This window comes from Salvelinus namaycush, chromosome 36, assembly GCF_016432855.1.
Source record: "Salvelinus namaycush isolate Seneca chromosome 36, SaNama_1.0, whole genome shotgun sequence".
NCBI lineage: Eukaryota > Metazoa > Chordata > Actinopteri > Salmoniformes > Salmonidae > Salvelinus > Salvelinus namaycush.
In genome coordinates this window covers 21618736-21690824 of record NC_052342.1, presented here as the reverse complement: position 1 = coordinate 21690824, position 72089 = coordinate 21618736, and the positions used below count along the sequence as shown (strand labels likewise).

Sequence of the window (72089 nt, the reverse complement as noted above, 5' to 3'; positions counted from 1 at the left end):
TGTCAGCAAGAAATATACTGAAAACATTCTGGTTGAGCTTAAAACGGATCAGAACGAAAACATTGAATTTACTTATGGTAAAACGATTGTAAAACTCCACTTTAGACCCACCAAAACCTCTCTACATATATAATATTTGTATTATATTTATAAACATAATACAAATAAAAGGGTTATGGAGCACCATCAGCTCGACCCTAACCGTTATGTTTCATACTATGTGGATCAAGTTGGTAATGGACTACCAGGATATCATGGAGCACCGACAATGTACGGTGCGGGGATAGGGGGTATATTTCGTAACCTCTTTAGGATGGTTTTACCGTTTATGAAGAGAGGCTTCAGCATAGCCAAACCACATTTAAAATCAGCGGCTAAAAATATAGTAAGTGAGGTTGTAGCAAATGCTATGACCCGAAGGGCGTCACCAGATGTGGAGCATCAAGAAGGCTCGGGGCTTATGATATTGTCTCGAAGGCCAAAAAAGAGACCCCCAGGTTTAAGACGCAGGCCGGCACCTAAAAAGCGGAGGTTAACTGTTAAAAGAACCTCAGTAAGTCAAAGACGGGGTAAAGGGAGGAGGTCTGGACCAAAAACGACAAAAAGAATACTAGGAAGTATTTTCTAAAAGAATAATTGACATGGCTCTTTTACACCGAATGTCCTCTGAAGCTATAAAGACAGAACTCAATCTTTTCACGGCACCGTTAACGCAGCATTCAATAGACAGGTCCAGTTATGTGGAGATAGCCCCCCTCTCGGCTATTACCGATAACGGGCCTATCGAATTTTTCATACCAGGCCACGGTGACAACTATCTGGACCTCAACAACACCTTGGTGCATTTACGTCTAAAAGTGACCAAAAGAGATGGCACAAATATTGCAGGCGATGCCAAAGTGAGTCTCATTAATTACCCCTTGGCCACCATCTTCTCCCAAGTGGACGTGACTTTGGGTGAACGCCTAATCAGTCAAAGCAGCGCCACATACCCTTATAGAGCCATCATGGAGTGGTTGCTAAACTACTCCGAAGACACTCTCAAAACACAATTTAGCGCCGGGTTGTTTAGCAAGGATACTGCAGGAGCCGCTATGGAATCGACAGACCCTTCCACCGGTGCAAACAAAGGACTGGCGGCACGCGCTCGCTACTGCGCCGAATCTCGAGAGTTTCATTTGCTAGGCCCTATACACTCTGACATTTTCTTTCAAGAACGGTTACTCTTAAATTCGGTTGATTTAAGATTAAAATTAACCAGGGCCAAGGATGAGTTTTGCCTGATGTCTCCCCAAGACGGGGATTTTAGTTTGAAAGTGTTGGGGGCCACCCTTTTTATTAAAAAAGTGTCTGTATCTCCGGTAGTACGTCTGGGTCACTCCCATGCTTTGATGAAAGGAAATGCCCTTTACCCTCTCCAAAGAATTACCATGAAAACCTTTAGCATACCTGTGGGTAGTAGAATCTGCAGTCAAGAAAACCTATTTCTAGGCCCTTTACCTAGATATGTGGTTATAGGTCTGGTTGATCACGCCTCTAATACGGGCAGTTTAGATAAAAAAAACTTTAATTTTCAACACTTCAATGCAGAGTATGTAGCTCTCTGTCAGGACGGACGTCAGGTCCCTGCTAAGGCTTTCCAACCACAATTTAATAACAACATATCTGTGCGAGAATTTTACAATCTATTCCTGGCTACAGGGCGACATCTCAAAGATCTCTCTTTGCCTATAGACAGAAATGATTTTGCAAAGGGTTACACATTGTATGCTTTCAATTTATCACCTGACGATGACACCTCAGGAAATCTGTCTGTGTTGTCCCAAGGTAACCTCAGGCTTGAAATGCGTTTCCGTACACCTTTAGCCTGTACAGTTAGCATGATTGTTTACGCATGCTCTGATTCAATCTTGGAAGTGAATGCCCGAAGACAGGTCTTAGTGGATTATTATTAAGGACCTTTGAGCAAAGACATGAATACCCAAGAGTTGGACGGGCTCATGAGCCGCTTGATTGGAAAACAATTTTGTGGAGTGTTGGCTTGTGATGAATTACCTATTGAGAAATGGCCTGAGAGGCCTGCAATGTTTATTGTCAATACCCATCCTAAACACATGCCTGGTGAACATTGGCTAGCTATGACCTTAGAAGAGGAAGGTGGAAGAAAAATCTCAACTTTTTTTGATTCCTACGGCTTTCCCCCCGGTTTTTCACATTTCCCTAAATCTATTAAAGATTTTTTGACCTTAAACGGTTCAAAGATCTACTACAGCATCAAACAAGTGCAAGATAACCTTTCCACTACATGCGGTCACCACTGTGTATTTTACCTGTGCCAAAGAGCCCGGGGAGTTTCTTTTGACGATGTTATGTCTCTTTATAAGGATGATTTAAGAAGTAATGATACCCTTGTATCTTGTTTTGTTAGAAAATATCAAAAGTGTTCAAATGTGTGTCCTTTAAGAACGCGTAATCAAGGCGTATGCTCACGTCATATGTTTCAAGAATGCCACAAATGTTAAATTGCTTATTTTTCAAATAAAAAATTTATTGAATTTAATCATAGTCATTCAAAAGTCATTTTCAAAAGGTTAACCACCCCGAGAGATCGGGATTAGGAAAAGGTCCTGAGACGTTCATGGGAGTAAATGAGTTATCATCATCGTTTTCATAGGGGGGCGGTGTCGTTGGGGCATCTTTAGGGGTGCTGTATCTCGTTGAAGGCTTTTGTTTTAAAGCTTGAATCTGTTGACGAAGCTTATGGTTGGGTACACCCGAGAGGGGAATGTTGAGGATTGTCAGGGCCTTAAGAAACTGACGCCAGCCGGGAGGCCTTCGGTCATCATCAACCTTGTGGGCAGCCGTGGTACTTTTAAGCAAGTCCAGCATATGGGAACCCCTGACAACAGAGCCCTGAAGGATAAACTCTCCAGAGTCGTTCCAAGCAGCTATCCCCTTTGAGTCTTTTATCTTGTTCATAATGTATTTAACATTCTTCCTGTTACGTAACGGCACATGTGTCAGTAGGTCATGCATAACTTTATCTTCAAATGGCATTTGAGCTTCACCAGACATAGGATCTTCACTAGGTAAGATCGTCGGTACAGGCCTTACAGGGGCCTGGCTATCGCTAGGTTCGACATCTGTTAAAGGGTCCGGTAGGGAAAGTGTTAAATGGTTAGTCTCTCTAGCCCCTTGTTTTACCAGAGTCAAATACCTTTGCATTAGGTTTGTGTATTTTTGAATCTTATCATAGGGGTTCAAGCCTTTTCGGTTCAAAATATCCTTCATGGCCGTATCCAAATCATTTTCAGCTGTTTGTCGGATATCTTCAGGACCATGCATTTGTTTTTTAAGTCTATCCAACTCTTGTTGAGGCACCAAGTACATTTTATTGGCCATCACAACCGGTGTTCAACCCCCACGTCGGGCCGCAATAAGGCTGGTGATGAAGGGCACGGCTATACTCAGTAAAGGCAACAGAAAACCCCCAGACTGTTGTATGCTATGTCTTTTCTTTTGAAGACTGGCCCTTTTATTGGCAAAGAGTTTGATCGAGGTCTTTTGTCTCTTTAATTTTTTCAGTTGGTTCAGGGTGAGTGGAATGCGTCCTTTGAGAAGATTCAAAGCAATCTCACATAGGGCTAATATGAGATCTGAAGAACAGCGACCCAAGATGGCCTTCCGTTCTTTAGCTGTAGACCCAACTAGCCTTCTCAAGAGGGGCAGGTTTCTTTTTAAACGCAGAGACATAGCGTTTACTTTTTAGGAAGGTATGCAGCAGGCCACTCCCACGGAAACAGACCTGTACGTAGCCTAAGGTGTTCTGGAGTATTTGCTTTTAAATCCACGATTAAATAAGAAAATGGCTCTTTGGTAGCGTCCTCATAGCTCTCCATAAAGTAAGATTTCCTTCCAGGGTACATCTGCTGAGCTAGAGTGCTAATTTGCAGTTTGTCTCTAGGATTTTTAAACAATACCATGTAGTTGGCGTTCAAGCTAATGGTACGGCTATTTTTACCTTGGTGAAACACATTCTGAACCAAGTAAAGCACGGACAGGTTTCTATGATGAGTATATTGGGTAAAAGCTCGTGCAATTTCGGGGTGTTCGCTACCAGCAAATAGCATATCGTCCAAAACAAGCAGATTGCTTTTATGTGGGGGGAGAAGTTCATCATCAGACAGAGAATCGGGTATTCCTTCAACAAACTTGATTTTTATTGTCTTCAATAATTCATCATACAGAGGTTGGTAACAGGAATAACACCATACAATATTGTCAGGCTTTTGAGATAACACATGTTCAGAATTCTCTAAAATACTTTTTACAAAAAAAGTTTTACCACTGTTTGAGGGGCCTGCAATTAAGGCCGAAAAGGGCAGTTTTAAACGTGGGTCAAAATCCTCGACAGCCGTCATTATATCTTAAGCTTTAAGACACACTGGGGCTTGTATCATAAGTCAGTAGCCAAAGGGCAATGTGGTACCGTCAGGCATTAGCCGTCTCTTGTCATAGACGACCCTGAATCTTTTAGTGAGTGGGGCGTTTCTTAGATGGAACCCCTTTTTATCCCTCACTATTTGGTTGTAGGAGCTCAAAATCTCCAAGTCACTATTCCTGTCATTTACGAAACCCTCGACCAAGCGCGTGATTGATTCCAAGTTTACACGCGGGGCATTTTCGTAGTTTTGAGTCACGCCTTTGGCTTTCAACACCACGTGATTGGCTTTAGTCCTAAAAGCATAGCTTTTGGGGCCACATGAGGACCATTCTGTGATATGGTCACCCTCTTCGAGTTCACTCGTTAAACCCCCAAGATAGTTGCTAAGTGGGGGGTTCCAATCCCCCGGTTTGCTTACATAGACCACAGAGTCTGTGTCGTGGTAAAGAACCCGCCGCTGAAGCTGTTCCATGAGGGTGTACAGTTCAAGTCGGCCATAGGCTGTGGTAAATGCTGCAAGAAACACATTTACATTACCTGGGGGTAGAACCCACTTTTTGTGGCGCCGCCATTGCACCAATGCAATGTCTTGACTCAAGAATGAAAAATGTGAAATTTCGTATTGGTCCGAAAAAACAAATTCCAAAAATTCTTCCGGGTCTTTAATGATCGAAGTTGTTAGCATATTGCATCTCTGCGCTAATTTCCCCCAAAGGGAGTTCAAGTACAATTTCGAAACATTTCTTTTGGTTTTGTTGACCTCTATTCTGTCAGGGTCAAGAAGTATGCCTTCTCTGTCATGGTAGTCTTGAATGTACTTGTCTTTGCTCTCTTGATCTGTGACCGATGCCGGATAGCCTGAAGCCATCTGCTTGCATCTCAAGAAGGTCTTGATGTACTCTTTAAAAAGTGTGTCTGATTTCCTGGAAAAGTTCCACACTTCAAAGATTTTGGCCACACGATACCCCTTCTCTAAAGCCTTAGAGAATTCAACGGTGACCCATACACCGGTCAGGGCTCTTTCTTGATCTGAGTGATCACAAGGGTTTTCCTGGTTGTTGTTTTCACTGCATGTGCGACAAAGGGGAAAGAAAAGTTTTCCTTTAGGCCCCTTGTAAGGCAACACAGGTATAAAAAGGCCCCTAGGAGGGTAGACAGTCGCTTTGATTAAACCAAAATAATTTTGGGGTACGTCAAAGTCGCTGTGAATAATTTCAGGATGCCCTATAGGATAGCATGAGGAACTCATTACATGAGGATATAGGGATGTAAAATCTACATAGCCTATTGTCTCGTCGGGTTGAGCTACATAACGCAATGTCAAAGCATTGGTCCTGCCTCCAAACAAGGCCTGTTTCGGTTCCAGGGGCTCTGGAGGGTCATATTGGGTAAGGAAGGCCTTAACACTAGGATCCGCCTTTTTGAGGGCTGTCCATTCGTGCTCCCACAAAACCACAACTTTTAACCCGTAAGTAGCCTGTAAAGAATTCAATTTGTCTTGAAACTCTTGGTACATTTCCCCAAAAGTCTTTTGGGTTAGGACACACAGGGCCTGGGGGACAAAGCATAATTTACAACCGTGGAAGAAACAACCATTGTACTCATACACTGTCTCAACCCCGTCAATCTGTGTGTATCCATCTACATGGTAAGGCCCAAACGCCTTCTCACCCCGATTCAAAGCATGTTGGATAAAAATATCTTTATCCTGGGCCAAGTACTCCAACCATTGAATGGAACCACTAGAGTAGGCCTTGAATTGGCGTCGGTAGTTGTCTGGCGATGGGATAGCTATAGATGCTGGAGTTAGATAGTGTGTACGATAGGTTTTCATGCACGCGGATGCAATAGTTGTACAGCTCCAGGGGTCAATGCCCGCATCTTTGATTACCTCTTCTCTGAATCTGAGGCATCCTTCACGAAGTATAACAACGTCATTGTCACAGTATGATTCCATCTCTTTATGAAAATCAAAAGTGCCGTGTCTTACTGTCTCGTACCACGTCATGAATTTCTCACGCTCTTTGGGAGACATTTGATCACACCCGTACATTTCGGGGGATGGATAAGATCCTATATAATGTAGATTCTCCTCAGATGTGAAGAAGTGGGGGAAATAGCCTTTGACAGAGTTTTCAAAACCCAAGGCCTCTGGCATTTGAGCCAATCTCATGGGTAAGAAGCTTAAGCTGTCAATGTATCTCTGTTTGAAGGCGGGGTCAACAAAACATAATATTTTACTCCCTTGAGCTATGACACTGGGCGCAACGCCTTGCTGTATCAAAGGGTTCAGAAGCAGATAGGAGTCATAGGCTCTAGCATTGTGCGCTATAAACGTGAAGTTTCTGTACTGGGCCTTTCTAAAATGTTTTAGAAAGAGCCGGGCACAATTGGGCCCCTCGGCCGACCACTTTTCACCGGTGAAAGTCATGGTAGATACAAAAATAGGCAAGTGAACCCCTGATTGCTGATTTGTCTCAAAATCATAAAAAACATATTTCTCTGTATGTTCATCTTCAGCCAAGGGCTGAATGTAACACTCATGTGGTACTTCTTGAACCACTTCTGCGTCTCTGCTTTTCAAAGGCCCTTTACAGATTGGGCAATGTAGAATTCCACAAACATGGGGTTTAGGGCTGTCTATTTTAAGGTTGTAATTGCAATGACATTTTGGACATTTCTTGTTAATGTCACAACTGCTTACAGATTTACAGGCCTTGGGGTGCCATGTTTCAGTTTTGTGTTTTTCGTAACAGTAAACCGAGCGACATGTGCGGTGACAATCCTCACAGGGTGTCAAGTTTAGCGGTTGCATAGGGCATTGTTTATCCAGACATACTGAACAGTTATAACGGCACGAGTGCCCCCCCAGGCGGGTGTAGCCGGTATGACATGCTGGACAAACATATGGGGCGCCTAAAAAAGCTGTGATGTTAGTTACGGCATAGTAATGCTCATTTTGCACATAAAAGTACATAGTCTTAGGATGTGGCTCTTGTATATTTTGGAATTTCAAGAGAGCGTCATTAGCCCTACTGTGGTACAAAACCACAATCTTGATATTCAGAAAGTTTTCAAATTTGACTATGTCCGAGAAAGCCACAGCATCCTGTATACCGAGACCGACAGCCGTTTGTAGCTCTTGAGCTTTCTGTAACGCTGCGCGATCTGTACATCCAGGGCTGACTAAATGGGCCAGCCCTATGGCAAAGCATAGCTTATTACCATGATTGGGGACGATTATGAGGTATGCCCGTTTATTGCTTATGATTTCGGACTGCATTAGGCTATCGAGTTTCCTTCTCTGACCCCCGCCACCTAGGGGTTGACGTATTAATTGCACTACAAGTTCTAGGGTCCTATCTGCAAACACGTTTAAATTTGACTGCACAAGGCGTTCTAGCAGGAGATAAAATTGTTCAAGATCTGCTTCACCATTCTGTAAAATAAGGGATACACTGCTCTGCAGACTGTCTCCACGAATTTCCAACTGTAAGAGATCCCTGGGTTCTCCATAAGCTCTAGCCCTATCTAGCAGTTCAGTCAAAGTGTCAATAAGCATTACGTAAAACACAGCATAGTCAAGATTCTGAGCACCACATGTGAAATTGAAAAACTGTCGAACCTCAGTATTGTGGAATTTATTTCGGTACAAAACACGTACACTGCGATCAAGACCATCCCCCTCCAGATTTGCTAGACAATTTTTCAACTGTTCAAATACATCGTGTTGTGTTTCAGACTCTTCGGACATGGGTGTTAACGGCAGGCTTAGAGGTGTAGGTGATGCAGAATTAAACCTAGGGCTCTCGTTCTGTACACTGCGATCAAGACCTTCCACCTCCAGATTTGCTAGACATTTGTCCAACTGTTCAAAAACATCGTATTGGGTTTCAGACTCTTCGGATCTGGGTGTTAAAGGCTGGCTTAGAAGTGTATGTGGTTCAGAATTAAACCTCGGGCTCTCGCTCATCTGGGTAATTAGAGATATGATTGATTCGGGAATCTGTGATAACATGTTTTCATCGGAAACCCCTGACTCATTCACACAAGTAATAATTTCTATGAGTTCGGCGGGAATCTGTGTTAATAGGTTTTCATCGATCGTCATTATGTCAATTATCCCCGAATCATTCACATGGTTAATTATATCTTGGAGTTCTGGAGGGATTTGGGCTAAGAGGTTTTCAATTGTCTCGCTTAGGTCTATAGGTGGCGCCATTTGGCTACTTAAGGATGTGTGTTATACTGTAGGGATCTGTGTTACATCTATGTTTTTTAACGGCGGTATTTGCTTGTTTTAACCCTACTGTTTTTTAACATACGGGGAAGCTCGCTACGCCAGAATGACACATCCTGACTGTGTTGATGCTCTAGTAGAATACACATACGTCGTTGAAGTAAAGCCTTTCGTGATCTTAAACCCTGAGTAAAAGCCTTGAAAAACCTTGCTTGGTCTATTTCAGAATCGGCTGTTGCCCCCCCAGAATTGGCCGATTCAAGAAGGTTGGCCACTTCACAGAACATCAAATCGTCTACCTCAGAAATGTCATTTAAAACTTTGAAATCATCAGTTTTCGCTGTTCTCTTGACTGGGGTCTTTGGCGCCTCCTCGGGGTCTAGATGTGTAGCTTCTTCGATGTCTTTATAAGCCGGGGAGGAGTCTGAAATAAAAATAATACATACAAAAATAGGTTATTAACCCTAAAATATGTTAGATAAAAATGTCAAATACATTTCAGATATAAGCCTATAAATTAACAATACATTAATTAAATACCTCGGCTTTTTTGACGAGGGCTGTTCTGAAGAAGCTCTGAAAACGCTGGAACATGTCTTTGGGCAACCCGAATTACAGCATCTGCCTGGTCTGTAGCTGGTGAGCCTGAAAAAAAAAAAAAACAGCATTAGGCCCTGTTTTAACATATTCCGGCATAAAAAAAATATATATAAATAATAAAATAATAATATATAAGTAATAATAATATATAATTGATTCATACCTTGTCCTTGGAACGCGGTCTCGTGAATACCGGCCAAGTAGAATTGCTCGGGTGAAGCGGAACTGTGGATCTGGGCACTGATTGTCCGTTGGTGTTTAGAAATATGGTTTGATACGTAGGACGTTCCCGGGGGATTTGACCTGCCTTTTAAAGTCTCTGTTCTCGATGTGTTTAATAAAACATCAGGGGTGAATGGTAGAATTGCATCAGAGGCCTCTGCTCCGCGGAAACCATTCAGATTCCATATGGAGTCAGTTATCCTTCTAGGCTGAATGTCCGCTGTAAACACATAAAAATAGCTTTTAATATAAGATGCCCACACTTTTTGTTTTTTAAGGTATAAATATGGTTATGTATGGAATTCTTGGACTCACGTCTACAATAATGGGACGGCGTTGGGATGCAGGCAATTTGTTCCTGAGACCCTATGGACGGTTCGAGCTCAGTTATACCTCGGAGTATCTGCGTGAATGCTTCAGAATCTATAAAACATTCGACAATATTAAAGCTCTAATCCCTTTATATAATATTGACATGTTATACGTTAAGAATACAGGCCCTAATGCATGTTTAATATTGCTATAACATACATAATGTTCAAACAATTCCACACAACAGACAAATCTGATATAAATATATGTATATTTCAAGAACTCACCTTCAGAAAGATCCATTAGGAGGTTTTCCAAGATGCTATTTTAACGGGTCAGTCCGATAACAATTCTTGGGGTTTCTGTAGGGTCTGTTTGCATCTGAACTAAAACGAGGCTAACAGGGTAGCGGTTGTCAATAGAGTTTGTCCCCCACTAACTAGAGAAAGTACGGTATGATTTCACATAGCATCGGGTTGACGTTTTTTTAGGACTAGACCCCAGCTATATTTAACTCCTAAGTTATTTGGTTCAAACAAAGGGATTGGTGTGGCTAAACCTTATTACACCCTAGGATATTCTACAAACTAACCGGGAAATAGACAACCTATGTACGTTTCAAGCCCTGGGGTTGGGAGTTCTAGACAACGAGGGACTGATTGACTTTTTAAAACCCTACAGCCTCTGTTTTAGACCCTAAAACATAAATTATGTTTTGACATGTTGTTAATGATTCGTAAGTGGCCGTAAGACAAAGACTAGAGAGAGAGAGAGAGAGAGAGCCTTGAGCGCTGACGCATGGTTTTTTTTGAACACACACCCCGCCCCGTTTTCTTTGTTTTGAAACACACATACACTCCAGCACACGCACGCACACACACGCTCGCACATGGCTTTTTTCCGAAAGTTTTTTTTCCTCAGGGACAGACTGAGCTAAGAGTGAACAAACTAGCGAGTTCAGGACATGGTGAGATTCTGCTTTTAAAACCATTTATTTCATTCAAAATATTTAGTACATACATTTTATAACCGTTCACAATTAAGGTCTTTTACGATGCCTTTCTTACAGATCCAGAGGTCTGGTTAGCCCTGACCATTATCCGTTTCCAAGTCACCATCTAAATGCCGGGATCTCTTGCAAGGTTCATCAAAACTGCGTAAGTTTTCACTCCAGGGGTAGATCCTACGTCGGGCCTTTTGGTCGTGACTATGTCTCAAGGACAGCCTAGGCCAGCGCTTTAACTGTTCGCGGTTTTGGAAGAGACTGTCCAGCTTATTCATAAGGGTTATGAAAATCGGATAATCCAACCATTTAAAACTAAACACAGGAATAAAAAAGTTTACATCTTTGCATGCTCTGGAAGATACAGGAGAATTGACAGACTTTGTAGCATTACCAGCATCATAAACTTCACAGGCTAAAATTGTCACTTTGTTGTCAGGGCTATAGTCCATTGAAGCGATTCTTAGAGCCTCCAGATCCCTGCCCCCGAAGACCTGTTCTTCCAACGCATAGCCGGGCACATGTGTACCACTCAGAGCCTGTTCAATTTTACAGAGCGCCAGCCTGATCTTTAGCCATTCTCTCATCCCCAGAGCAGGAGAAAAACTCCCAGGTTTTGCATGATAAACGGGTTTGGGTCCACTGTCTGTGAATATCTTTACCGTAGAATCCTCCGGGTGGAATATGTAAGAAATATGGCCATCACTCGTACCCAAAAATCCTTTAAAACATTCTGGAGCTTCACACAGAACTTCTTCAAGGCTTTGGTCACTGGGTTCATGACAAGCCGAGCATAACATCCCGAAAATTGGCATAGGTGGCATTTTTGTTTAATATTCAGGGGGGTTATCATGTACAGTCTTAAACAGGGATTGTTCCGGGGCTTTATAAGGCTGTTGCAAAGCCCAATACCCCCGGACATACGTGTTTCCTAGACAACAACCCCGGAGGGCTATAAGCTATAAAATAGGCCTTACTCTTTGAAATGTTCAGCACACACACCCCCACCCACCCCGGTCCCCAACAGGACACATGACATCAAACAGCATGACAAATTCAAAAACAGCATAAAACTCTTTTACACACTCTAAGCCATGAGAAACAGGAGCACCATTCATAGGGTCATAAACCACGCCCCCCCTCAAACCAACAGGGGGGTCAGGACAGGAAACCCAGACAGGAAACCCTGGGCTTGCACACGTCAGCAGGACATAGGGTCATCAATCAATATTTTGACAGCTGGACATAGGGTCATCAATCAATATTTGGACGCGTGACATCTACTTTATTCTCTCTGTTGTCAGTGAAATACTTATAATATAACAGTAGCTTTCTGTTTTTGTTTTTTTATTAACATCGGAAGTAGGACCACGGCTAAAACATAGAGAAAGGGATGAGTATAAATCAGCAATATATGATGCGCCAAAAAAGTGTTTTCTAAATTTGTATAGAACCCAAATTCCTCCCATAACTGTACTGAAAGATCAAGTGTTGATGTCTAATGGACAACTAGGGGGGTATATGTTTGATTACCCTGCCTGTAGAGTGAAACTCTATACCTTAGCCAGAGGAGAACAATATACAGACCAGACCTTAGGAGTGGACTACAGGATTGAAGACTGGCATGTGTTTCGCAAGATGGTGTGTCCTGAACTGAGAGCTAGCTCAAAGGGTTATAGCTTGTTCATGGGCTACGAGGCCCGTTGGGAAGGTGCCTCTGACTCCTCAGGAAGAATATTTCATAGGGTGAAAATACAAAGAAAGAATGAGTTCTATATCAGCAATGAGAAAATCCGCAACGGGAACCTCCGTGATGCTGGACTGACAGGAGATTTTAGGTTACGTATGCTTATTCCTTCTAAAGGTTGGTATATAATGGACTTGAAATTGTTTGAGTTAGTGGATGCTCTCTTTGTATAAAGCTGTCACGGGCGTCGTAGGAAGAAGACCAAGGTGCAGCGTGGTGAGCGTACATTTTCATTTTTATTTCAAAATGTCGCCAACAAAACAACAAACGAAAAAACAACAGTGAAGCTTACAGGGCATTAGTCTCACAAAAACAGTTAACTACCCACAACCAAAAGAGGCAAAAAGGGATACCTAAGTATGGCTCCCAATCAGAAACAACAATAGACAGCTGTCCCTGATTGAGAACCATATCCGGCCAAAACATAGAAACAAAAAATCATAGAAAACAAAACATAGAATGCCCACCCCAAATCACACCCTGAACAAACCAAATAGAGACATAAAAAGGCTCTCTAAGTTCAGGGCGTGACAAGAGCCAACGCCGGCAGAGTATTGTTAACCTTTCTAGCACAGGCTTTCCGCTAACCCCTCGACAACATTCCGCTGAAAAGGCAGTGCGCGAAATTCAAAAATATTTTTCCGAAATATGTAACTTTCACACATTAACAAGTCCAATACAACAAATGAAAGATAAACATCTTGTTAACCTCTCTGGGATAGCGTCCCACCTGGCCAAAAGCCAGTGAAAATGCAGAGCGCCAAATTCAAATATATTACTATAAAAATCAAACTTTCATGAAATCACACATGCAAGATAGCAAATTAAAGCTAAATTTATTGTGAATCCAGCCAACATGTCAGATTTCAAAAAGGCTTTTCGGCGAAAGCAAATTAAGCTATTATCTGAGGATAGCACAATAGTAGACAAAGGTAGAGAAGCATATTTCAACCCTGCAGGCGCGACACAAAACGCAGAAATAAAAATATAATTCATGCCTTACCTTTGACGAGCTTCTTTTGTTGGCACTCCAATATGTCCCATAAACATCACAAATGGTCCTTTTGTTTGATTAATTCCGTCGATATATATCCAAAATTTCCATTTATTGGGCGCATTTGATCCAGAAAAACACCGGTTCCAACTTGCGCAACGTGACTACAAAATATCTCAAAAGTTACCTGTAAACTTTGCCAAAACATTTCAAACTACTTTTGTAATACAACTTTAGGTATTTTTTAACGTAAATAATCGATAAAATTGAAGACGGGATGATCTGTGTTCAATACAGGAGGAAAACAAACTGTTGCTAGCTTTCTGGCCTCTATCTAACAGTACACTTGAAGTGACCCTCGTTCTGAACAGGGCTACTTCTTCATTACACAAAGGAAAAACCTCAACCAATTTCTAAAGACTGTTGACATCCAGTGGAAGCGATAGGAACAGCAAGAAGGTCCCTTAGAAATCTTGATTCCCAATGAAACCTCATTGAAAAGAGAGTGACCTCAAAAAAAATAATAATCTGAATGGTTTGTCCTCGGGGTTTCGCCTGCTAAATATGTTCTGTTATACTCACAGACATGATTCAAACAGTTTTAGAAACTTCAGAGTGTTTTCTATCCAAATATACTAATAATATGCATATCTTATCTTCTGGGGATGAGTAGCACGCAATTTAATTTGGGCATGCATTTCATCCGGACGTGAAAATACTGCCCCCTGTCATCAAGAAGTTAATCTACCCATTGTGTCCGATTTCAAAAATGCTTTACAGCGAAAGCACAACATATGATTATGTTAGGTCATAGCCAAGTCGAAAAAACACACAGCCATTTTTCCAGCCAAAGATAGGAGTCACAAAAAGCAGAAATATAGATAAAATGAATCACTAACCTCTGATGATCTTCATCAGATGACACTCATAGGACATCATGTTACACAATACATGTATGTTTTGTTCGATAATGTGCATATTTATATCAAAAATCTCAGTTTACATACTTACATACATACTTAATGCAACCGCTGTGTCAGATTTCAAAAAAACTTTACGGAAAAAGCATAATCTGAGAACGGCGCTCAGAATCCAAAACAGCCAGAGGAATATCCGCCATTTTGGAGTCAACAAAGTTAGAAACAACACCATAAATATTCACTTACCTTTGATGATCTTCATCAGAAGGCACTCCCAGGAATCCAAGTTCGACAATAAATGACTGATTTGTTCCATAAAGTTCCATAAAGTCCATAATTTATGTCCAAATAGCCACTTGTTGTTAGCGTGTTCAGCCCAGTAATCCATCTTCATGAGGCACGAGCATTTCGTCCAGACAAAAACTCTAAAAGTTCCGTTACAGTCCTTTAGAAACATGTAAAACGATGTATGGAATCAATCTTTAGGATGTTTTTAACATAAAACATCAACAATGTTCCAACCGGAGAATTCCTTTGTCTTCAGAAAAGCACTGGAACGAGAGGTAACTCTGTCGGGAGCGCGCGTCATGAGACCAAGGCACTCTGCCAGACCACTGACTCAAAGAGGTCTCATGAGCCCCTCCTTTATAATACAAACAGTGGAAGCCGTAGGAAGTGCAACTTTATCCATATCTCAATGTGTATTCGGTAGGCCAAGCTTTGAAAAACTACAAACCTCAGATGTCCCACTTCCTGGTTGGATTTTTCTCAGGTTTTCGCCTGCCATAAGAGTTCTGTTATACTCACAGACATCATTCAAACAGTTTTAGAAACTTCAGAGTGTTTTCTATCCAATACTAATACTAATATGCATATATTAGCATCTGGAACAGAGTAGGAGGCAGTTCACTCTGGGCATGCTATTCATCCAAAAGTGAAAATGCTGCACCCTATCCCAAAAAGGTTAATCTAAGGAAGTGCATTATAAACTCAGCAAAAAAAGAAATGTCCTCTCACTGTCAACTGCGTTTATTTTCAGCAAACTTAACATGTGTAAATATGTGTATGAACATAACAAGATTCAACAACTGAGACATAAACTGAACAAGTTCCACAGACATGTGACTAACAGAAATGGAACAATGTGTCCCTGAACAAGGGGGGGGGTCAAAATCAAAAGTCACAGTCAGTATCTGGTGTGGCCACCATCTGCATTAAGTACTGCAGTGCATGTCCTCCTCACGGACTGCAGCAGATTTGCCAGTTCTGGCTGTGAGATGTTACCTCACTCTTCCACCAAGACACCTGCAAGTTCCTGGACATTTCTGGGGGGAATGGCCCTAGTCTTCACCCTCCGATCCAACAGTTCCTAGACGTGTTCAATGGGATTGAGATCCTGGCTCTTCGCTGGCCATGGCAGAACACTGACATTCCTGTCCTGCAGGAAATCACTCACAGAATGAGCAGTATGGTTGGTGATACTGTCATGTTGGAGGATCATGTCAGGATGAGCCTGCAGGAAGGGTACCACATGAGGGAGAAGGATGTCTTCCCTGTAACGCACAGCATTGAGATTGCCTGCAAAGACAGCAAGCTCAGTCCGATGATGCTGTGACACACCGCCCCAAACCATGACAGACCCTCTACCTCCAAATCAATCCCGCTCCAGAGTACAGGCCTCGGTGTAATGCTCATTCCTTCGACGACTAACACGATTCCGACCATCACCCCTGGTGAGACAAACCCGTGTCTCGTCACAGAAGAGCACTTTTTTTCCAGTCCTGTCTGGTCTAGCAACGGTGGGTTTGTGCCCATAGGCGACGTTGTTGCTGGTGATGTCTGGTGAGGACCTGCCTTCCAAGAGGGCCTACAAGCCCTCAGTCCAGCTTCTCTCAGCCTATTGCGGACAGTCTGAGCACGGATGGAGGGATTGTGCGTTCCTGGTGTAACTCGGGCAGTTGTTCTTGCCATCCTGTGCCTGTCCCGCAGATGTGATGTTCGGATGTACCAATCCTGTGCAGGAATTGTTACAAGTGGTCTGCCACTGCAAGGACGATCAGCTGTCCGTCCTCTCTCCCTGTAGCGCTGTCTTAGGCGTCTCACAGTACAGACATTGCAATTTATTGTCCTGGCCACATCTGCAGTCCTCATGCCTCCTTGCAGCATGCCTAAGGCACGTTCACGCAGATAAGCAGAGAGTCAGGCCTCTTTAGTGTCCTAAGTTTTCATAACTGTGACCTTAATTGCATACCGTCTGTAAGCTGTTAGTGTCTTAACAACCGTTCCACAGGTGCATGATCATTATTAATTGTTTATGGTTCATTGAACAAGCATGGGAAACAATGTTTAAACTATATTGAAAAAACATACTTTACGATGATATGGTCACATGTATCAAATAAAATCAAAGCCGGAGATAGTAGTCGCCTATAACGGCAGCTAAACAGAAGGCAAATCCAGGTACCTCCTCGCGCTCTCCAGAAAACAGGAAATGGGGGACACGTCATACAAAGAGCTTGTATTCCACTTCAGACCAAGATAAACACTCAATTTCTTCTCTCACCGCCTCTTGACATCCAGGGGAAGGTCTATGAAGTGCATGTATACTAATACGTATCATGCCCATTTATAGGCAGGAAGTAGAACAGAGCCTCGATTTCAGACATTCCACTTCCTGGTCAGGAAGTTTGTGCCAAATGAGTTCTGTTTGACTCACAGATATAATTCAAACGGTTTTAGAAACTAGAGAGTGTTTTCTATACAATAGTAATAATAATATGCATATTGTACGAGCAAGAATTGAGTACGAGGCCGTTTGAAATGGGCACCTTTTATCTGGCTACTCAATACTGCCCCTGTAGCCCAAACAGGTTAAACCCTTTACAATGAAGATCTGTGAAGTTATTTGGATATTTACGATATGTGGATATATTTCAAGATTTAGTAAAGGGTTATAACTACAGCTACCACGAGTATCCGTATGAAACCATCTGAGGTCTCTTCTGAAAACTATTTTCAAATTCTTTCTTTTCTTAAAAAATCTGTAAGGTTTGTTTCCCCTTCGCCGTAAGCAAAAAATGGATTTTAAATTCATAGTGGGTGACTTGGTACGTACGTATATCTAAGCTGAGGAGTGTTTTCGACAAAAAAATATGAACAAGGTTAGAGTGATGAGCTGTTCACCATTACTGAATGTTTACCACGTACACCTCCTGTCTATAAGTTAAAAGATTACGATGAGCAGCTTATAGAGGGTTCCTTTTATGAGAAGGAACTCCAGAAGGTAAAGATGGGTAAAGACAAAGTCTTTCACGTGGAGGAGATTCTGGATCAAAAGAGAGAAAAGGGTTAAACATGGATGTTGGTCTGTTGGAAAAACTGGCCACAAAAGTTCAACAGTTGGGTATTAGAGGAGAGGTGGTGGAGGCCGTCGGTGTGAACTTAAACCCTCATGCTGGATAAAAACACCTCCATTCGAGTGTACACTGTAGTGCATCATGGAGCGCAGTGGATTTTACCTCACTCTCCCCAGTAATGCGTCTGCAGATATATATAGGAATAACAAAAGTTTGAATTATGTAATCAATTTTCCAAAACCTATACAGTTATCAGAGGCCTGGGAAGTAGGTCTCAGAGAGATTACATACCCACAGAGTTGGTATAAAATCAAGGATAAGGATTGTGATTTTTATTTGAAAAGGATATCTGAACCCCCTAAACATATTAAGCTTAAAAAAGGATTCTATAGAACTGCAGAGAGGATCATCTTTGAGTTGAACGGCCTCCTAAACCTGAACCAAATGAAAATACTATTGAACTACAACCCTATTCAGAAACGTGTACAAATCACAGGGGATGATGAGGTAGTTATACAAACCAGTGGTAATTTAGCCTACATGTTGGGGATGAAGCCCAATAAATGGGTGTATGTGAAAGATAAATTATTCCCACTCCCTGAGGATATACATGCAGGGTTTTACAACATGTTTGTGTATACCGACATCATATCCTATCAAAGGGTAGGAGACAGTTATGTACCCCTCCTGAGAACAGTTCATATAGATGGAAAGGATGGTGATGTAGTCACTGTTAAATATGACAAGCCACACTATGTACCTGTAAGCAAGAAATATATTGAAAACATTCAGGTTGAGCTTCAAACGGATCAGCACGAAAATATAGATTTTACTTAACTGTTGAGGACAGAGGGCGCTGTTTTCACTTTGGGGGAAAATCGGGCCCAATTTAAACGGCCTCGTACTCAATTCTTGCTCGTACAATATGCATATTATTATTACTATTGGATAGAAAACACTCTCTAGTTTCTAAAACCGTTTGAATTATATCTGTGAGTAAAACAGAACTCCTTTTACAGCAAACTTCCTGTCAGAAAGTGAAAAATCTGAAATCGATGCTCTGTTTTAGGATCTGCCTATAAATGTGCTTGATATGTATGAGTATACATGCACTTCATACGCCTTCCACTAGATGTCCCATAGGCTGTGAGAGGTGAAATTGGGTTTCTAGGTGTTTCTATGGTGAAAAGAGAGCTCTTGGAATGACATGACCCCAGAATTCCTCTGTCCAGGAAGCGCATAGAGGTCACCGGTAATGGCTTCCGAAAAGCAATCGTTATAGACGTGTTATATCTCCGGCTTTGATTTTATTTGATAAATGTGATCATATCATCGTAAAGTATGTTTTTTCAATATAGTTTCATCAGATTATTGAAATATTTTCGGGAGTTTAGGCGTCTTGCGTTCTCTGGGTATGGTGAAGATGGAGAGCTACGCGCCACTTGGCTAGTTAGCTTGCTAATTCGAGAGGGAAGAAGGCCGTTCTAAAACCAAACAACGATTGTTCTGGACAAAGGACACCCTTGTACAACATTCTGATGGAAGATCACCAAAAGTAGGACCCATTTTATGATGATATTTCATATATCTGTCGGAATATGTTGACAATTATTTTGCGCCCAAATTTGGGCTCTCTCTCGTTATAACGTAAGCTGGATGTGGTAATGAAGTTATTTTTAGAATTCTAACACGGCGATTTCATTAAGAACTAATGTATCTATCATTTCCTATACAACATGTCTTTTTTAGTAATGTTTATGAATAGTTATTTGGTCAGAATATGTGGGTGTCAGAAAAATATCCGGACGTTGTGGGAAAAAGATGCTACGTTAGCACAATGTATAACCACTGATTTCAGCTCTAAATATGCACATTTTCGAACAAAACATAAGTGTATGTATAACCTGATGTTATAGGACTGTCATCTGATGAAGCTTATCAAGGTTAGTCAAAAATTATATATCTTTTGCTGGTTTGTTACGATCGCTAACTTTTGCTGCGGGTAAATGGCTTGTGTTTCTGGCTATTGTGGTAAGCTAATATAACGCTATATTTTGTTTTCGCTGTAAAACACTTAAGAAATCGGAAATATTGGCTGGATTCACAAGATGCTTGTCTTTCATTTGCTGTACACTATGTATTTTTCAGAAATGTTTTATGATGAGTATTTAGGTATTTGACGTTGGTCTCTATAATTATTCTGGCTGCTTTCGGTGCAATTTCTGATTGTAGCTGCAATGTAAAACTGATTTATAGCTCAAATATGCACATTTTTCGAACAAAACATAGATTTATTGTATAACATGTTATAAGACTGTCATCTGATGAAGTTGTTTCTTGGTTAGTTTGGTTGGTTCTTGGTTAGTTAGGTTGGCTTTGTGCATGCTACCTGTGCTGTGAAAAATGTCTGTCCTTTTTTGTATTTGGTGGTGAGCTAACATAAATATATGTGGTGTTTTCGCTGTAAAACATTTTAAAAATTGGACATGTTGACTGGATTCACAAGATGTGTATCTTTCATTTGCTGTATTGGACTTGTTAATGTGTGAAAGTTAAATATTTCTAAAAAATATCTTTTGAATTTCGCGCTCTGCCTTTTCAGTGGAATGTGGGAGGAGTTCCGCTAGCGGAATGCCAGAGCCAGACAGGTTAAGGTAAAGTGATTTTAAAATTCCACTTTAGACCTGTCAAATCTTCTCTACATATCTAATATATTATTATAATTATAAATATATTATATATATTTATATAAACATAATAAAAAATAAAAATACATTACAATGGTTATGGTACACAACCACCATCTTGATCCTTACCGATATGTATCATACTATGTTGATCAAGTGGGTAATGGATTACCCAGTTATCATGGAACCCCTACCATGTATGGTTCAGGGATAGGTGGTATATTTCGTAACCTCTTTAGGATGGTTATACCATTTATGAAGAAAGGCATTAGCATAGCCAAACCACATTTAAAATCAGCAGCCAAAATATAGTAAGTGTGGTGGTGGCTAATGCGATGACTAGACGTGCCTCATCAGATCCTGAGCATCAGGAAGGCTCGGGTCAAATGCTGTTGTCTCGAAGACCAAAAAATAGATATCCGGGTATAAGGCTTAGGCCCGCCCGTTCAGGGGTGAGGACTCATCCATAAATTAGTTATTATTAACCCATTCAAAAGGGGGAGGGGTTCCAAGAACATCTTTAGGAGTGCTGTAGCTCTTTGAAGGGTATTGTTTAAAAGTTTGAATCTGTTGGCGAAGCTTATAGTTCGGTACACCCGAGAGTGGAATGTTGAGGATTGCCTGGGCTTTAAGAAACTGACGCCACCGAGGAGGTCTTCTGTCGTCAGCAATCTTGTGGGATGAAGTGATACTTTTAACTTCTTGATGCACACATCCCGTTAGTGGGATCATTTTCGTCAACCACCGCTGAATTGCAGAGCGCCAAATTCAAATTAAATCACTTACAATATTACATTTTCATGAAATCACAAGTGCAATATAGCAAAACACAGCTTAGCTTGTTGTTAATCCACCTGGCGTGTCAGATTTCAATAAAGCTTTTCGGCGAAAGCATATGTAAGCACATCTCTCTCAGTTGACAAAATATTACAAACAGCTAGCAGCCAAGTAGATTGGTCACGAAAGTCAGAAAAGCAATAAATTAAATCGCTTACCTTTGATGATCTTCGGATGTTTGCACTCACGAGACTCCCAGTTACACAATAAATGTTCCTTTTGTTACATAAAGATTATTTTTATATCCAAAATGTCTCCATTTGGTTAGCGCGTTATGTTCAGAAATCAACAGACTCGAGCGGTCACGACATCGCAGACGAAAATTCCAAATAGTATCCGTAATGTTCGTAGAAACATGTCAAACGTTTTTTATAATCAATCCTCAGGTTGTTTTTACAATATATAATCGATAATATATCAACCGAGAATGTAGCTTCTTCAGAGAGAGAGAGAGAGAAAATGGATGCTCCAAGCTGTTGCGCATACAAAACGCTACTGTCACCCAGCCATACAATGACGCGATGTGATCTTTCTCGCTCATTTTTCAAAATAAAAGCCTGAAACTATGTCTAAAGACTGTTCACACCATGGGGAAGGTGTGAACAGATGAAAAGGAATCTGGTTGATAAATGGAGCGAAGGCAGGCTATGGAACAGAGAGCTTTCAGGAAAAACAACACGTCCGGGTTGGATTTTCCTCAGGTTTTCGCCTGCAATATCAGTTCTGTTATACTCACAGACAATATTTTGACAGTTTTGGAAACTTTAGTGTCAGGACCCGGTTACAAACTCGGGTCTCCAGTGTGAGAAACAGTCACTTAGTAAACTGAGCCACTAATAGTCGGCAGAAACCAGAAGATGAGGCAGACACAGCAGTACTAGAGACGGTGGTTTAATAAAGTAAAAAGGAAAAGATCTTCAGGCAAAAAATATAAATCCACAACGTCAAAAGTAATTCCAAGAGAAAAAATGTATATCCTCCAAGACACAAGGAAAAATCCACAAAGTGGTAAGAACAGCAGGGAAAAAACAAACCTCAAAAGAATAATCAAAAATAAACAAGAACAAAACCAGAGTAAAAAACAAAAGGGTCAAAAAAGCACAATGGGGGCATCTAGTGACCAAAACCTGAACAATCCTGGCCAAATCCTGACGCTTTAGAGTGTTTTCTATCCTAATCTGACAATTATATGCATATTCTAGATTCTGGGCCTGAGAAATAGGCAGTTTAATTTGGGTACGATTTTCATCCAAACATCAAAATACTGCCCCCTACACTCAAGAGGTTTAAGCAAGTCCATCATATGAGAACCCTTGACAACATCCCCCTGAAAGATAAACTCTCCTTTGTCATTCCAAGTAGCGGCACCCTTTGAGTCTTTTATTTTGTTCATAATGTATCTAGAAATCCTGTTACATGCTGGAACATGTGTCAACATGTCATGGATAATATTATCTTCAACATGCATTTGATCTTCAAACGGTAAGATCTCCGTCCAGTCATTACAGGGGCAGGGCTCTCTCTATGCTCTTCATCCTTTAAGGGTTCTGGTAGGGAAAGCGATAAATGGTTGGTCTCTCTCTCACCTTGTTTAACCAAGGCCAAATACCTTTGCAAGAGGTTTGTGTATTTTTGGACCTTTTCATAGGGATTCAATCCTTTTCTGTTCAAAATATCCTTCATGGCCGCATCTAAATAATTTCCCGCTATTTGTCTGATATTTTCAGGACCCTGTTATTGTTGTATAAGTCTATCCAACTCTTGTTGAGGCACTAAGTACATTTTATTGGCCATCACACTCCGTGTTCAACGCCCACGCCTGGCAGCAATAAGGCTGGTGATGAAGGGCACGGCTATACTTAGTAAAGGCAGAAGAAAACCCCCAGACTGTTGTATGGTATGTCTTTTCTTTTGAAGACTGGCCCTTTTATTGGCAAAGAGTTTGATCGCTGTCTTTTGTCTCTTTAATTTTGTTAATTGGGTCTGGGAGATTGGGATGCGTCCTTTGAGAAGATTCAAAGCAATCTCACATAGTGATAATATGAGATCTAAAGAACAATGACCAAAGATGGTCTTACGTTCTTTAGGGGTAGCCCCAACTAGCGATCTCAACCATTGAATGGAGCCGCTAGAGTATGACTTGAATTGTCGGCGGTAGTTGTCAGGCGATGGAATGGCTATAGATACTGGAGGCAAAAAGTGTGTATGATAGGTTTTCATACATGTGTAACAGGGTTATATTGGTGATTCCCCTTGCCAGTTTATTGTTAAGCCAATGGGTTTTTGGTTTTAGTCTTGTCTTGCCTTCACCTACTCAACATGGCATCTTATTGGCTGGTTTGCGTAGCTTGCTTACGAGGGAGGATATTTCAGTTAGAATCGTCCCAGTGAACAAGCACCAAACCAGCGGTAAGTTGTTGGTTGCAATGCACTGTACGTCAAAAGTGATTTTTATACTCCCAAGTGATATTTAGATGTACAATGTATATCAATTTGTTTGTAAATGTTATTCAAACATCACACATAAGATGCAGTGTTTTTTGGAGAATATTGGTTGTGCATTTTGTTGTAAAGAATTCCCGCCAGTACTAGCTAGCAACTTACTGTGTCTGGTGGGGGTGGGGGGGGGTTCATATATTTTGTACAGTGCGTGAGTGCAGAGTTGGATGGTGAGCTGTGCATTGCATGACGTGCAATTTTGTGCTGTTCCTATCAGGTACATTGTTAAAGATATTATATTGTATTATTTTGGTAACTACATGCCCAGTGAACAAGCACCAAACCAGCGTGCGTGAGTGCAGAGTTGGATGGTGAGCCGTGCATTGCATGACGTGCAATTTTGTGCTGTTCCTATCAGAATAAATCTCCATGACTGGTGCTACACGTTGGAGTTCGTGTCGGTGATTGATTGTAAACAACGCAAGCAGAGTACTGTTACACATGCTAATGCAATAGTTGTACAACTCAAAGGGTCAATGTTGGCATCTTTGATTACCTCTTCTCTGAATCTGAGGCATCCGCCACGCAGTATAACCACAGCATTGTCACAGTATAATTCCATCTCTTTATGGAAATCAAAGGTATTATGACGTACAGTCTCATACCAAGTAATGAATCTCTCTCTCTCTTTGGGAGACATTCGATCACACCCATACATTTCTGGACTGGGATAAGATCCAATATAATGTAGATTCTCCTCAGATGTGAAGAAACTTCAAATGTATCTCTGGTTGAAGGCGGGGTCTACAAAACACAAGATTTTACCTCCTTGGGCCATGAAACTGGATGCAACGCCTTGTTGTATCAAGGGGTTCAAAAGAAGAAAGGAATCATAGGCTCTAGAATTGTGAGGTAAAAAAAAAAAGTTTTTGTACTGGGGTTTTCTGAAATGTTTTAGAAAGAGTAGTGCACAATTAGGGCCCTCTGCCGACCACTTTTCACCCTTGGAAGTCATCGTAGATACGAAAATAGGCAGATGAACCCCTGATTTCTGATTTCTCTCGAAGTCAAAAAACACATATTTCTCTGAATGTTCATCTTCAGCCAATGGTTGAATGTAGCACTCATGTTCCACTTCTTGAACCAGTTCTGTGTCTGCTTTTCAAATGCCCTTTACATTTGGGGCAGCAGGTAGCCTAGTGGTTAGAGTTGCTGGGTCAGTAATTGAAAGGTTGCTAGATCGAATCCCCAAGGTAAAAATCTGTCGTTCTGCCCCTGAACAAGGCAGTTAACCCACTTTTCCCTGATAGGCTGTCATTGTAAAAAGAATTTGTTCTTAACTGACTTTCCTAGTTAAATAAAAGGTAAATCAAATACTACAAGTACAGGACTTTGTAACATCACACTGAATTGTTCAAGCTGGATATTCTCTGTCTGTGATGAGGTCAGTACACACTGTACCAAGATTCTCTGTCACTGTGAGGTCACCTTCTCCAGTTGTAATGGATTTATCCAGTGTATTGTCAACAATCACATCAATGCAGAGACCAAATCACAACGCATGGTGTCTCATTGTCAGTCAAATTTACTAACTTCCACTTTCTGTGCATTCCTCTATCAGTATTTTTAAAAAATCATTGCAGTTATGTTCTTCTCCAGCAAAAATGTGGATAATGCTGTTTTTGTGTGTTTGTGTGTGTCATGTATGTGTGTGTGTGTGTGTGTGTGTGACATCTCAGGTATTGGTGAGAAGAAGGGGAGAGCTGCAGCATCACTAGTTGGCATCATTGTGGGCATTGTTACTGGTGGATTATTCTTAGTTGGTGTAGGATGCATCATATCAACCAGAAGACACCGATCCCCTAAAGAAAAACTGCCACTGAAGGTACCCCCTACATCATTAATCTATGTTTAAACAACCGTAGAGTCTATTGACGTACAGGTGCATAAATGGAAGTAACATAATAATAATATCCACATCAAAATCTGTCAAAGCTAGAGATATGTTTTTTTTTGCACAGGCTGCATCTCAATTTGTGCCTACCCCAAAAAAGGAGTTAAATGTGTATAAAAAAAGCAACAATATTTACTGAGATTTCTTGTATCTCCTAGATATACGACAGACACATCAAAACCGTACTCCTGTTTATGAATGTGTTATTCAATGCGTTTCTATGGGATTTGGGACTAAAGACCAAATTCAATATTTTATCATAACATGTATAAATATTTGTTTTTGATACCTAAACAGGTCCTAAAATTCCAAATAAAATAGCTACTGTAAATGATGCATGTTATGACCATGTTAAAGCAATTCCCCCACCGCCCAACCTTTTAGACTCTTAGAATTTTAAACATTTTAAATAATGACTATTTGCTTGTTATGATTACTCATCTCCTAACAGGCCGTTGTTCCAGAAGTTGAAAACCCAGTGAGTGCTATACCAGGAAGACCAGAACTACATAACACCCCTGGATCTGAGGTGACATCTATCTACGTTACTGCAGGGAGACCAGGAGCAGTACCAGCAGCAGCAGGAGGAGAAGAGGGGCATCCAGGGGACACAGAGCACACTTCACCAGAAGAGAGGAAAGAACCACAGTTCCCCCAACAGGCAGAGACATTCTACAGCACCCTACAGATACCAGCTGCAGCACAGCGCCACCCAGTGGGCAAAGGAAATAATGTAAAGAAACCAGACACAGTGTACTGCACAATAGGAGATAAACTACCCTACTAAACTACCCCTCCATCCCTCTCAGAGACCCCTGATGTTACATTGACTAAGACTTGACCCATAGACTCAGATACCGAACAGCAAACACAGGGGAAGTTACAAAGAAGAGAGAATTATGATAATTTATTGTTTATTTTGTTTTGGTCTAATTTCATCCATGTTTGAAGTGGCAATTTGCGATTGCTACATACTTTTAAATGAGTGGTATATAACTATTGATTCATGTAGAATACAACATATGCTTGTTTAACTCTATTGTTTGTAAACATTGCAATTGTAAAAACAAAATGGTGGCAGGGTGCAGGCATTGTTATTATTTGAACAGCAGATTTCCCCTTTAGCGGTAGAACTTTTTGCATACTGTCCTATTTTCTGTAAATGAATGTGAAAACATGCAGATGAATACAGTAGCACTGTACATGCTTTAAAATAAAATGTGTAAACAAAACAGCTGAATTGGAAATGGGAAACCCATTCAATCAATCAAATTGACCAATCAATAAGTAAATACATAAACCAATCATTCAATTAATAAATAAATCAAGCAAGCAACAACCAACAGTATGTAATAATGTTTCTTTTTTTTGTCTAATTATGTTTATCTAATTATGTTTGTCTAATTATGTTTATATAATTATAATTATATAATTATGTAATTATGTCTAATTATTAATACGCTGAGAATTCATATTTCCAAATATAACTATAAAACGTATCTGTCACTTCCAGCTGGTTATGTGGAGGAACTACAGAGATTTGGCAGTCAATTATGGCTAAAAGCAAAAGAGTTTGACCTCTGGAAAAAAGCTAAAATATTGGAGTGGCTGCAGTTCTGGATTTTCTGGAAACCCGATTTGCCATGGCTAAAGATTTCTGTACATGTGAAGATTTTTTTTATTTAGCTGCCCGCTCCACTGCCTACGTAGCTGCTGCTCAGCACTCCACCTCCTTGGTTGGCCACGATTGCCTTTGTCTGGTATATCCATAGAGATAGATATAGTGCTTCCTCCTTTAAAGGTTGTGTCATACTGCGGCACACCTTGCGGGTTGCTGCAGCATTCTGTGGAACGTTATCTATTTGTCAGCCATTTTATCTGTTAATACAAGTTATTGCTAATGTAACAGTGTAGCTTCCGTCCCTCTCCTCGCTGGGCTTGAACCAGGGACCCTCTGCACACATCAACAACTGCCTCCAATGAAGCATCGTTACCCATCTCTCCACAAAAGCCACGGCCCTCGCAGAGCAAAGGAAACTACTAGTTCAAGGTCTCAGAGCGAGTGACGTCACTGATTGAAACGCTATTAGCGTGCACCCCGCTAACTAGCTAGCAATTTCACACCGGTTACACTAGTTTGACCACCAGAGGGCATCTTTGAGAAGCATTTGATAGTATTCCATATTGGCATTACCAGATAATTTAAAACCTTATTTGTAATAACATAGTATATGGGATTGATTTTAAGAAATGTGGCTTTATTAATTTGATTAATATTATGGTGTTTCTATTCATAGAAAAATAAAATTTAAACCCTCAGGGTTTCCGTTCGGAAGGAGTGGAACAACGTAACGGTCGGGAGTAGGCTACAGGATTGGAGGATTGGCCACCCTGCCACTTGTTGTGGTATACAGCTGAGGAATGTTGCTAGGGGAATTCATTCATGTACATTGTTTGTTTACACTGATATTGTTAACAAGACTGTCATAAAATAACAGTATATTTTGTGTTATGTTTTGTGTTTATTTAGCGCTTTTCTACCAACTGAGGTACTCAAAGCACTTTACATAGTAGGGGGAAACTCACCTCATCCTCCAGCAATGTGTTTCACCCACCTGGATGATGCAAAGTGACAATTTGTGTGTCAGAACGCTCACCACACATCAGCTATTAGGTGGAGAGGTGAGGAGTGATAGAGTGCCTTCAGAAAGTATTCATACTCCTTGACTAATTCCACATTTTATTGTGTTACAGCCTGAATTCAAAATGTATTAAAATATGAATTTTTCTCACCCATCTACACACAATACCCATAATGAGAAAGTGAAAACGTTTTTAGAAATGTTTGCAAATGTATTGAAAATTAAAAGTATTCACACCCCTGAGTCATTACTTTATAGAATCAACTTTGATAGTGATAACAGCTGTGAGTTTTTCTTGGTAAGTCTCTAAGAGCTTTCCACACCTGGACTGTGCAATATTTGCCCATTATTATTTTTTTAAATGATTCAAGCTCTGTCAAATTGGTTGTTGATCATTGCTAGACAACCATTTTCAGGTCTTGCCTTAGATTTTCAAGTAAAGTCAAAACTGTATCTCAGCCACTCAAGAACATGGACTATCCTCGTGGTAAGCAACTCCATTGTAGATTTGGCCTTGTGTTTTAGGTTATTGTCCTGCTGGAAGGTGAATTTCTCTCCCAGTGTCTGGTGGAAAGCAGACAACCAGGTTTTCTCTAGGATTTTGTCTGTGCTTAGCTCTGTTTCTTTTTTATCCAGAAAAAATTCCCAGTCCTCGATTGCAAGCATACCCGAAACATGATGCTGTCACCACCTGAAAATATGAAGAGTGGTACTCATTATTAATGTATTGTATTGTATTTGCTTCAACCATAACACTCTGTATTCAGTACAAAAAGTGTATTGCTTTGCCATACTTCAGTGCGTTGTTGCAAACAGGATGCATGTTTTGGAATATTTGTATTCTGTACAGGCTTCCTTCTTTTCACTCTGTCAATTAGGTTAGTATTGTGGAGTAACTACAATGTTGTTGATCGATCCTCAGTTTTCTCCTATCACAGCCATTTAACTCCAACTGTTTTAAAAAGTCTCCATTGGCATGGTGAAATCGCTGAGAAGTTTTCTTCCTCTCAGGCAGTTAGTGAGGAAGGACACTGTGACGCACTTAAGCATAGTGGGTGCGGAGTCAGGCGCAGGAGGCAGAAAGTACTGAGTAGTGCTTTATTTAGGCACGGGGAAAAATCGTGCGCGCCAAAACTCACGGGCGCAACAAACACTATACCCAAAACCAAGACGTAACAAGTCCAGAGGGAAAACCCCAAAACGAAACACGCTACCAATACACTACCACACACAAACACAGTGGGAAAAATAAGCCCACACAAAGAGCAGGCGGGCTGACCAGCTTAAATAGCCCAACTAAACGTAAACAAGAAACAGGTGTAACTAATAAGACAAAACCAACAGAAAAGGGAAAAGGGATCGGTGGCAGCTAGTAGACCGGTGACGACAACCGCCGAGCACCGCCTGAAAAGGAAGAGGAGCCACCTTCGGTAGGAGTCGTGACAGACACCTGTATCATTCTAGTGACTGGGAATATTGATACACCATCCAAGGTGTATTTACCAACTTCACCAAGCTCAAACGGATACTCAAGTCTGCTTCTTTTTATTTTGGCTACCAATGGGTGTCCATCTTTGAGAGTCCTGGTCTTTCGGGTTGAATCTGTGTTTGAAATTCACTTCTCAATTGAGGGACCTTGGAGATAATTGTTTATCGGGGTACAGAGATGAGGTAGTCATTCAAAAATCATGTTAAAAACTATCATTGCACACAGAGTGAATCCATGCAATTTATTACTTGTTAAGCACAATTCACTCCTGAACTTATTAAGCTTGCCATAACAAAGGGGTTGACTCAAGAAATGTCTGCTTTCCATTTTATATTAATTTGTAAACATTTTGAAAAACATAATTCCATTTTACATTATGGGGTATTGTATTTAGGCCAGTGACAAAGTGACAAAGCATCTCAATTTAATCAATTTGAAATTCAGACTGTAATGCAACAGAATGTGGAAAAGTCAAGGGGTGTGAATACTTTCTGAAGACACTGTATTATACCAATTAGTAATGAGGGGGATATGATGGAAGGGGGCCAGGTTGGGAATGTTGCCATGACACCAGGGTTAACATCCCTAGTCTTACAATAGGTGCCATGGGATTTTTAATAACCACTGTTTAACTTCCTATCCAAAAGACAGCACCCTAAGCAGGGAATTGTCACCTAGACTCCCCTGGAATCTAGTTAGACCAGAGGGAAGAGTGGCCCCTACTGACCCTCCAACACCACTTCCAGCAGTCTCCCATCCAGAGACAGACCAGGCCCGACCCTGCTCAGCTTCAGAGGCAAGCCAGCAGTGGGATGAAGGGTGGTATGCTGCTGGTACTGTATGTGACAGAGTGTAAAGCGACATGTGATAACATTAAACTACACATGTGAAACTATTTTAGCATGTGAAAACATGATCTCGTGAAATAAATGTGACAACATGGGGATACAACATTTCAATGTGATACCATGAAACTACACGCGAAAACATTTTCACAACTAAAACAGCATATTTTGATTTTCAAATGTGATTTTTTTTCAAGTGTGAAAATGCAATTCTATTTTCACGTGAGGTGGAACCGTGATTTTTGTGAAAAGGTAGTGTTAACATGCATTTAATACATGTGAACATATGGGTTCAAAATGTGAAAATGTCAGCTTAACATGTGAAAACAGCTATTTCACATGTGAAATAGTATTTTTTGCAAGGGATGTAATTAAATGGTGTATGAGTTTTAAGGTGAGTGACATGCTGTACATTTGACATGATCACTTCAATATGACCCCACCTGGGATTTGAAACTCACAACCTCTACATTTGGGGTACGCTGATCTTTCTGCTGCGCCAACAAGTCTGTACAGTCGCATTCTCAGAAGTCCCCCACAGATGAATTACCTATACATCTAGGAACTTTGCAAAATAATGCCAACTGCACTTCTATTTTAGTTATCAGTTAATCTGACTATTCTGTCATCATTGATTTAATTTACTGGATTCAGCAATTTGAGTGTTTTCTGTATAATTGTCTAATGTTGGTGGGGCATATTATTCTGTTTTAATGTTACTCCTGAATATCTGAATATAACTGAATAACTTAGCACTTAACGGCAGGCGAGTTGAGGACTTGTGAAGCGTCTGTTTCTCAAACTAGACACTAATGTACTTGTCCTCTTTCTCAGTTGTGCACTGGGGTCTCACTACGCTTTCTATTCTGGTTAGGGCCAGTTTGCACTGTTCTGTGAAGGGAGTAGTACACTGCGTTGTACGAGATCTTCAGTTGCTTGGCATTTTCTCGCATGGAATAGCCTTAAAATCCTTAAGAACTTTTAAATAGTATGCGCGAAACACCAGTCTTAACGTCAAAAGTGAAGAGGTGACTCCGGGATGCTGGCCTTCCAGGCAGAGTTCCTCTGTCCAGTGTCTGTGTTTTTTTGCCTATTTTAATCTTTTATTTTTAATTGGCAAGTCTGAGATATGTTTTTTTTCTTTGCAACTCTATGATTTCTTTTTGATGTCACTTCGTAAAACCACTTCATTTAGTGTAGATAAAGAGGAGGAGACAGGTTAAAGAAGGATTTTTAAGCCTTGAGAAAATTGAGACATGGATTGTTTATGTGTGCCATTCAGAGGGTGAATGGGCAAGACAAAATGTTTAAGTGTCTTTTAACAGGGTATGGTAGTACGTGCCAGGCACACTGGATTGTGTCAGGAAATGCAAAGCTGCTGTTTTTTTTCTTGTTTGTATTAACAATGGTCCACCACCCAATGGACATCCAGCCAACTTGACACAACTTTGGGAAGCTTTGTAGTCAACATGGGCCAACATCCCTGTGGAACGCTTTCGACACCTTGTAGAGTCCACATCCTGATGAATTGAGGCTGTTCTGAGGGCAAAAGGGGGGATGGGGGGGTGCAACTCCAGTGCTTGGTATATTCATTGTATGGCTAGTACTCTCCATGAATCCAAATGAGACATTTCAGGTCGGTTTCCTGGACACATATTAATCCCTAGTCCTGGACTAAGAAACACTTTGAATGGAGAATCTATTGAATATGCTTCTTAGTCCAGGACTAGGTTTAATCTGTGTCTGGGAAACTGGCCCTTTATACTGCCCAACAATGCAGTACCTTGTGCTGGTTACTAATTCAATACATTCCATTTGGCAGCACTATGAAGTGGCTGCAGGTCTCTCACAGACTGCACGACTCTCACAAATTCTCCTACATGGTTGGTCACATGCAAAGTCAAACCAACATCTGTTTCGACTGGAACATCTTTGACCCATTCGGGCACAGTCTTCACCTGGGTCCCAGTCATTTGGTTCTGGACGGGTTGAAAATGTTTCAGTGTTTGGGTCCCAGAACCTAGAACAGGGAGGAGGGAAACCATTACTCCATACTGTACAGTGCCTTGCAAAAGTATTCATCCGCCTTGGCGTTTTTCCTATTTTGTTGTCATTTAACTAGATTTTTATTTGGACTTCATGTAATGGACATACACAAAATAGTCCAAATTGGTGAAGTGATTATTATTTATTTATTTTTAAACAACAACAACATATTTAAAAAAAACGGAAAGTGGTGCGTGCATATGTATTCACCCCCTTTTCTATGAAGCCCCTAAATAAGATCTGGTGCAATCAATTACGTTCAGAAGTCACATAACTAGTTAAATAAAGTCCACCTGTGTGCAATCTAAGTGTCACATGGTCTCAGTATATATATATATACACCTGTTATGAAAGATTCTAAGAGTCTGCAACACCACTAAGCAAGCGGCACCACCAAGCAATCAGCTCCTTGAAGACCAAGGAGCTCTCCAAACAGGGACAAAGTTGTGGAGAACTACAGATCAGGGTTGGGTAATAAAAAAACATCTGAAACTTTGAACATCTCACGGAGCACCATTAAATCCATTATTAAAAAATAGAAAGAATATGGCACAACAACAAACCCGCCAAGAGAGGGCTGTCCACCAAAACTCATGGACCAGGCATTAATCAGAGAGGCAACAAAGAGACCAAAGATAACCCTGAAGGAGCTGCAAAGCTCCACAGCGGAGATTGGAGTATCTGTCCATAGGACCACTTTAAGCTGTACACTCCACAGACCTGGGCTTTACGGAAGAGTGGTCAGAAAAAACCCATTGTTTAAAGAAATTAATAAGCAAACACGTTTGGTGTTCGCCAAAAGGCATGTGGGAGACTCCCCAAACATATGGAAGAAGGTACTCTGGTCAGATGAGACAAAAATGTTGCTTTTTGGCAATCAAGGAAAACGCTATGTCTGGCACAAACACAACACCTCGCATCACTCCGAGAACACCATGTTTTTCATCTGCAGGGACAGGGAAACTAGCCAGAATTGAAGGAATGATGGATGGCGCTAAATACAGGGAAATTGAGGGAAACCTGTTTCAGTCTTCCAGAGACTTGAGACTGGTACGGAGGTTCACCTTCCAGCAGGACATTGACCCTAAGCATACTGCTAAAGCAACACTCGAGTGGTTTAAGGGGAAACATTTAAATGTCTTGGAATGGCCTAGTCAAAGCCCAGACCTAAATCCAATCGAGAATCTGTGGTATGACTTAAAGATTGCTGTACACCAGCAGAACCCATCCAACTTGAAGGAGCTGAAGCAGTTTTGCCTTGAAGAATGGGCAAAAATCCTAGTGGCTAGATGTGCCAAGTTTATAGAGACATACCCCACAAGACTTGAAGCTGTAATTGCTGCAAAAGTTAGCTCTACAAAGTATTGACTTGGGGGGGGGGGGGGGGGGGGGGGGGTGAATAGTTACACTAAAGTTTAGTGTTCTGTGTTATTTCTTGTTTGTTTCACAATAAAAAATATTTTGCATCTTCAAAGTGGTAGGCATGTTGTGTAAATCAAATGATACAAACTCCCCAAAAATATATTTTAATTCCAGGTTGTAATGCAACAAAATAGGAAAAATGACAAGGGGAGTGAATAGTTTCGCAAGCTACTGTATGTGTTCACAGAAGGAAACACATGGCTTACAAAACTATATAGACTATTATTATATGGTTACGTGGGAATGTGTTATTGTGTACTTGAGTGTACAAATGTGTGTAAATGTGTGTGTGCATGTGTGTGTTGTACGTGTTATGTTGTATGTCCTTACTTGATGCTGTCATCTAGAGTTGTATTGTCCATCCAGACCCACACTCCCTCTTGCTTCTTGTCTGTCAGTCCAATCCAGGGGCTGTTACCAAGATCAGTGCTTCTCACAATTTTTTCTATTATAAACTCCTATGAAGGAGACAACTTATGTTAGTCAAACAATAGACTGAGATGATGCAGAAAGAGACACACCAGTAGAATATCTTTCAAATATTAGATCTAGATAATTAAAACTACAGCTGGATCTTTAACTCAAATTTTAAAGGGGAATGGAAACACTTTAGAACACCAGCTAACTGTAAATCTCCATATTTGCAAGTCTGCTTAATCTTTTGGCTTATTTACCACACAATACTGTGTCCTAACCTGAAGTCTGCACTTTATTTGAGAGTCAAGTAGCAATTCATTACTGCACCTCCAATCTTACCTGCTCCTGCCGACTCTCTATGATGACCAGGTGTCCTCCATCGTGGATGCAGGCGTACTGACTCTGTTCCCAGGTCAGTTTGTCTTTAGAGAAGTAGTAGCATGATCCATTGTGGAACTCCCAGCCAGGAGAACACAGCTGACTGGTATTACATCTCTTCTGATTCCCTAGAAGAGAGAAGAGATAACATAATTGAAATGTGATAACTTTCACTTCTATATCCTGTGATACATCACTTCTGATTCCCTAGAAGAGAGAGAGGAGAGACAAGAACACACCAGAAGACAAGGAGACAAGAGACAATGAGATGCCATTTGTATTTGATGACTTACAGTACGACAGTATATACTATATTTATATGTATATCCAGGATATACAGTATAATACAGTAGAATATTCAGTACTACAGTATATCCTATATTTATATGTATATCCAGTAAATACAGCATAATAATATAAGTACAATATAATACAGTATAATATTCAGTACTACAATATATGGTATATTATAAATGTCCATGAGGCATCCACTTTTGTACTCTCATGCATGGGAGGAGGATAGAACTAACCTTGGATGGTTGCCAGGAGATCTTTGACCCTAGTAAGGTTGGCATTACAGTCTTGTAGCTCTGAGGATAACAGCTCTCTCTGGACTGAGAACAGAATAGATTGATATCTTATTAGAATATTTTTCCCATCTTAATCTTTTATTTTTATTGGCCAGTCTGAGATATGGCTCTTTCTTTGCAACTCTGCCTAGAAGGCCAGCATCCCGGAGTCGCCTCTTCACTGTTGATGTGTTTTGCGGGTACTATTTAATGAAGCTGACAGTTTAGGACTTGTGAGGCGTCTGTTTCTCACACTAGACACTCTAATGTACTTGTCCTCTTGCTCAGTTGGGCACCGGGGCCTCCCACTCCTCTTTCTATCCTGGTTAGAGCCAGTTTGCGCTGTTCTGTGAAGGGAGTAGTACACAGCATTGTACGAGATCTTCGGTTTCTTGGCAATTTCTCGCATGGAATAGCCTTCATTTCTCTGAACAGGAATAGACTGACGAGTTTCAGAAGAAAGGGCTTTGTTTCTGGCCATTTTGAGGCTGTAATCGAACCCACAAAGGCTGATGCTCCAGATACTCAACTAGTCTAAAGAAGGCAGGTTTTATTGCTTCTTTAATCAAGACAACAGTTTCAGCTGTGCTAACATAATTGCAAAAGGGTTTTCTAATGATCAACTAGACTTTTAAAATTATAAACTTGGACTAACTAACACAACGTGCCATTGGAACACAGGAGTGATGGTTGCTGACAATGGGCCTCTGTACGCCTATATAGATATTCCATAAAAAATCTTTCATTTCCAGCTACAATAGTCATTTACAAAATTAACAATGTCTACACTGTATTTCTGATCAATTTGATGTTATTTTAATGGACAAAAAAGTTGCTTTTCTTTTAAAAACAAGGACATTTCTAAGTGACCCCAAACTTTTGAACGGTAGTGTATATATTATTTAAAATATGTACAGTACCAGTCAAATGTTTGGACACACCTACTCATTCAAGGGTTTTTCATACATTTTTACTATATTCTACATTGTAGAATAATAGTAAAGACATTAAAACTTTGAAAAAACACATATGGAATCAGGTAGTAACAAAAAAGTGTTAATCGAATCAAAATATATACATATATTTTTTGAATATATTTTCCTTTATTATAAAATAACTGTTGACTTAAGGCCATATTACAAAGGTATGTATTTGACGAACAAAACATTTGAAGTACAAAATTGTCACGCCTGCCCCCGCTCCCCCTCCCTGGTGCTCAAAGGCGTCAGGCTCCCCAGCATTACCCACTCCTGCCACCATCAGTACGAACACCTGCCTTTCCCCGTCACGCGCATCAACGTGTTATTGGACTCACCTGGACTCAATCACATGTTTATTACCTCCCCTATATTTGTCATTTCCCCATCTCTGTTCCCCGCTGCTGCATTGATAGTGGTTTGTCGTTGTGTATCTGTGTGCTGACGCTGTTCCTGTCTTGTTCTTTGTCTGTTCCTAATTAAATGTCAACTCCCCGTACCTGCTGCTCGTCTCCAGCGTGGGTCCTTACACAAAATGACTTTCCAATACACTTCACCACACTGATATGACTAGGTTTCCATTAGGGCCAGAAGTCTTTCCTAGTCAACTAAAACCCCTTTGCTTCCTCATACACATTACAATGGTAGCATATACAATATTCAAATAATATGTTTTGGGGAAGCAATACTACTGTAAATGTAATCCTAACCTTGATAACATGGAACTTTGTACTGAAATGAGAAGTTTGAGTTAAATTGGGTTCAACTTCCACTTTTAAACTTCACATTAATAATTAATGAATATATGATATGAATAGGAGCATTGTGGCCAGTCAGTCCCCGTTCAGTTGATTCCTGTTCTAGACTACCTACCTGTTATGATGAGGGTCTCATTCTGTAGTCTCTTATAGCTGTCTTGTAGTTCAGTTGAGTCCTGTTCTAGACTACCTACCTGTTATGATGAGGGTCTCATTCTGTAGTCTCTTATAGCTGTCTTGTAGTTCAGTTGAGTCCTGTTCTAGACTACCTACCTGTTATGATGAGGGTCTCATTCTGTAGTCTCTTAAAGCTGTCTTGTAGTTCAGTTGAGTCCTGTTCTAGACTACCTACCTGTTATGATGAGGGTCTTATTCTGTAGTCTCTTATAGCTGTCTTGTAGTTCAGTTGAGTCCTGTTCTATACTACCTACCTGTTATGATGTGGGTCTCATTCTGTAGTCTCTTATAGCTGTCTTGTAGTTCAGTTGAGTCCTGTTCTAGACTACCTACCTGTTATGATGTGGGTCTCATTCTGTAGTCTCTTATAGCTGTCTTGTAGTTCAGTTGAGTCCTGTTCTAGACTACCTACCTGTTATGATGTGGGTCTCATTCTGTAGTCTCTTATAGCTGTCTTGTAGTTCAGTTGAGTCCTGTTCTAGACTACCTACCTGTTATGATGTGGGTCTCATTCTGTAGTCTCTTATAGCTGTCTTGTAGTTCAGTTGAGTCCTGTTCTATACCTACCTGTTATGATGAGGGTCTCATTCTGTAGTCTCTTATAGCTGTCTTGTAGTTCAGTTGAGTCCTGTTCTAGACTACCTACCTGTTATGATGAGGGTCTCATTCTATAGTCTCTTATAGCTGTCTTGTAGTTCAGTTGAGTCCTGTTCTAGACTACCTACCTGTTATGATGAGGGTCTCATTCTGTAGTCTCTTATAGCTGTCTTGTAGTTCAGTTGAGTCCTGTTCTAGACTACCTACCTGTTATGATGAGGATCTCATTCTGTAGTCCCTTATAGCTGTCTTGTAGTTCAGTTGAGTCCTGTTCTAGACTACCTACCTGTTATGATGTGGGTCTCATTCTGTAGTCTCTTATAGCTGTCTTGTAGTTCAGTTGAGTCCTGTTCTAGACTACCTACCTGTTATGATGTGGGTCTCATTCTGTAGTCTCTTATAGCTGTCTTGTAGTTCAGTTGAGTCCTGTTCTATACCTACCTGTTATGATGAGGGTCTCATTCTGTAGTCTCTTATAGCTGTCTTGTAGTTCAGTTGAGTCCTGTTCTAGACTACCTACCTGTTATGATGTGGGTCTCATTCTGTAGTCTCTTATAGCTGTCTTGTAGTTCAGTTGAGTCCTGTTCTAGACTACCTACCTGTTATGATGTGGGTCTCATTCTGTAGTCTCTTATAGCTGTCTTGTAGTTCAGTTGAGTCCTGTTCTAGACTACCTACCTGTTATGATGTGGGTCTCATTCTGTAGTCTCTTATAGCTGTCTTGTAGTTCAGTTGAGTCCTGTTCTAGACTACCTACCTGTTATGATGTGGGTCTCATTCTGTAGTCTCTTATAGCTGTCTTGTAGTTCAGTTGAGTCCTGTTCTAGACTACCTACCTGTTATGATGAGGGTCTCATTCTGTAGTCTCTTATAGCTGTCTTGTAGTTCAGTTGAGTCCTGTTCTAGACTACCTACCTGTTATGATGAGGGTCTCATTCTGTAGTCTCTTATAGCTGTCTTGTAGTTCAGTTGAGTCTTGTTCTAGACTACCTACCTGTTATGATGTGGGTCTCATTCTGTAGTCTCTTATAGCTGTCTTGTAGTTCAGTTGAGTCCTGTTCTATACCTACCTGTTATGATGAGGGTCTCATTCTGTAGTCTCTTATAGCTGTCTTGTAGTTCAGTTGAGTCCTGTTCTAGACTACCTACCTGTTATGATGAGGGTCTCATTCTGTAGTCTCTTATAGCTGTCTTGTAGTTCAGTTGAGTCCTGTTCTAGACTACCTACCTGTTATGATGAGGGTCTCATTCTGTAGTCTCTTATAGCTGTCTTGTAGTTCAGTTGAGTCCTGTTCTAGACTACCTACCTGTTATGATGAGGGTCTCATTCTGTAGTCTCTTATAGCTGTCTTGTAGTTCAGTTGAGTCCTGTTCTAGACTACCTACCTGTTATGATGAGGGTCTCATTCTGTAGTCTCTTATAGCTGTCTTGTAGTTCAGTTGAGTCCTGTTCTAGACTACCTACCTGTTATGATGTGGGTCTCATTCTGTAGTCTCTTATAGCTGTCTTGTAGTTCAGTTGAGTCCTGTTCTAGACTACCTACCTGTTATGATGTGGGTCTCATTCTGTAGTCTCTTATAGCTGTCTTGTAGTTCAGTTGAGTCCTGTTCTAGACTACCTACCTGTTATGATGAGGGTCTCATTCTGTAGTCTCTTATAGCTGTCTTGTAGTTCAGTTGAGTCCTGTTCTATACTACCTACCTGTTATGATGAGGGTCTCATTCTGTAGTCTCTTATAGCTGTCTTGTAGTTCAGTTGAGTCCTGTTCTAGACTACCTACCTGTTATGATGAGGGTCTCATTCTGTAGTCTCTTATAGCTGTCTTGTAGTTCAGTTGAGTCCTGTTCTAGACTACCTACCTGTTATGATGAGGGTCTCATTCTGTAGTCTCTTATAGCTGTCTTGTAGTTCAGTTGAGTCCTGTTCTAGACTACCTACCTGTTATGATGTGGGTCTCATTCTGTAGTCTCTTATAGCTGTCTTGTAGTTCAGTTGAGTCCTGTTCTAGACTACCTACCTGTTATGATGTGGGTCTCATTCTGTAGTCTCTTATAGCTGTCTTGTAGTTCAGTTGAGTCCTGTTCTAGACTACCTACCTGTTATGATGTGGGTCTCATTCTGTAGTCTCTTATAGCTGTCTTGTAGTTCAGTTGAGTCCTGTTCTAGACTACCTACCTGTTATGATGTGGGTCTCATTCTGTAGTCTCTTATAGCTGTCTTGTAGTTCAGTTGAGTCCTGTTCTAGACTACCTACCTGTTATGATGTGGGTCTCATTCTGTAGTCTCTTATAGCTGTCTTGTAGTTCAGTTGAGTCCTGTTCTAGACTACCTACCTGTTATGATGAGGGTCTCATTCTGTAGTCTCTTATAGCTGTCTTGTAGTTCAGTTGAGTCCTGTTCTAGACTACCTACCTGTTATGATGAGGGTCTCATTCTGTAGTCTCTTATAGCTGTCTTGTAGTTCAGTTGAGTCCTGTTCTAGACTACCTACCTGTTATGATGAGGGTCTCATTCTGTAGTCTCTTATAGCTGTCTTGTAGTTCAGTTGAGTCCTGTTCTAGACTACCTACCTGTTATGATGAGGGTCTCATTCTGTAGTCTCTTATAGCTGTCTTGTAGTTCAGTTGAGTCCTGTTCTAGACTACCTACCTGTTATGATGAGGGTCTCATTCTGTAGTCTCTTATAGCTGTCTTGTAGTTCAGTTGAGTCCTGTTCTAGACTACCTACCTGTTATGATGAGGGTCTCATTCTGTAGTCTCTTATAGCTGTCTTGTAGTTCAGTTGAGTCCTGTTCTAGACTACCTACCTGTTATGATGTGGGTCTCATTCTGTAGTCTCTTATAGCTGTCTTGTAGTTCAGTTGAGTCCTGTTCTAGACTACCTACCTGTTATGATGTGGGTCTCATTCTGTAGTCTCTTATAGCTGTCTTGTAGTTCAGTTGAGTCCTGTTCTAGACTACCTACCTGTTATGATGTGGGTCTCATTCTGTAGTCTCTTATAGCTGTCTTGTAGTTCAGTTGAGTCCTGTTCTAGACTACCTACCTGTTATGATGTGGGTCTCATTCTGTAGTCTCTTATAGCTGTCTTGTAGTTCAGTTGAGTCCTGTTCTAGACTACCTACCTGTTATGATGTGGGTCTCATTCTGTAGTCTCTTATAGCTGTCTTGTAGTTCAGTTGAGTCCTGTTCTAGACTACCTACCTGTTATGATGAGGGTCTCATTCTGTAGTCTCTTATAGCTGTCTTGTAGTTCAGTTGAGTCCTGTTCTAGACTACCTACCTGTTATGATGAGGGTCTCATTCTGTAGTCTCTTATAGCTGTCTTGTAGTTCAGTTGAGTCCTGTTCTAGACTACCTACCTGTTATGATGAGGGTCTCATTCTGTAGTCTCTTATAGCTGTCTTGTAGTTCAGTTGAGTCCTGTTCTATACTACCTACCTGTTATGATGAGGGTCTCATTCTGTAGTCTCTTATAGCTGTCTTGTAGTTCAGTTGAGTCCTGTTCTATACTACCTACCTGTTATGATGTGGGTCTCATTCTGTAGTCTCTTATAGCTGTCTTGTAGTTCAGTTGAGTCCTGTTCTAGACTACCTACCTGTTATGATGAGGGTCTCATTCTGTAGTCTCTTATAGCTGTCTTGTAGTTCAGTTGAGTCCTGTTCTAGACTACCTACCTGTTATGATGTGGGTCTCATTCTGTAGTCTCTTATAGCTGTCTTGTAGTTCAGTTGAGTCCTGTTCTATACCTACCTGTTATGATGAGGGTCTCATTCTGTAGTCTCTTATAGCTGTCTTGTAGTTCAGTTGAGTCCTGTTCTAGACTACCTACCTGTTATGATGAGGGTCTCATTCTGTAGTCTCTTATAGCTGTCTTGTAGTTCAGTTGAGTCCTGTTCTAGACTACCTACCTGTTATGATGAGGGTCTCATTCTGTAGTCTCTTATAGCTGTCTTGTAGTTCAGTTGAGTCCTGTTCTAGACTACCTACCTGTTATGATGTGGGTCTCATTCTGTAGTCTCTTATAGCTGTCTTGTAGTTCAGTTGAGTCCTGTTCTAGACTACCTACCTGTTATGATGTGGGTCTCATTCTGTAGTCTCTTATAGCTGTCTTGTAGTTCAGTTGAGTCCTGTTCTAGACTACCTACCTGTTATGATGTGGGTCTCATTCTGTAGTCTCTTATAGCTGTCTTGTAGTTCAGTTGAGTCCTGTTCTAGACTACCTACCTGTTATGATGTGGGTCTCATTCTGTAGTCTCTTATAGCTGTCTTGCAGTTCAGTTGAGTCCTGTTCTAGACTACCTACCTGTTATGATGAGGGTCTCATTCTGTAGTCTCTTATAGCTGTCTTGTAGTTCAGTTGAGTCCTGTTCTATACTACCTACCTGTTATGATGTGGGTCTCATTCTGTAGTCTCTTATAGCTGTCTTGTAGTTCAGTTGAGTCCTGTTCTAGACTACCTACCTGTTATGATGTGGGTCTCATTCTGTAGTCTCTTATAGCTGTCTTGTAGTTCAGTTGAGTCTTGTTCTAGACTACCTACCTGTTATGATGTGGGTCTCATTCTGTAGTCTCTTATAGCTGTCTTGTAGTTCAGTTGAGTCCTGTTCTAGACTACCTACCTGTTATGATGAGGGTCTCATTCTGTAGTCTCTTATAGCTGTCTTGTAGTTCAGTTGAGTCCTGTTCTAGACTACCTACCTGTTATGATGAGGGTCTCATTCTGTAGTCTCTTATAGCTGTCTTGTAGTTCAGTTGAGTCCTGTTCTATACTACCTACCTGTTATGATGAGGGTCTCATTCTGTAGTCTCTTATAGCTGTCTTGTAGTTCAGTTGAGTCCTGTTCTAGACTACCTACCTGTTATGATGAGGGTCTCATTCTGTAGTCTCTTATAGCTGTCTTGTAGTTCCGTTGAGTCCTGTTCTATACTACCTACCTGTTATGATGAGGGTCTTATTCTGTAGTCTCTTATAGCTGTCTTGTAGTTCAGTTGAGTCCTGTTCTATACCTACCTGTTATGATGAGGGTCTCATTCTGTAGTCTCTTATAGCTGTCTTGTAGTTCAGTTGAGTCCTGTTCTAGACTACCTACCTGTTATGATGAGGGTCTCATTCTGTAGTCTCTTATAGCTGTCTTGTAGTTCAGTTGAGTCCTGTTCTAGACTACCTACCTGTTATGATGAGGGTCTCATTCTGTAGTCTCTTATAGCTGTCTTGTAGTTCAGTTGAGTCCTGTTCTAGACTACCTACCTGTTATGATGTGGGTCTCATTCTGTAGTCTCTTATAGCTGTCTTGTAGTTCAGTTGAGTCCTGTTCTAGACTACCTACCTGTTATGATGTGGGTCTCATTCTGTAGTCTCTTATAGCTGTCTTGTAGTTCAGTTGAGTCCTGTTCTAGACTACCTACCTGTTATGATGTGGGTCTCATTCTGTAGTCTCTTATAGCTGTCTTGTAGTTCAGTTGAGTCCTGTTCTAGACTACCTACCTGTTATGATGTGGGTCTCATTCTGTAGTCTCTTATAGCTGTCTTGCAGTTCAGTTGAGTCCTGTTCTAGACTACCTACCTGTTATGATGAGGGTCTCATTCTGTAGTCTCTTATAGCTGTCTTGTAGTTCAGTTGAGTCCTGTTCTATACTACCTACCTGTTATGATGTGGGTCTCATTCTGTAGTCTCTTATAGCTGTCTTGTAGTTCAGTTGAGTCCTGTTCTAGACTACCTACCTGTTATGATGTGGGTCTCATTCTGTAGTCTCTTATAGCTGTCTTGTAGTTCAGTTGAGTCTTGTTCTAGACTACCTACCTGTTATGATGTGGGTCTCATTCTGTAGTCTCTTATAGCTGTCTTGTAGTTCAGTTGAGTCCTGTTCTAGACTACCTACCTGTTATGATGAGGGTCTCATTCTGTAGTCTCTTATAGCTGTCTTGTAGTTCAGTTGAGTCCTGTTCTAGACTACCTACCTGTTATGATGAGGGTCTCATTCTGTAGTCTCTTATAGCTGTCTTGTAGTTCAGTTGAGTCCTGTTCTAGACTACCTACCTGTTATGATGTGGGTCTATTCTGTAGTCTCTTATAGCTGTCTTGTAGTTCAGTTGAGTCCTGTTCTAGACTACCTACCTGTTATGATGAGGGTCTCATTCTGTAGTCTCTTATAGCTGTCTTGTAGTTCAGTTGAGTCCTGTTCTAGACTACCTACCTGTTATGATGAGGGTCTCATTCTGTAGTCTCTTATAGCTGTCTTGTAGTTCAGTTGAGTCCTGTTCTAGACTACCTACCTGTTATGATGTGGGTCTCATTCTGTAGTCTCTTATAGCTGTCTTGTAGTTCAGTTGAGTCCTGTTCTATACCTACCTGTTATGATGAGGGTCTCATTCTGTAGTCTCTTATAGCTGTCTTGTAGTTCAGTTGAGTCCTGTTCTAGACTACCTACCTGTTATGATGTGGGTCTCATTTTGTAGTCTCTTATAGCTGTCTTGTAGTTCAGTTGAGTCCTGTTCTAGACTACCTACCTGTTATGATGAGGGTCTCATTCTGTAGTCTCTTATAGCTGTCTTGTAGATCAGTTGAGTCCTGTTCTAGACTACCTACCTGTTATGATGAGGGTCTCATTCTGTAGTCTCTTATAGCTGTCTTGTAGTTCAGTTGAGTCCTGTTCTAGACTACCTACCTGTTATGATGAGGGTCTCATTCTGTAGTCTCTTATAGCTGTCTTGTAGTTCAGTTGAGTCCTGTTCTATACTACCTACCTGTTATGATGGGGGTCTCATTCTGTAGTCTCTTATAGCTGTCTTGTAGTTCAGTTGAGTCCTGTTCTAGACTACCTACCTGTTATGATGTGGGTCTCATTCTGTAGTCTCTTATAGCTGTCTTGTAGTTCAGTTGAGTCCTGTTCTATACCTACCTGTTATGATGAGGGTCTCATTCTGTAGTCTCTTATAGCTGTCTTGTAGTTCAGTTGAGTCCTGTTCTAGACTACCTACCTGTTATGATGTGGGTCTCATTCTGTAGTCTCTTATAGCTGTCTTGTAGTTCAGTTGAGTCCTGTTCTAGACTACCTACCTGTTATGATGTGGGTCTCATTCTGTAGTCTCTTATAGCTGTCTTGTAGTTCAGTTGAGTCCTGTTCTAGACTACCTACCTGTTATGATGAGGGTCTCATTCTGTAGTCTCTTATAGCTGTCTTGTAGTTCAGTTGAGTCCTGTTCTAGACTACCTACCTGTTATGATGAGGGTCTCATTCTGTAGTCTCTTATAGCTGTCTTGTAGTTCAGTTGAGTCTTGTTCTAGACTACCTACCTGTTATGATGAGGGTCTCATTCTGTAGTCTCTTATAGCTGTCTTGTAGTTCAGTTGAGTCCTGTTCTAGACTACCTACCTGTTATGATGAGGGTCTCATTCTGTAGTCTCTTATAGCTGTCTTGTAGTTCAGTTGAGTCCTGTTCTAGACTACCTACCTGTTATGATGTGGGTCTCATTCTGTAGTCTCTTATAGCTGTCTTGTAGTTCAGTTGAGTCCTGTTCTAGACTACCTACCTGTTATGATGAGGGTCTCATTCTGTAGTCTCTTATAGCTGTCTTGTAGTTCAGTTGAGTCCTGTTCTAGACTACCTACCTGTTATGATGAGGGTCTCATTCTGTAGTCTCTTATAGCTGTCTTGTAGTTCAGTTGAGTCTTGTTCTAGACTACCTACCTGTTATGATGAGGGTCTCATTCTGTAGTCTCTTATAGCTGTCTTGTAGTTCAGTTGAGTCCTGTTCTAGACTACCTACCTGTTATGATGAGGGTCTCATTCTGTAGTCTCTTATAGCTGTCTTGTAGTTCAGTTGAGTCCTGTTCTAGACTACCTACCTGTTATGATGAGGGTCTCATTCTGTAGTCTCTTATAGCTGTCTTGTAGTTCAGTTGAGTCCTGTTCTAGACTACCTACCTGTTATGATGAGGGTCTCATTCTGTAGTCTCTTATAGCTGTCTTGTAGTTCAGTTGATTCCTGTTCTAGACTACCTACCTGTTATGATGAGGGTCTCATTCTGTAGTCTCTTATAGCTGTCTTGTAGTTCAGTTGAGTCCTGTTCTAGACTACCTACCTGTTATGATGTGGGTCTCATTCTGTAGTCTCTTATAGCTGTCTTGTAGTTCAGTTGAGTCCTGTTCTATACCTACCTGTTATGATGAGGGTCTCATTCTGTAGTCTCTTATAGCTGTCTTGTAGTTCAGTTGAGTCCTGTTCTAGACTACCTACCTGTTATGATGTGGGTCTCATTTTGTAGTCTCTTATAGCTGTCTTGTAGTTCAGTTGAGTCCTGTTCTAGACTACCTACCTGTTATGATGAGGGTCTCATTCTGTAGTCTCTTATAGCTGTCTTGTAGTTCAGTTGAGTCCTGTTCTAGACTACCTACCTGTTATGATGAGGGTCTCATTCTGTAGTCTCTTATAGCTGTCTTGTAGTTCAGTTGAGTCCTGTTCTATACTACCTACCTGTTATGATGAGGGTCTCATTCTGTAGTCTCTTATAGCTGTCTTGTAGTTCAGTTGAGTCCTGTTCTAGACTACCTACCTGTTATGATGAGGGTCTCATTCTGTAGTCTCTTATAGCTGTCTTGTAGTTCAGTTGAGTCCTGTTCTAGACTACCTACCTGTTATGATGAGGGTCTCATTCTGTAGTCTCTTATAGCTGTCTTGTAGTTCAGTTGAGTCCTGTTCTATACTACCTACCTGTTATGATGGGGGTCTCATTCTGTAGTCTCTTATAGCTGTCTTGTAGTTCAGTTGAGTCCTGTTCTAGACTACCTACCTGTTATGATGTGGGTCTCATTCTGTAGTCTCTTATAGCTGTCTTGTAGTTCAGTTGAGTCCTGTTCTAGACTACCTACCTGTTATGATGTGGGTCTCATTCTGTAGTCTCTTATAGCTGTCTTGTAGTTCAGTTGAGTCCTGTTCTAGACTACCTACCTGTTATGATGTGGGTCTCATTCTGTAGTCTCTTATAGCTGTCTTGTAGTTCAGTTGAGTCCTGTTCTATACCTACCTGTTATGATGAGGGTCTCATTCTGTAGTCTCTTATAGCTGTCTTGTAGTTCAGTTGAGTCTTGTTCTAGACTACCTACCTGTTATGATGAGGGTCTCATTCTGTAGTCTCTTATAGCTGTCTTGTAGTTCAGTTGAGTCCTGTTCTAGACTACCTACCTGTTATGATGTGGGTCTCATTCTGTAGTCTCTTATAGCTGTCTTGTAGTTCAGTTGAGTCCTGTTCTAGACTACCTACCTGTTATGATGTGGGTCTCATTCTGTAGTCTCTTATAGCTGTCTTGTAGTTCAGTTGAGTCCTGTTCTAGACTACCTACCTGTTATGATGTGGGTCTCATTCTGTAGTCTCTTATAGCTGTCTTGTAGTTCAGTTGAGTCCTGTTCTAGACTACCTACCTGTTATGATGAGGGTCTTATTCTGTAGTCTCTTATAGCTGTCTTATAGTTCAGTTGAGTCCTGTTCTAGACTACCTACCTGTTATGATGTGGGTCTCATTCTGTAGTCTCTTATAGCTGTCTTGTAGTTCAGTTGAGTCCTGTTCTAGACTACCTACCTGTTATGATGTGGGTCTCATTCTGTAGTCTCTTATAGCTGTCTTGTAGTTCAGTTGAGTCCTGTTCTAGACTACCTACCTGTTATGATGAGGGTCTCATTCTGTAGTCTCTTATAGCTGTCTTGTAGTTCAGTTGAGTCTTGTTCTAGACTACCTACCTGTTATGATGAGGGTCTCATTCTGTAGTCTCTTATAGCTGTCTTGTAGTTCAGTTGAGTCCTGTTCTAGACTACCTACCTGTTATGATGAGGGTCTCATTCTGTAGTCTCTTATAGCTGTCTTGTAGTTCAGTTGAGTCCTGTTCTAGACTACCTACCTGTTATGATGTGGGTCTCATTCTGTAGTCTCTTATAGCTGTCTTGTAGTTCAGTTGAGTCCTGTTCTAGACTACCTACCTGTTATGATGAGGGTCTCATTCTGTAGTCTCTTATAGCTGTCTTGTAGTTCAGTTGAGTCCTGTTCTATACTACCTACCTGTTATGATGTGGGTCTCATTCTGTAGTCTCTTATAGCTGTCTTGTAGTTCAGTTGAGTCCTGTTCTAGACTACCTACCTGTTATGATGAGGGTCTCATTCTGTAGTCTCTTATAGCTGTCTTGTAGTTCAGTTGATTCCTGTTCTAGACTACCTACCTGTTATGATGAGGGTCTCATTCTGTAGTCTCTTATAGCTGTCTTGTAGTTCAGTTGAGTCCTGTTCTAGACTACCTACCTGTTATGATGTGGGTCTCATTCTGTAGTCTCTTATAGCTGTCTTGTAGTTCATGCAGATTTCCTGTTATGAAAGAGTAAATAATATGGAGGAATAACATGAATTTATTTACATATCTAACCATAAAGTAAGTAAGTAAACCTTGTCCAAGCTAGAATGACCTATTATCTAACCATAGTCCTATTAAAATGAAACAATATTTTATTTATCTATTACAGTGAAACTGCAGTATTTTAATCTGAGCCAGTCCCCCATAGGCAAAATGCATCTTAATGATTTATATGAAGGATTCTCTGCAATATTTTTTATAATGGGTTGATCATGGTAAAGACGTCTGGATCATTGATATTCTCACCTGTTAGATTCCCTTTCATCTGGGCAAAGCGAGCCCCTTCAGCTTGAAGACTAGTCATGTTGGAAGCATCTGGAACAGAGACAGGGAGACAAGATGGAGGGTTGTTTTTCATTTTCAGCAGAGTTCCAGGCCAGCAACTATGGTGGATGCATAACCAGTCCAGCTCAGTTCAGTAGTGTAAAAGGGTTCAGTAGTGTAAAAGGGTTCAGTAATGTAAAAGGGTTCAATAATGTAAAAGGGTTCAGTAGTGTAAAAGGGTTCAGTAGTATAAAATGGTTCAGTAGTGTAAAAGGGTTCAGTAATGTAAAAGGGTTCAGTAGTGTAAAAGGGTTCAGTAGTGTAAAAGGGTTCAGTAGTGTAAAAGGGTTCAGTAGGGTAAAATGGTTCAGTAGTGTAAAATGGTTCAGTAGTGTAAAAGGGTTCAGTAGTGTAAAAGGGTTCAGTAGTGTAAAAGGGTTCAGTAGTGTAAAAGGGTTCAGTAGTGTAAAAGGGTTCAGTAGTGTAAAAGGGTCAGGGTTCAGTAAAATGTTTCTATACTCACAGAGGACTCCCAGAGTGATAGCCAAGCCCAGCAGTAGAACACAGAGACACACCAGGATCACCACGGGAACTCTCCCAGACCCTCCCTCAGGGATTGTAGCCTTTGACCCCACTGGGGGAGTGGGGTCACTATTGCAAGGGTCCCTTCCTGTAAAAGGAGTTGGTGTCAGAGGTTAAAAAGTCATAAGGTTTGTTATATTCGGGGTAAACTTTGAACATTGAGATATTAAAGACGTGATAGATCAGACGCATAGTGAATACGAAATCGAAGAGAATGGGTTTAATGTCAGGAGGTAGTGGGTCTCCGTAGAAAGACAGATGGCTTTGGAATGTGTTGGGTGGACGGGAGGAGATCACAGGATTGCTATAGGGGAAGCAGATGGACATCTGTGGATTAGGCAAAGTAGGGGTTGAGGTCAGGTCAGGTCAGATCCCCTGAAGTGAGAAATAAGGGTTTATTATCCTAGTACCCTCTTCCTGTGGAATCATAAGATGTAAGTATTTTTTTTCTTTATTTTCCAAGGGGTGGATCAGCTTAATATTGTGGAAAGATTGTTGCTTCCATCAATGTAATTGTCTGCATCATTTCCAATCCCAAATATATATTTTTTAGTAAATATACCCATATACATACACATATGCATAAATATACACATACAGTGGGGAGAACAAGTATTTGATACACTGCCGATTTTGAAGGTTTTCCTACTTACAAAGCATGTAGAGGTCTGTAATTTTTTATCAGAGGTACACTTCAACTGTGAGAGACGGAATCTAAAACAAAAATTCAATAAAATGCAAATTAATTACTTAAAAACCATACAATGTGATTTTCTGGATTTTTGTTTTAGATTCCGCCTCTCACAGTTGAAGTGTACCTATGATAAAAATGACAGACCTCTACATGCTTTGTAAGTAGGAAAACCTGAAAAATCAGCAGTGTATCAAATACTTGTTCTCCCCACTGTATATACATACACATACCTATACAGTATAAACATACCTACTTTTTTTTTGAAAATACCTTTATTATTCCCCGCAAACCCTACCACCCTTCCCCCAATTGGAGTAAACTAAATAATAACACTTAGGCTTCTACCTTCAGTTTTTACATCTTATACACATTTTACAGACACAATCTATTTTACAATAGGTACATTTGGTTTGTTTTTAGTCCTTCCTCTATTTCTGATGTCCATCCAGTTGGATTTCTATTTGTAACTGTGCTATTTCACAAAATTTCTGAACCTATATACATTTTACAGACCCTGTATGTTTTACATTGGTTATCTTGTTATTAGTCCCACCCTTCAGCTCCATTCAACCCCTCCCATCTATCTCTCAACATCATCCATTTTGGATTTCTATTTGCCATATATTTTTCAACTGTGCTGTGATGCTTGACAAAAGTACTGAACCTTTCTATTCTCATAGCTTCTACAGATTGTAAATTAAAAATAAACATTTTTTGCTAAAATAATCATTATATTATTGATTGATTGACTATAGCTTTTCAAATCACGCCAGTATTGCTATCTGCAGCGTTAGTTCTAGGCAAATGTTGCAATTCTTCAGCCATTCCTGGACCTGTGACCAAAAACGAGCTACATATGGACAATACCAAAATAAATGATCTAATGACTCTGCCTCCTCACAGCAGAATCTGCAGAGCTGGGAATATTGTATCCCCCATATATATCACATTCTATTGGTTGCAAGAATTTTGTATAGTAATTTAAATTGAAAAATTTGAAGTTTTGAATCCGGCATTGTTTTGCGTATCAATTCATAAATCATGTGCCATGGAATGGGTACATCGAAAATCTCTTCCCAACTATTTTGCAATTTATATGGCACAGCTGTCAGTTTTTTGGTTCTTAAATCAAATTGGTATATGTTTTTATTTATCACACTTTTCTTTAATCATTTATGTTCTTTAATATAAGTTCCTTACTTTTTTCCCCTTCTACTTGCCTCTTCCATTTTTGTGGTAATGCTGCAAATAGTTGGTTGTAATTTTGGGTAGAGTAGACATTTCCATATGTCTGTGTTAGCTGCATGTGTGACGTAACTCCACCAGTCCTATTTATGATAACATTCACTAAAATTATACCTTTTTAAAAAATGTCTTCGAAAAATACGTTTTTTTTTATCAATTAGTATATTTGAGTTCAACCACAATATTTGTTGTATTATTTGTTCTGTCTTTTCAGGTGGATTGCAACCAACTTTCTAAGACTTGTTTAAAAAATAACAATATTTTGGAGATTATTTCCTTTTCAATCAACCGAAAGTGAGCAGGTGTAATCTGAATAAAGGGAAAAAGGCCATTCTTGAACATAGGATGAGACATTCCTACCAATTTACTAGAGAACCAGTTTGGATTTAAGTATAACTTTTGTATGATTGATGCCTTTAGTGAGAGGTCTAATGCTTTAACTTCTCTGGGATAGGTGGCAGTGTTTTCACGTCCGGATGAAAAGCGTGTCCAAAGTAAACTGCCTGCTACTCAGGCCCAGAAGCTAAGATATACATATTATTAGTAGATTTGGATAGAAAACACTCTGAAGTTTCTAAAATTGTTTGAATCATGTCTGTGAGCATAACATAACTTATTTGGCTTCCCCGAGGACAAACCATTAGGATTTTTTTCTCTTTCAATGGTTTTCATTGGGAATCCAGATTTCTAAGGGACCTTCTTGCAGTTCCTATCGCTTTCACTGGATGTCAACAGTCTTTAGAAATTGGTTGAGGTTTTTCCTTTGAGAAATGAAGAAGTAGCACTGTTCAGAATGAGGGTAGAGAGAAGTGTACTCTTTGTTAGAGGCGCGTGACCTGAAAGCTCGCTACACTTTGTTTTCCTCCGGTATTGAACACAGATTATCCCGTTTTAAATTTGATCTATTATTTACGTAAAAAAATACCTAAAGTTGTATTACGAAGTAGTTTGAAATGTTTGGACAAAGCTTACAGGTAACTTATGAGATATTTTGTAGTCACGTTGCGCGAGTTGGAACCGGTGTTTTTCTGGATTAAACGCGCCAAACAAATGGACATTTTGGATGTATATCGACGGAATTAATCGAACAAAAGGACCATTTGTGATGTTTATGGGACATATTGGAGTGCCAACAGAAGAAGCTTGTCAAAGGTAAGGCATGAATTATATCTTTATTTCTGCGTTTTGTGTCGTGCCTGGAGGGTTGAAATAGGATTGTCTGTGTTTATTTGCTGGGGTGCTATCCTCAGATAATAGCATCATTTGCTTTCGCCGTAAAGCCTTTTTGAAATCTGACACATTGGCTGGATTCACAACAAGTGTAGCTTTAATTTGGTGTATTGCATGTGTGATTTCATGAAAGTTACATTTTATAGTAATTTATTTGAATTTGGCGCTCTGCATTTTCACTGGATGTTGGCCGGTATGACGCTAGTCCCACATATCCCAGATAGGTTAATATTTAATAATTTTTGCCCTCCGAATTCATATTCGTCATATAAATAGGCCTTTTTAATTTTGTCTGGCTTGTCATTCCAAATGAAATGGAATATTTTTTGTTCATATAATTTAAAAAGCAAGTCACTAGGTTTAGGCAAAACCATAAGCAAATAGGTAAACTGTGATATGACTAAATTGTTAATCAGGGTGGTTTTTCCACAAATAGACAGGTATTTTCCTTTCTATGGTAGCAAGATCTTATCTATTTTTGCTAACTTTCTATAAAAATTTATTGAAGTGAGATCATTTCTTTCTTTTGGGATTTGTATACCGAATATGTCCACATCTCCGTCAGACCATTTAATTGGTAAACTACACAGTAATGTAAAATGTGCTTTTTTTTGTGATCCAATACGTAATATGGTACACTTATCATAATTTGGTTTTAACTCAGTGAGGATACCAAAAGTATCTAGATCCTCTATAAGGCCGTGGAGAGATTCTAATTGTGGTTTTAAAAGAAAACATGAATCATCAGCGTACAATGACACCTTAGTTTTTAAGGCACGGATTTCTAATCCCTTAATATTATTGTTTGATCTAGTTTTAACAGCTAACATTTCAATGGCAATAAAAATAGATATGCAGATAGTGGACAACCTTGTTTTACTCCTCTAGATAGTTTAAAACTTTCTGAGATGTAGCCATTATTTACTTTTTAACACTTAGGGTTACTATACATAACTTTAACCCATTTTATAAGAGATTCCCCAAAATGGAAATATTCTAGGCATTTGTATATAAACTCCAGTCGTACTTTATCAAAAGCATTTTCAAAATCAGCTATGAAAACCAGGCCTGGTGTCCCCGATATTTCATAGTATTCTATTGTTTCCAGTACTTGTCTTATATTATCTCCAATGTATCGTCAATGTAAAAAACCTGCCTGATGAGGATGAATAATATCTGACAATAATTTTTTTATTCTACGCACTAAGCATTTTGCTACGATTTTGCATCACAATACTGAAGTGTAAGAGGTCTCCCATTTTTTAAATGGACTGGATCTTTATATATACCACTTGGGTCCTGTTTCAGTAATATTGATATCAGACCTTCGTGTTGCGTGTCTGATAATCTACCATTTATATAGGAGTGGTAAAAAATTGCTAATAATGGTCCACTGAGTAAATCAAAAAAAGTTTTGTATACTTCCACTGGTATGCCATCCAACCCTGGAGTTTTCCCAGCCTTAAAGGCTTTAATTGCATCACAAAATTCCTCCTCTGAAAGTTCCTGAAAGTTCCTTCCCTTCACATGAGTCTTTCTGTACAGATGTTAATTTTACATTATTATTAGGGAAAAAATCCATACAATTAGTTTCAGTTAGTGGAGATGGAGGAGACTGAAGAGAAAACATATTCTTAAAGTACTTTACTTCCTCTTTCAAAATATAATTCGGTGAATCATGCGTGACTCCATCATTTGTAACAAGTTTCAATAAAACCTTTTTTGTAGCATTTCTATGTTGAAGATTGAAAAATAATTTGGTGCATTTTTCCCCATATTCCATTCAGTTTGCTTTATTTTTATAATATGTTACACTGCATCTTTCTTGAATAAGTTCCTCCATTTCTTTTTGTTTTTCCTCTAACGTATTATGTGCCTCTATGGTACAGTTTTATTTGCTGTCTAACTGTACGGTTAGTCCTTCAATTTCCTTTGTTAATATGGACTCTTGATCTAAATTGCTTTTGTTTTATAGAAGAAAACTGATTTGCATGGCCTCTAAAGGCACATTTAAAGTGTCCCATACAATAAGGGGATCTGCTGTACCTATGTTATGTCCGAAAAGTCAGTTATAAATTATTCTTTCCTAGTTCTAAACAATTTATCATCTAGTAGGCTTTGATAAAATGTCCAATATCCTCGCCCATGTGGAAATTCTGTAAGAGTAAATATATGCCAATTATGTGATGATCCGACCGCATTCTGTCCCCTATCAACACTTTTTAAACTATTGGTGCCAGAGAGAATGGCGTAAGAAAGCATTCAAGACGACTAGCTTGATTAAGCCTCCGCCATGTATATCTCACTAGGTCAGGGTATTTGAGTCTCCATATATCCACTAATTCCAATATATCCATGACATTCATGATTTCCTTAAGTGCCTGAGAGTGATAGTTGTAGTGTGATTTCCTTTCAGGTCCATAGAGGTATTTAAGACCGTATTGAAATCTCCCACCATAATAATAGAGTCTAGTGTTGCTTGTAGAGATGATAAATTCTTATATATATTTTCAAAGAAGCTTTGATCACATATTTAAAATAATCCATCTACCTTGATGATCTGTTTGGACAATTTGCACATTTGGATCAAAATGACTTTTAATTAAAACCATCACCCCTTTTGAATTTCTTTGCCCATGGGAGAAATATATTTCGCCCCCAGTCCCTTTTCCACAAACTTCATCTAAAATTGTTGAATGAGTTTCCTGTAAACAATAGATATTATATTCCTTCTCTTTTAGCCAGGCAAATACTGATCGGCTTTTCTTATTATCTGCTAAGCCATTACAGTTGTAACTGGCTATACTTATTTCACCACATACCATGATACACAACTTTCAATTCTATTTATCAAAATATATGTTTGTAAATGTACCATTAAAAAGTATCATGATGATTGAGTGTCTATATAGCTGTACCATGATATTTGCATTGCTACTAAGTAAACCTCTGTCACGACTTCCGCCCGAAGTCGGCTCCTCTCCTTGTCCGGGCGCGTTCGGCGATCAACGTCACCGGCTTTCTAGCCATCGCCGTTTCATATGTCCATTTGTTTTGTCTTGTTCCATACACACCTGGTTTTCATTCCTCAATCAATCTACATGTATTTAGTCCTCTGTTCCCCGTCATGTCTTTGTGTGTAATTGTTCATTGCAAATGGTGTATGTTCACGCGTGATACTTGTATAGTTTATGTTCCGTGTTTTGGGGCACTTATGTCATTTTTTGTGCCTATTGTTGAATGGAATAAAAGTGCTCTCCTGCACCTGACTTCGCCTCCCGTACACAGCTTTTACAGAATTACACACCCAATGATGGAGTCAGCAGGAGCAGGTACCCCGGTTAGAGGAGTTGAGGAGCGCGTCCAGGAACATTCAGCTATGTTAAATCATCTTGGTGCCATGATGGAGACAGGAGGTCTCCCCAGTGCCTCGACCAGCGCAACCGGGGTTCCCTCTACCCGGGGATACGCCTCTCACTTCCCAGGGAGTATGATGGGACGGCAGCACAGTGCCAGGGATTCCTATTACAACTGGACCTCTACCTGGCCACTGTGCACCCAGCTCCCACGGGAAGGGAGAAAGTTTCTGCCCTCGTCTCATGCCTCTCAGGAAGAGCTCTGGAGTGGGCAAACGCCGTGTGGGGAGAAGGAGACCCGGTGTTGGACCACTTCGAGGAGTTCACCCGTCGCTTCCGGGCCTTCTTCGACCATCCGCACCGAGGGTAGAGCGGCGGGGGAACGGCTCTTCCATTTAAGGCAGGGGACGAGGAGCGCCCAAGATTTTGCCCTGGAATTTCAGACCTTGGCCGCCGGAGCAGGCTGGTATGACAGTGCCCTCATCGACTACTATCGGTGCAGCCTGTGTGAGGACGTCCGACGTGAGCTGGCCTGCAGGGATGCCACCATCTCTTTTGATCAACTGGTGGATTTGTCCATCCGGTTGGATAACCTGCTGGTCACCCGCGGACGTCCAGAGGGGGCTCTGTCGGGACCATCTTCCAGCACCCCCGCTCCGGTGGCCATGGAGTTGGGAGGGGCTACTCGTAGGGAGACTGGAGGAGCCATCACGTGCACCATCTGTGGCCGCAGAGGGCACACTGCCGGTCAGTGCCCTGTTGGTTCCTCTGGGAGTCGAGGCAACAGGCAGGGCACTCTGGCGTCACCCCAGGTGAGTTCGCACCACACTCATCCAGAGTCCTCTGTTGATCACCTGTTTGTATCTGTTTGTTTCCCTGATTTTCCCCCGCATTCCCAGCATATTGCGCTCGTCGATTCAGGCACAGTTGGGAATTTTATCGACAGAGCGTTAGCCCTTAGTTTAGGGATCCCCATTATTCCTGTAGTTAGACCTTTCCTGGTTCACGCTCTGGATAGTCGACCATTAGGATCCGGTCTAATCAGGGAAGCCACCATCTCCCTGACCATGGAGACGCAGGGGGGTCACGAGGAGAAATTCAGTCTCTTTCTCATTGACTGTCCTACATTTCCTGTGGTACTAGGCCTTCCCTGGTTAGCTCCTCATAACCCCACTATTTCCTGGCAACAGAGGGCTCTCACGGGGTGGTCGCGAGAGTGCTCGGGGAGGTGTGTAGGGGTTTCCGTTGGTGCTACCACGGTGGAAAGTCCAGACCAGGTCTCCACCAAGCGCATCCCCCCAGAATATGCCGATTTGGCTCTCGCCTTCTGTAAAAAGAAGGCGACTCAATTACCACCTCATCGACGTGGGGATTGTGCGATAAATCTCCTGGCAGACGCTGCGCTTCCCAGGAGTCATGTGTACCCCCTGTCGCAAGCGGAGATGGTGGCTATGGAGACATATGTTTCTGAATCCCTGCGTCAGGGGTACATTCGGTCCTCCACTTCACCCGCCTCCTCAAGTTTCTTTTTTGTGAAGAAGAAGGATGGAGGTCTACGCTCGTGCATTGACTATGGAGGTCTCAATCAAATCACGGTGAGGTACAGTTACCCACTACTTCTTATCGCCACGGCGATTGAGTCAATGCATGGGGCGCGCTTCTTCACAAAACTGGATCTCAGGAGTGCGTAATACCTGGTTCGTATCCGGGAGGGAGACGAGTGGAAGACAGCGTTTAGTACCACCTCAGGGCATTATGAGTACTTAGTCATGCCGTATGGGTTGATGAATGCTCCATCAGTTTTCCAATCCTTTGTAGACGATATTTTCAGGGACATGCACGGGCAGGGTGTAGTGGTGTATATCGGTGACATTCTGATATACTCCGCTACACGTGCCGAGCATGTGTCCTTGGTACGCAGGGTACCTGGACGACTGTTGGAGCATGACCTCGATGTCAAGGCTAAGAAATGCCTGTTCTTTCAGCAGGCCATCTCCTTCCTAGGATATCGCATTTCCACATCAGGGGTGAAGATGGAGAGTGACCGCATTGCAGCCATGCGTAATTGGCCGACTCCCACCACGGTAAAGGAGGTGCAGTGATTTTTAGGGTTTGCCAATTACTACCGGAGATTTTTTCAGGGTTTTGGCCAGGTGGCTGCTCCCATTACCTCACTGCTGAAGGGGGGTCCCGTACGGTTGCAGTGGTCGGCTGAGGCGGACAGGGCTTTTGAGCAGCTAAGAGCTCTGCTTACTTCAAAACTCCGCCCCTGTGCTTTCTTCTCGAAGAAGCTCAGCCCAGCGGAGCGTAACTATGATGTGGGGGACCGGTAGCTGTTGGCTGTGGTTAAAGCGTTGAAGGCGTGGAGACATTGGCTTGAGGGGGCTAAACACCCTTTCCTCATCTGGACTGACCACCGCAACCTGGAGTACATCCGGGCAGCGAGGAGACTGAATCCTCGTCAGGCAAGGTGGGCCATGTTCTTTACCCGTTTTGTGTTTACCTTGTCCTATAGACCAGGTTCCCAGAATACGAAGGCAGACACACTGTCCCGGCTGTATGAAACAGAGGAGCGGCCCATGGATCAGACTCCCATACTCCCGGCTTCTTGCCTGGTAGCGCCGGTCGTGTGGGAGTTGGATGCGGACATTGAGCAGGTGTTGCATACAGAACCTGCTCCCCTTCAGTGTCCGGTAGGGCGTATGTACGTTCCGTCTGCTGTCCGTGACCAGTTGATCTATTGGGCCCACACGTCACCCTCCTCTGGTTATCCGGGGATCGGTCGGATGGTGCGCTGTCTAACTGGGAAGTACTGGTGGCCCACCTTGGCTAAGGACGTCAGAATCTATGTTTCCTCCTGCTCGGTGTGTGCCCAGTGTAAGGCTCCGAGACACCTGCCCAGAGGTAAGCTACACCCCTTACCCATTCCACAACGACCTTGGTCACACCTGTCTGTGGATTTTTTAACTGATCTACCGCTTTCACAGGGAAACACTACGATCCTGGTCGTTGTGGATCGTTTCTCTAAGTCCTGTCGTCTCCTTCCTATGCCCGGTCTTCCTACTGCCCTACAGACTGCGGAAGCCCTGTTCACTCACGTCTTTCGGCATTAACGGGTGCTTGAGGATATAGTGTCTGATCGGGGTGCCCAGTTCACGTCTAGAGTCTGGAAGGCGTTCATGGAACGTCTGGGTTTTCACCCCGAGAGTAACGGGCAGGTAGAGAGAGTCAACCAGGATGTGGACAGGTTTGTGGACAGGTCCTATTGCCAGGACCGGCCGGGGGAGTTGCCGGCGTTCGTGCCTTGGGCCGATATGGCACAGAACTCGCTTCGCCACTCCTCCACTAACCTCTCCCCCTTTCAGTGTGTATTGGGGTACCAGCCGGTTCTGGCGCCGTGGCATCAGGGTCAGACCGAGGCTCCTGCGGTGGACGACTGGTTCAGGCGCGAGGAGGAGACATGGGAGGCCGCCCGTGTATACCTCCAGCGAGCCGCGCTTCGCCAGAAAACCAGCGCGGACCGTCACCGCAGTGAGACCCCAGTGTTCGCACCGGGGGACTGTGTCTGGCTCTCGATCCGAAACCTGATGGAGGTCAAATGTACACCTTTTCCCTGAAACACCCACAACATGGTCCCCTGTATTGACCATTTTCCCAAGCATCTCCATGCAGTCAGACTTTTGATTTTGTGCCACCAGGGCCACAATAATATACCCCCTCTCTGAATGTCCGAGTGTGACCCTCTCCCCATGGGTTACTGCAGCTAGTGTTTCCAGCACTGCTACTGCCTGGGTGGGGGCGCCCCACCGGAATCCCCAAGGTCATCAATGTTCTCATTAGCTGCTTTGAGAATTTCCTTGTGTAGTATGCTCTCCCTTTAGGGGGCTTTGGCTTTGCAGGATCAACCCTGCCAAGCAGGCTCAGAATCTTGAGGGGGCAGTGCTGCTCTAAGTCTCTGACCGCATTTTGGCTGCATACTGACTGCTTACAGCAGGCCCATAAAACAGTTTGGAACTACTCCTTAGTATCTGGGTCATTCAGGTGGGTGTCTAGGGTATAGGGTTGTTGACAGTTCCATCAATATAGGACAATAAATAAATTAAATGTATAATTTATTTTAAACACTGTTCCACCATGATAGGACAAGAAAAAATAAATAATAAAAAGACGTATAATTCATTATAAAAAGTATATCCATCATCTGAACAACATTGAAAGCTCTCTCACACCCCCGCTCACAGCAATACATTGGTTCTGGGATATGCAACCATTTCCTTTCTCACTCAACGCCACTTTCCCAAACATAAAAAACACACACCACACCATCCACACATACTGTGCCTTCTGTTTACTGAGTTTTTTTCTTCACCATGTTGAATTAGTGCTTTTGTGTTCCAATTAGTTATATTTGAAGATATATAGAAAAGCTATATTTTTTATTGTATTATTACAATCCATAACCAGGCTAGAAATGTGTTTCATTATTTTCCTCGTCTATAAGAACTTTGTAATTTTTAAAATAGCCATGGAGTAGTCTGTGACTCTGAACAAGTGGTTATTAATATATAGTTTATCGACGACGAGAGCCACTCGTTTCCCTTTTAATCTGTTTTCCTTGAAAATTGGATACAGAACTTTACGCTGTTCTGCAATTTCCTTCGGGAACTGGTCATTCATGCCAATTTTAGTCACAGCAAGTCTTTTACCCAGGCTTTTAACCATTATTTTATCTTTAAATGAAGCAAATTTGGCAACGATTGGGCGTTCATACCTCTGCCCTCTCTGTCCAAAGCGGTGTACACATTCGAGTTGGATTTTGTAGATAGCTTCACGTGGAATCTTCACGTGGTACTCTCCAACTACAGATTCAGGAACTTCTCCTTCTTTCTTTTGGATACCTGTAAGTACCAGATTCTCTCTCATGGATCTAGTCTGATGTCCAGTAAGGCTTCCCTCAGAACGGTGTTCTCCTTTTTAAGTTCATTCACTTCGGTTTCAATCTAATTGACTGTCACTTTTAGCTTGTTTGTTTCCTTCTCCAATGTCACAGCTTTTTCATCACTCATCTCGAGGCTTGCCTTCAACTCTTTTATATCCTTACTGACTAATTCAAGTATACCCAGTTTGTCATTTATTGATTTTAACAGATCGGTTTCGACCTTTACCATTGGTAAAAATGTGGTGAAAATATTAAATTGTCTGTGTCTGTAGAGGAGTCACATTTTCGTTTTGAAATCGGTTCCCTTGTCTTACGCTCCGTCATGTTTGGGTGTTAATTGTTTTCGTGATATTTGTCGATAAATTTCTCTAGTCTTAAGATTTGTTTTGTGTTATTATCCAGATTGAAGGTTATCATCACCAGATTGTGTAGTGCTAATAATTAGTCTAACTTGCCGATATTGAATATTACGTTTTTATCTTAAGGTGCTCCACATAACTACGTTCAGTCCGCCATCACCTGTCTCAGTGCCGCCCTCAGGAGGATTCTCAGGAGAACAAATTTCCTGATGTAAGGATTGGAGAGAAGGAGGAGTGTCCAAAGTGGAGTATATCTACTTGGGATGGTGAGAACATGTTTTTTGTCTGAACTACAGCTGTAACGACCCTTTGGGAAGAATTTAACTTGGTTAAAGCTTCTCTAGTGTCCGTGAGTTATTTACTCTGAACAATTAGAACCTAACAGGTTAAATACGGGGTACTTAATGTAACCCTTAGCTAACTGTAACACACACACCTCACCTTTCCCAGGATCCTCCTGCTCACTAGCTCTACCTCCTGGTCTTCTAACCTCAGAGTATGTGACATCTTCTTCACGTTCGGCTACTCCTATGGTTACAGAGAGATGAAGAAAGAGATGGTTCCTTTTTTTCACATATTTTATACATATTGCACCCCATGTGTGATTATATTGTTTCCTTAAAACCAACCTCATGGTGATTACCTCCTATTAGAATTGTACCATTCTAGTTCCTCTCTAAGAATCCACTATCTCAACATTCTGTTAGAATTGTACCATTCTAGTTTCTCTCTAAGAATCCACTATCTCAACATTCTGTTAGAATTGTACCATTCTAGTTTCTCTCTCACAATCCACGATCTCAACATTCTGTTTGAATTGTACCATTCTAGTTTCTCTCACAATCCACGATCTCAACATTCTGTTAGAATTGTACCATTCTAGTTTCTCTCACAATCCACAATCTCAACATTCTGTTAGAATTGTACCATTCTAGTTCCTCTCTAAGAATCCACTATCTCAACATTCTGTTAGAATTGTACCATTCTAGTTCCTCTCTCACAATGTACGATCTCAACATTCTGTTAGAATTGTACCATTCTAGTTCCTCTCTAAGAATCCACTATTTCAACATTCTGTTAGAATTGTACCATTCTAGTTCCTCTCTCACAATCCACTATCTCCACATTCTGTTAGAATTGTACCATTCTAGTTCCTCTCTAAGAATCCACTATTTCAACATTCTGTTAGAATTATACCATTCTAGTTTCTCTCACAATCCACTATCTCCACATTCTGTTAGAATTGTACCATTCTAGTTCCTCTCTCACAATCCACTATCTCAACATTCTGTTAGAATTATACCATTCTAGTCCTCTCTCACAATCCACTATCTCAACATTCTGTTAGAATTGTACCATTCTAGATTCTCTCACAATCCACTATCTCAACATTCTGTTAGAATTGTACCATTCTAGTTCCTCTCTCACAATCCACTATCTCAACATTCTGTTAGAATTGTACCATTCTAGTTTCTCTCAAAATCCACTATCTCAACATTCTGTTAGAATTGTACCATTCTAGTTTCTCTCAAAATCCACTATCTCAACATTCTGTTAGAATTGTACCATTCTAGTTTCTCTCTCACAATCCACTATCTCAACATTCTGTTAGAATTGTACCATTCTAGTTTCACTCTCACAATCCACTATCTCAACATTCTGTTAGAATTATACCATTCTAGTTCCTCTCTCACAATCCACTATCTCAACATTCTGTTAGAATTATACCATTCTAGTTCCTCTCTCACAATCCACTATCTCAACATTCTGTTAGAATTGTACCATTCTAGTTTCTCTCTCACAATCAACTATCTCAACATTCTGTTAGAATTATACCATTCTAGTTCCTCTCTCACAACCCACTATCTCAACATTCTGTTAGAATTGTACCATTCTAGTTCCTCTCTAAGAATCCACTATCTCAACATTATTTTAGAAATGTATCGGTCTACACAGAACAAAAATATAAATTCAACATGTAAAGTGTTGGTCCCATGTTTCATGAGCTGAAATAAAAGATCCCACATATGTTCCATACACACAAAAAGCTTATTGATATCAAATGTTGTGCAAAAAATTACATCGCTGTCAGTGAGCATTTCTACTTTGCAAAGATAATCCATCCACCTGACAGGTGTGGCATATCAAGAAGCAGATTAAAAAGCATGATGATTACACAAGTGCAGGGGACAATAAAAGGCCACTCTAAAATGTGCAGTTTTGTCACCCATCACAATGCCACAGATGTATTGTGGGAGCATGCAATTGGAATTCTGACTGCAGGAATGACACCAGAGCTGTTGCCAGAGAATTCAATGTTTTAGAGAATTTTGCAACTGGACTCACAACCGCAGATGTATGGCGTTGTGTGGGCAAGCAGTTGGGCAAGCAGTGGGGCAAGCAGTTTGCTGATGTCAACATTGTGAACAGAGTGCCCCATGTTGGTGGAGGAGTTATGGTATGAGCAGGAATAAGCTACGGACAATGAACACAATTATATTTTATCGATTAGCCATTTGAATGTACAAAAATACCGTAACGAGATCCTGAGGCCCATTGTGAGAGACATTTTTTTTAGGTATCTGTGACAAACAGATGCATATCTGCATTCTCAGTCATGTGAAATCCATAGATTCGAGCCTAATGAATTTATTTACATTGACTGATTTCCTCATATTAACTGTAACTCAGTAAACTCTTTTAAAGTGTTGCATGTTGCATTTATATGTTTGTTCAGTATACTTCCTCTCTCACAATCAACTATATCAACATTCTTTTAGAAATATACCAGTATACTTCCTCTCTCACAATCCACTATCTCAACATTCTATTAGAATTGCACCATTCTAGTTCCTCTTTCACAATCCGCTATCTCAACATTCTATTAGAAAGATACCGTTCTAATTCCTCTCTCACAATCCGCTATCTCAATATTATTTGAGAAATATACCATTCTAGTACCTCTCTTACAATCCACTATATCAACATTCTGTTAGAATTGTACCATTCTAGTACCTCTCTCACAATCCACTATCTCAACATTCTGTTAGAATTGTACCATTCTAGTTCCTCTCTCACAATCAACTATCTCAATATTATTTTAGAAATATACCATTCTAGTACCTCTCTTACAATCCACTATATCAACATTCTTTCCATTGAGCTCTACTAGGTTACAGTCCCTTGACTGGAAGGTCCAACATGCAAATCACTTTATTAGCTGTTAGGGTAACTAACCAAATAATACAATGTCTAATATTCTAATTCAACATATCTGAAGAAAAGCGGACATTGTTTTGAGAAATGAGGAAACACTATCGGCCATAAACCAAATGTTACAGGTTGATGCTCTGTCTGTCTGTCTGTCTGTCTGTCTGTCTGTCTGTCTGTCTGTCTGTCTGTCTGTCTGTCTGTCTGTCTGTCTGTCTGTCTGTCTGTCTGTCTGTCTGTCTGTCTGTCTGTCTGTCTGTCTGTCTGTCTGTCTGTCTGTCTGTCTGTCTGTCTGTCTGTCTGTCTGTCTGTCTGTCTGTCTGTCTGTCTGTCTGTCTGTCTGTCTGTCTGTCTGTCTGTCTGGAAGTTGGTTGACAGTGTAAAATCCAACAGATACGTCCAGAGTGTGACGAGTAACAACTCATTTAGATGGAACTGTCATATTCTCATGCCCTTTATATTGCACTAATACTGTACATATCCTTCAAATAGGATTCTATATGGAGAATCATTGTTGAGGCCGTGTGGAATGTATTCAAAAGGAAATGAACATGTCTGAAAGTCATAAATAAAACACAAACATTGCACAATACAACATTTTGCTATAGTACATTCTAAAAGAGATGCCCAGTGTCTCATACAATACCACATGTTAAACATATAGTACTAATTCATATTAATAAGTACAGTTACAAATACACTTCAGAAAAGCTCATATTGATCCCAACCAAGATACTGTCTTCTTTTCCCTATAGCCCCTGGGTTTACACAGTGTTCGTGACACAACCACACAGTAAATCATCATCACTATAATTATAACCAGTTGATAGTCTATACAGCCTTCTTCTGTTACTAAGTCCTTGTTGAATTATGACATCTCCACCCTCGCCCCACAAAGTGATGAAATGTTGTGTTGTAAACTTATGCTTGAAAACTAATAAAGCAATATAAATGAGCGGGAACTCACCATTAGAAACTTCACTTTCTGCTCCAGTATCTTGGTTCTGATGCCGAGTGAATGTAACATCGGAGTAGATGATTTCACCAGACATTATTACTGCTCTAAGTTCTCTTTCAGAGTGGAGACCAGAAGAGGAAGAAGGCCCTCAACACACACACTCAGTCATTCAAATCCCATAAACACTCACAAACTCAACCACACACACACTAGCAGTACACAAACACAACTGTTACGGAATGTTATGCAAATAACATTCAGACACACACACACAAACATGTACGCATGAATGCCCGCACACACACTCACCCGTCCCAGGAGAATGATGAGGAACTGCAGTGGGGTAGGGAGGTGCAATAAAAAAATCATATTCAGTTCCTATTTACCGCTGGGCTTCATTTGAATATGTTGTAAACTAGCAACCCTGTCATTGATCTGTATTACTGATATCATTTTTAAAGGCAGTACCAAGACAGTTGACTTGTCATCGTCATTCAAACATGGCCTGTAGAATTTACTGTAGGTAGGATTCTAGCTAGCTGTAATTATATAGCGATATAAAATATTATCTTTCAGATAAGTTTCATTCATGATAGATCGTTAAAGAAAGACAGCAGATAATACATTATTTCTATAATCCTAATATATTATACAACATCAGATATCATCAAATTATGTGTTATAATAATCATTTCATAATGACAGCTCCTGCCAATTTGACTCTTTTTGAGGGCTCTCTTGGAGCTCGATGCTGACAGCTGTGGAAACAACTGTTGTTTTCTGTGAATCTATTTATATAACCGGTGACAGTGACACTATTCCCATATTTACATACTGTCTCTGCATCCTGTTGTCCAAGGCAGGTAAATGATGTGGTGAGGTGTATTCAGATGAGGTATTATGTCATTTGATCCTCTTTCAAGGTTATAAAATTACCAAGTATGAACCTATGTGTCTGAAAAACTAATTTACTGCTACTACTACTACTGCTACTACTACCACTACTACTACTGCTACTACTACTACCACTACTGCTACTACTACCACCACCACCACCACCACTGCTGCCGCCGCCGCCACCACCACTAATACTACTACTACTACTACTACTACTACTACTACTACTACCACTACTACCACCATGTCCTACAATACATTCTACAAATATCCTTATATCCCACTGTGTAATTCTAGCATGACTCAACAAAAAGAGAGATGTGTGTCAGTGCATCAATGTCATGTTACTGTTGTCAGATGAAAGAACTCTGTAATGTGTTACATGGAGAAGACATGTTGAGCTCTAGAACCTTCTTACTGAATAGTGTTTTTTTTATCAGAGAGATGAATGGCAATGTTCTTTTAGCATACCGTATACTGTAGTTCACTTGTCATATTAATATCTCCTTTACATTTAATCTATCACGCTGATCACTACTTTCCTGGGTTATTTCTTTGAACAGTTGACAGACCTACTTTGTTTGTGCTGTAATGCAACAACATTCCCACACAGTTGACCTCCAAATAGCTCCTAAACCAAATGATAAATGTCACACGTGCCATGAAGTCAAACCGTTGACACCTTTCCACCTCTCCTAGTGAAACTACAGATTCTACTGAACATGTAAACATGACCGGGTATCATAAATTCAATATGTTTTTATCCATAAAACGCCTTCCTCAGATCTTTCCTTTATTTTCATTAGTTCTCTTTTCCACCCACAGAGATATGACATGGTTGCTGTGTCCACTCCTTTTACAGAAATAGGAAGTGGACTAGAGATCAACAGGACATCAAATGCTAATTTACTCTGTTTCTTAAGCATCTGTAGCTTTCTTATTCTGACAAAAAGCCCCAGTTGTGTCACAGCCACAGGAACTGTAGGGGACACTGGACACTATCTTTGGAACGCTATGTCCGAGTTGCAACTCTCAACTTGGCAGAATGTTATGTGGTAGGTAGTTCAGTGTTAGGCAACACACTAAGACACAGGCCGAGGGCATGAGACTTGAAACAAACTACCCCAGCTCACAGTCGGCTCTGTAGGCAAATAGTCTAGATACGCTGCTGACAGTGTTTACGAGATGCCAGACAAAAGGCATTTTTTATACCGTCCCTCGACTCCTGCCATGTCTACAGACATCCCCCAAACAAAGAAAACAGACTCTCAGAGAATGATCGAGTGCACAACTGGTAAATAGTCGCTTATAGACATGTCAGTCATGTGGCTAGCTGCCGGTTGAGACATCTATTGCAGTAAAGTTGAATGGGCTCTGGCTAGTATTACGTAGAACAATATAGAAGGATGAATCAAGAAGCTAACGTTAAACGAAGTCTACCTTAACAGGAGCAAAAAATAAACAAAGTTCTCATGATAACTTTTTTTCACAGACTGGCGACTGAGAAAGACAGTGCTGTGGCGCTCAGTGGTGAGGCTGAGGCAGGCTGGAATGCATGCAGGAAGAAGCAGAGGAGAGAGAGAGACCGCAGCAAGCAGAGAGATAGATTCGAAAAATGGTTCGCAAACTTGTGGTCGATGCCCAATGTTGGGTCCCCTGAGAAAATGTAAGCTCTGCTATCGACCCCCCTCTGCTCCCAGCTGTGCCCTGGACACCATTTGTGAATTGATCGCCCCCCCATCTAGCTTCAGAGTTCGTTCTGTTAGGTGACCTAAACTGGGATATGCTTAACACCCCGGCAGTCCAACAATCTAAGCTAGATGTCCTCAATCTCATACAAATCATCAAGAAACCCACCAGGTACAACCCTAAATCTGTAAACATGGGCACCCTCATAGACATTATCCTGACCAACTTGCCCTCCAAATACACCTCCGCTGTTTTCAATCAGGATCTCAGCAATCACTGCCTCATTGCCTGTATCCGCTATGGGTCCGCGGTCAAACGACCACCCCTCATCACTGTCAAACGCTCCCTAAAACACTTCTGCGAGCAGGCCTTTCTAATCAACCTGGCCCGGGTATCCTGGAAGGATATCAACCTCATCCCGTCAGTCGAGGATGCCTGGTCATTCTTTAAAAGTAATTTCCTCACCATCTTAGATAAGCATGCCCCGTTCAAAAAATGCAGAACTAAGAACATATATAGCCCTTGGTTCAGTCCAGACCTGACTGCCCTTGACCAGCACAAAAACATCCTGTGGCGGACTGCAACAGCATCGAATAGCCCCCACGATATGCAACTGTTCAGGGAAGTCAGGAACCAATACACGCAGTCAGTCAGGAAAGCAAAGGCTAGCTTTTTCAAGCAGAAATTCGCATCCTGTAGCTCTAACTCCAAAAAGTTTTGGGACACTGTAAAGTCCATGGAGAACAAGAGCACCTCCTCCCAGCTGCCCACTGCACTGAGGCTAGGTAACACGGTCACCACTGATAAATCCATGATAATCTAAAATTTCAATAAGCATTTCTCAACGGCTGGCCATGCCTTCCTCCTGGCTACTCCAACCCCAGCCAACAGCTCCGCCTCCCCCCCAGCTACTCGCCCAAGCCTCCCCAGCTTCTCCTTCACCAAAATCCAGACAGCAGATGTTCTGAAAGAGCTGCAAAACCTGGACCCGTACAAATCAGCTGGGCTAGACAATCTGGACCCTCTCTTTCTAAAACTATCCGCCGCCATTGTTGCAACCCCTATTACCAGCCTGTTCAACCTCTCTTTCGTATCGTCCGAGATCCCTAAAGATTGGAAAGGTGCCGCGGTCCTCCCCCTCTTCAAAGGGGGTGACACCCTAGACCCAAACTGCTACAGACCTATATCCATCCTGCCCTGCCTATCTAAAGTCTTTGAAAGCCAAGTTAATAAACAGATCACTGACCATTTCGAATCCCACCGTACCTTCTCCGCTGTGCAATCCGGCTTCCAAGCCGGTCACGGGTGCACCTAAGCCACGCTCAAGTTACTAAACAATATCATAACCGCCATAGATAAAAGACAGTACTGTGCAGTCGTCTTCATCAACCTGGCCAAGGCTTTCGACTCTGTTAATCACCATATTCTTATCGGCAGATTCAATAGCCTTGGTTTTTCTAATGACTGCCTCGCCTGGTTCACCAACTACTTTACAGACATAGTTCAGTGTGTCAAATCGGAGGGAATGTTGTCTGGACCTCTGGCAGTCTCTATGGGGGTACCACAGGGTTAAATTCTCGGGCCGACTCTTTTCTCTGTATATATCAATGATGTCGCTCTTGCTGCGGGCGATTCCCTGATCCACCTCTACGCAGACGACACCATTCTGTATACTTCTGGCCCTTCCTAGGACACTGTGCTAACTAACCTCCAAACGAGCTTCAATGCCATACAACACTTCTTCCGGGGCCTCCAACTGCTCTTAAACGCTAGTAAAACCAACTGCATGCTTTTCAACCGTTCGCTGCCCGCACCCGCCCGCCCGACTAGCATCACCACCCTGGACGGTTCCGACCTAGAATATGTGGACAACTATAAATACCTAGGTGTCTGGCTAAACTGTAAGCTCTCCTTCCAGACTCATATTAAACATCTCCAATCCAAAATCAAATCTAGAATTGGCTTTCTATTTCGCAACAAAGCCTCCTTCACTCACGCTGCCAAACGTACCCTAGTAAAACTGACTATCCTACCGATCCTCGACTTCGGCGATGTCATCTACAAAATAGCTTCCAACCCTCTACTCAGCAAACTGGATGCAGTCTATCACAATGCCATCCGTTTTGTTACCAAATCACCTTATACCACCCACCACTGCGACCTGTATGCTCTAGTCAGCTGGCCCTCTCTACATATTCGTTGCCAGAACCACTGGCTCCAGGTCATCTATAAGTCTATGCTAGGTAAAGCTCTGCCTTATCTCAGTTCACTGATCACGATAACAACACCCACCCGTAGCACACGTTCCAGCAGGTATATCTCACTGATCATCCCCAAAGCCAACACCTCATTTGGCCGCCTTTCCTTCCAGTTCTCTGCTGCCAGTGACTGGAACGAATTGAAAAAAATCGCTGAAGTTGGAGACTTTTATTTCCCCCAACTTTAAACATCAACTATCTGAGCAGCTAACCGATCGCTGCAGCTGTGCATAGTCCATCTGTAAATAGCCCACCCAATCTACCTACCTCATCCCATACTGTTTTTATTTTATTTACTTTTCTGCTCTTTTTATCACCGGTATTTCTACTTGCACATCATCATCTGCTCATTTATCACTCCAGTGTTAATCTGCTAAATTGTAATTCTTCGCTCCTATGGCCTATTTATTGCCTACCTCCTCATGCCTTTTGCACACAATGTATATAGACTTTCTTTTTTCTACTGTGTCATTGACTTGTTTATTGTTTTATTGGCTTGTTTATTGTTTACTTCATGTGTAACTCTGTATTGTTGTCTGTGTCACACTGCTTTGCTTTATCTTGGCCAGGTCGCAGTTGCAAATGAGAACATGTTCTCAACTAGCCTACCTGGTTAAATAAAGGTAAAATAAAATAAATAAATACATTTCTGAACTACAGTTCTTCTGACAAACCGCTCTACTTCCTGTATGATGAGTCTGATTACATCACACAGAGAAAAAGAGAGACAAGATTCTGCAGAAATGTATAAAGACTGAACAAAAGAACAGTAAGTGTTATTTCCTGAGAAATGTATTTTTATGGTTGGCTACATTAGCTACATGGCCCCAACCTCTTTATTGGAGGAAAGGAGGATGGAACCAGAATAGAGATCTGAGATCAGATCTTGTGGTTTGACATCAGAATGTGCAGATGTTTGTTTCATGTTGCACTATGCACAGATAGATGGAGACAGACAGACAGACAGACAGACAGACAGACAGACAGACAGACAGACAGACAGACAGACAGACAGACAGACAGACAGACAGACAGACAGACAGACAGACAGACAGACAGACAGACAGACAGACAGACAGACAGACAGAACTCTAACGCTGCTGGGTTTTTCACGCTGAACAGGTTCCCGTGTGAATCAAGAATGGTCCACCACCCGAACACTTTCGACACTTTGTAGAGTGCATGCCCCAGTGATTTGAGGCTGTTCTGAGGGAAAAATGGGTGGGAGGTGCAACTCCATATAAGGAAGGTGTCCTTAATGTTTTGTACTCTCAGCGTATATTGAGTCCATCATGGTCTGTGTGTCAGTATTCTTAGTTATAATAACAAAAATATAATCCTTTATTTTTTTCTCATTTCATAATATGATCACCATCCTTCTTTAATTATTATATTATAATGATGAAATATGGTGATCATATTTTGAAAAGATTTGAACGTTAACTGCATTGGCCTTAATGTTTGTGTTTTTCTACAGCTCTGCCCAGAGCCTCAGTGAGTGTCTCTCCTCAGGGTCTCCTCTACCCTGGAGATACAGTCAGTCTGCAGTGTGTCATACCAGACTACACAGACTGGACGTACCTCTGGTTCAGAGACCATAGTGTGCCTTCACAGCAGCAAGAGTTGTGACCTGTTGCCACAAGAAAAGGGCAACCAGTGAAGAACAAACACCATTGTAAATACAACCCATATTTATGTTAGTTTATTTTCCTTTTTGTACTTTAACCATTTGCACATCGTTACAACACTGTATATAGACATAATATTACATTTGTAATGTCTTTATTCTTTTGGAACTTCTGTGAGTGTAAAAATGAACAGTCATTCATTTTTATAGTTTATTTCACTTTTGTATATTATAACTACTTCACTTGCTTTGGCAATGTTAGCATTTGTTTCCCATGCCAATAAAGCCCCTTGAATTGAATTGAAT

The 72089-nt window shown here is 41.1% G+C and overlaps 1 protein-coding gene across 1 annotated transcript; it reads right to left on the bottom strand.

Moving 5' to 3' along the window:
• Positions 1 to 32237: 32237 nt before the first annotated feature.
• LOC120030477 (asialoglycoprotein receptor 1-like) lies at positions 32238 to 65415 on the bottom strand. The gene is made up of 10 exons (XM_038975890.1): positions 65322 to 65415; positions 61586 to 61672; positions 49263 to 49409; positions 48722 to 48790; positions 48400 to 48429; positions 39617 to 39652; positions 35525 to 35608; positions 34956 to 35122; positions 34530 to 34657; positions 32238 to 32751 (listed from the first exon to the last, which is right to left on the bottom strand). The coding sequence occupies exons 1-10, from the start codon at positions 65404 to 65406 to the stop codon at positions 32556 to 32558; spliced, it is 1029 nt and encodes a 342-aa protein (XP_038831818.1). The 5' UTR covers positions 65407 to 65415; the 3' UTR covers positions 32238 to 32555.
• Between the last annotated feature and the right edge of the window lie 6674 nt (positions 65416 to 72089).

Coding starts and splice junctions, on each gene's coding strand:
- LOC120030477 (XM_038975890.1), bottom strand. CDS start 65,406: ATGTCTGGTGAAATCATCTACTCCGATGTTACATTCACTCGGCATCAG. Junction 49,410..61,585: donor GCAGGAGGATCCTGGGAAAG/GTGAGGTGTGTG, acceptor CTCCTTTTACAG/GAAGGGACCCTTGCAATAGT. Junction 35,123..35,524: donor TCTCCTGGCAACCATCCAAG/GTTAGTTCTATC, acceptor TCTCTCTTCTAG/GGAATCAGAAGAGATGTAAT.